This window comes from Thalia democratica, unplaced genomic scaffold (assembly GCF_965202585.1).
Source record: "Thalia democratica unplaced genomic scaffold, ktThaDemo2.hap1.1 HAP1_SCAFFOLD_301, whole genome shotgun sequence".
Lineage (NCBI taxonomy): Eukaryota > Metazoa > Chordata > Thaliacea > Salpida > Salpidae > Thalia > Thalia democratica.
This window is the reverse complement of record NW_028139397.1, coordinates 71-72,159: the sequence shown is the minus strand read 5'-3', so window position 1 is coordinate 72,159 and position 72,089 is coordinate 71. Positions and strand designations below refer to the sequence as shown.

The window sequence follows — 72,089 nt, the reverse complement described above, 5'->3', positions numbered from 1 at the left end:
GTTCATTTCATTTTCTCGTAAAATTTTTATACACTGCTTAATTTTTGTAAGGCATTAGTTTTTCTAATATTTCATAAAACACATTTTTAACCTTTCAGTCCCTCAATTGATTGTTCATTTACGCATTTCTCAATAATTTTCTATTAGTTTATTTTTATTAATTTTTTCTAAACTTAACCGGTCAAAAATAAAATAGTAAACTAGCATATATATTATATAATTGTGCTTTTTACTCATTTAATTAAGCATTATTTTTCAAGCAGAACAAATAGTTAGATAAATATTTTTAAAACAATTTAATATTCATTAATAACTAAAAAAGCTATTTTAAGCTTTAAAATAATCTCCAAACTAAAGCACCCAAATATTTGCAATCTTTGAAACTTTGCTTTCATTTTAATTTAATCGACCTTTTTCTAATCTTGTTCTTTTTCGAAACTTTTCCGCAAGGGGTGCAGGAATACTTAAAGTTTTGAAATTCAAATTTTATTAATTCTCAGTTATTAAGAAGCATCTCTTTTTATATTAAGTTTTTTCAATGTGTAATAATATTATAAAATAGACCTAAAAAACACTTGTTTTATTAAAAAGAAAATTGAAGTTTGTCAAAAAATATTTAAAAGTTACTAAAGTATGGCTAGTTTTTAAAGATGTTAAGTGTACATTTTTGAAATCACTTTTATACTTTTTTTTTTAGAAAAATTGTATTAATGACAAATAAATATACTTTCTTTTACTCATATTCTTTTTTTAAATAATTATTTCCTTAACTTTTTTATAACAAGTTGTTTTACTTTGCAATTAAAATTTTCATCTAACTTTAAGTATGATGAACAGTTTTTTTTTTTTTTAATTTTTCAAACAAACTTATTTAAACTAATTTCAACTTAAATGAACGTAAAGGTTTTAACCTAAATATATTAATTCATTCATATAACGTTTTTTCTAATCATTTTTAGTATTGTAAATTAATTCTCAAATATATTTTTTGTTAAGTAAACATTGTACTGATTTTTTACTGTAATCATATTATTGTATCTAAATACTAACTGCATTTTTTAAACCTTAAAAGATTTACAATTATAAAAATTATTGATTTTTTTTCTCCTAAAGTGTTCATAATAATTTAATATTTGAACTCTGATAAGTAAGTTCACTTTTATATTATCTAAAGTTTCCTTTTTTAGCGTGAATAAATTTTTTTTTTAAGTATTTAAAACTTGTTGTATCACCTTTTAAAACTAGTTTTGTATGATTATCACTCGCAAACAGATTATAAAAAGTTTAAGCTTAGTCAGATTAAGGAAAAAAAATTACAGTTTTTTTTTTGTAGTTTTCAATGTTCTTATTTAAATATAAGCGAAAAATTTTAAGCGTATAAGAGTTAACATAACATATTAAATAATTGAACGGATCAAAATTGCAGGAAGACATAATTGCTCGAGGTTACTAAATTGCACGAAGACAAATTTGCAAGAGGGGACAAAACTGTACGAGGGTACAAAATCGTACAAAGACAGTTTTGCTCCAAGGGAAAAATTTGCACATACTACAATTAAAAGGAGGGTCATTTTTTTCATGAGAGTAAAAAAAAACTTATTACAAAAAGATAAAATAAAATACTGACCGAGGATAAGGATTAAGGGGGTAACAGTGATAGTAGAAAAATAATTTTATTATAAAATATGTAAGGGTTAGGGGTTACAGTAAAACAAAAAAAAATATTAATAAAAAAAATCAACCCTTGCAAAAATGTTTACGTGCAAAAGTATCTTCGTGCAATTGCGAACGCTCGTGCAAATTTGACAACTACCCATTCAGTATATATAGGCGCAAAATTACAAAAAATCAAAAACTATCTTTTAAGTTAAGTAGTTTCTGTAAGGTAATAACTAAGATAAGTTATATCTGTGTAAAACTCTGTGTAAAATTTTTTTTCAATTGTTTTTTTTTTCTATCAATTGTCATTATACCAATCTTAGAATTATGTTAAAAGACATACTCTAGGCAGCTTCAATTTATAAGAACAAATTTTTTATATAAAGCTTATCATTTTACTTTTTTTTGTCTTTCAACTGTTCAATAACTAAGCATAGAAAGTATTTTGTTTGTGTAATTAAAAAAATAACAAGATAACATTTGTTTTTACTTCTATTTATTATCTTTCTTTATCTTGACATTTTGATTTTAAATATTAAAACCGTACTAAACAGTTTTTATGAAATATGTTTTATTTACTTAACTAAACCGTTCTGAACCTTATTTAATTCAAACTTTTTTTTAATATTTTTTAAGTTAAAAATATAAATAATGATTAATGTTTTTTTGATATAAAAATTAATTAGGGAACCTGATTTACAGTAATATTTGTATCATAAACAGTTATGAATTAAATAAAGCTAATGTTTTAATTCACAGTCATTCTTTTAATTATATATAATATTTTTAATCCAAACTAACATCATGAAAAGTTTCAAAATTAAAAATAAAATTTTTTAAATAAACTTAAACTAGTCAATCATACTAAAAATAAAGTGGTTTAAAAATAAATAAATAACGTTTTGCTCAAAAAGTAATTTCTACAAACTGCTAAAAATATTAAAAGTAATTTGACTAGAATTAATTTTTGTCAGTTAAAACAGTTGTTTTTTTCACAAGTAGCAAGTATAAGACAACAACATTAAATAGAATTTTTATCATTGTTATATTAATTTTTAAGTTAAAAAACTATAAAATATGTGTTCGAGTAAAGAAGTATTTTTAATTTATTTACAAAATTAATAAAACAAAATTTTCTGTACATTGAACAAATTTTGATTAGCTGCCTAAAAAAGTTTACTTTTTATTTAAAGTATCTTTTTTTTAGCTAACTAAGACATAAACTAATTAGTTGCAATAATTTGGAATGAAATTAAGACCTGCATACTATAACACCAAAATGATATGAAATACTTCATCTGTAAAGTGTTTTTACATCTTTAAATTAACTTTTCTTGCAGCTTAGGCGACACACTTGATTCTGCGGCAATTTTGATGATATAAAGCATCTGTTTTCAAAAAAATAAATTTAAAACATCTGTCAAGTTAAACTTTCTCATGTTTGAATACAAAACCACTTTAAAAATGTTTATGATTATCTTTTTTTTTGTATGAAATCGTAAATCTTGAAAAAATATTTAATGGTTTTTTAAATTAAAATAAATTTAAGTTCAGAACTAATGTAAAATACATATGATTTAAAATGTATTTATGTATAAATAATGCTTCGTAAGAATTTTTAAAAACACAATAATAACTAAATTAATCAATAATTAACTTTATCTCTCTGAGAAAAAACTTTCTTTAAATCAAAATTGTTTTCACTTTTTTACTAAAACCTTATTGAATGAAAATTTAGCGAAAAATATCTTTTTTTTACAGGTTTAGCTACAGTTTATTAATTTGAATATTTTAAGATAACATGGTGGGTTATTGTAAATAGGGTTAGAATAACTGAAACTAAAAAAACATGAAGATACAAAGTATTCCAAAGATTAATTAAAATATTTAAAGGAATTCATGTTAAACTTTTTATTAAGTTTGTTTACTTTAGTAAAACTTATGAAGATTTTTTTTTAAATAAAAATGTTCTAAAAACCTACTTGTGGTAAATAAGAATTGTATAAGCAATAGTTTTCTCTGAAAAAACATTACTTATACAAACTATTGTTTAAACTAATTGTAGAATTTTTTCTTGTCCATTTGAAGAAATATTTTTAAAAGCTTTAATAAGCTTTATTAAAACTGTGTTTAACGAAAAAACATTGTTTCAAAATATTTAAAAAATAAAGATAAAATTCTATAAATAAATGAAATTTTTTTAAACATTACTTTAAAAGATTGAATATAGATCTAATGATAGATATATTCACATTCTATGATATTCTATTTTGTTATTACATTTGTATAAAACTAATTTATAGTTGTTGAGAAAGATTTTAAACTGTTAAAAATTTCAAAAATAAAATTTAAAAAACTTAGTTATAACATGTACAAATACCTTCTATTACAAAATTAAACTTTATAAAAGTAAAATATAAAGATTTTATGTTCAAATTATAACGTTGCTTAGGTTAGAGAGAAATCAAATTTAAAGTATAAACTTTAGTGTTTCAAAAAAAACCATCACACTATAAGCGAGTATGAAAACTTAATTAAAAATTCATAACTTAGCTTAACTAGTTTTAAATAATTAATGATCTTTTTTGCAACTTTTCTTTTCTATATTACTTACCTGCTTGATTTAGTTTTAAGTTAGTATAGTAGAGCTTTATATAAGAATAGTAAACTTTATTGTTTGTAGTACATTCATAAAACAAAACTAAAAACTAAACTTCATTTTGAAAATGATATTTAAGTAAAAATTAGTACCTATTTTAGAAATTAATTGTAGTTCATTAAACTTTAAACTACAATTAAAGCTTATGATATTTTATAAAATTTATTTTAAAATCAATATATATTATATAAAAATCAAATATTGTTTTTTCTTTGTATGAAAATGTATGTCTTGAACTAAACATTATCAAGTAAATAGTATTTATTTGTCTTAAAAGTAAGTTGTAAAAAAATTTAGAACTTTTAGTTTTAACTTTACTCTTTAGGTTATCACTAAATGATGAAATAAGTGTGCTAGAACATATGTTTTTTTAGAAAAAAATATTTTATAAACTAAGACTAGTTAATTTGCTTGTAAAATTTATTATAAATAAAGCTTAAGGTTAAGCTCAAAAAAGATTAAAAAGAAAGCGTCGACGTTTTCATAAACAAATAAAAAGATTTTTTTTTAATTTTTTTTAATTAAGTTTTTTAACCTTTTATATAAAACATCCGCACGACGTGTTTTTGTGTTAATAACTATTTGAAGTGATATTTTAGCAGGTTATATCTTTTAATTATTTTTGTAAACTACTTCTTCATTGCTATCTACTTTTTTACTTCAAACTATTGTACAACTTTAGTCGTTTTGCTATTTGTATTTATTTATTCACAATAGAAAACTCACTTATGAAATGTTTAGGTTTTTTGTGTTAGTATAAATAATTTTTGTATCTATAGTAGTTTTCTACTTAAAGTTTTCGAAACATATCAACATTTTTTACATAAAAATATAAGAAATGTATCATTCTAAAACATCTTTATTAAAACTAAAAAAAAACAAGTAAAATCGATTTCGACTAACTCTTATCAACTACTTATGTTAGCAACTAAAGTAGTAGTTGATAAGAGTTAGCCGAAATCGATTTGACTTGTTTATTTTTTTGTTTAAATAAAGATTTTTTGAATGAATCATGTCATATATATTTGTGAAAACATGTAGTTCAAAAAAGTTATATATCAACACTTAAAAATCACTTTTGTAGAAATCATCTTTTAAGTTTTAAACAGTTGAGTTATATCAATTTAAACTTTTTTTTTTGAGATAACTAAATCTAAAAACAAACTTATTACTTAATATAACTAATAATCAGTTATTAAGAGCACATACAAAAGTTTAACACTTCTTTTAAAATATTTGAATAAATAAGTACTAAATATTGAAAATAATTTTAAAGCTTTTAGGTTTAACATTAAAGTAAAGAACTTAAATAACTTTTAAAAAAAAAAAGTCGAAAAAAAGGTTTGTAATAAGAAAAAAATACCAAAAGGGATTTGTTAAAAATGCTACAAAAAAAAATTGTGAAGCAAACTTATGAATAATTTATACAAGCTTTCAAACACTCGTATTTAAACTTGCATTACTTTAAAGGACACCAAGTTTCAATTTTATTCTGTTTTCAGAAATAAAAGATACTGAGAAAACAAATGCTTTTTTTAATTGAAGTATTTAAACATTAAAAGTTTATATACATGGTATTAAAAATATCATATTAAAATAGTGTCTTCAGTTTTATTAAAATGAATATTTATAAAATACTTTAACATAGTTTAATTTTATAAAAAATATTTCAAAACACATTCGCATAATTTTCTATATCATTGCGTATTTTCAATTAAGTCAAGACTACTTTTTCATTTAAGACTACTTAAACTAACTTATAATAAATTTTTTTATTTTAATTGTTTTCAAAACTCTTAAGATTCCGTATAAAAGCTTACATTAATAAAAATTTTAGTAGTCAAAGTATTTTCAAGATAGGTTAAACTTTTTTTTCCATCAAACTTTGTTTTATGCAAAGTAAATGAACATAAAAAGTTTTTCAAATAAATTCAAAACTTTAAAACTTAAAAATTATTTAACAAACCTTTTTTTATCATAGAAGTTCATTCAAATAGGTTTCACTCAAGTAGTATGATATATATTTGTTTAGGTAAACTTTTATTAAATTTAAATTATTGCTTTGAAAACCTACAAATGGTTTTAAAAATCGAGGAACTACAAATTTCATGCCGTTAAAGCAATTTAAACTTTTTTTACTTACACCTAATGTGTCTGTTAATTTGTGTGTAATTTGTTTTGAATTCACTTCTAACAGGTTTTAGTAGTACTAGCGTTACAACTTTTTGAAATTCTAATTTTATCATTGTAATCATACTTGTGTTAATTACATAAATATATAGGTTTGGCTATACTAGTTAAAAGTTATTTATTTTCGTTATAGTTAGAAGCATCTTATAAACTTGTAGTTAGTTTAAAATTTTTGTTAAATGAGTAAACTATGTATCTGTTTAGTCCACTATAACTACATTATTTAATAACGTGTAATCTATAAACTTTAATATATTTTTGTTAAAACTATTATCAATTAACTAGCTAAAGCTCCTTTAAATATAAAATTTTATCATGTAAGCTATCTTCTAATTTCAATAAGTACATTAAAAATATTTTGTTTTATAAAACTTCTCTTGTGGTGTATGTGAGATTGAAAAACAAAAATTATAATTTAAAAAGATTACAAGTAAATGAAGAAATTTAAGCTTTGGTATAGAAACCACTTTTTTTATATCCTATCCAATACTTTAAAGCTTAAAAAAGCTTTACAAAACTACGTTACAGTTTCTTAGAAAAAGTTTTTTTTTATTAAAAATACTTAAATTGATATGTTTTTCGATATATGTTTATAATAACCACAAAAATTAACTCTAATTTGTTACACTTTTTATAATTAAATGCACGCTTTCTACAACAACTTAATCGTTGTAAAAGTTATATCCTTAATTTAGATTATAAATTTTTGACTCAATAATAATTACCAAGTAGATAATTAAGAAAGAAAAGTTCAATATGCAAAAAATATTAATTTAGTTATATGAAGTTAAGTTCTATAAAGAATAATATTTGAATTTTTCGAACCAGCAAGAATTAAACGCTAGGAAGTATAAGGAGATATAAATTATTTAGGGGTTTTAAATAATTGATAGTGTCTTTTTTTTTCTGTTGTAATGTTTTGTATACCAAAACAGTGTCTTTCATTGGGGTTAGAAATGTTTTAAATGTTGTATTTATTAAATAATAAAATTTTTAGAAAAACAATTTAATTAAGTAAAATTAAACAAATGTTTTACTTAATCACAAAAGTAAGTTGGTAAACTTTATAAATAGTTTAAAAATATGTTTAGTTTTCAAAACAATATTAAAAATTATTTATTTACAGTATTATAAATTTTTTTTTGTAATTTTCTAGGGTTAAACTTAATTTATAGAAGTATTTTGATTGCTTATTATAATATAATAACATTAAAAATTATTTTTTATTAAAGAAACCAGCAGTTCAAATTATTTCTTATACTGTGAAGCGTAAAATAATGTTAGCTCAACTTCTCTTTACATTAAGCATCTGTTTCTATCAAATTGTTTACAAAATACATCTGTTAACTCAAAATAAACTTAAACTGTCAAGTTAAACTTTCTCATGTCGAATTCGCCTAAAATCATTGTATGTTTGTTTTTCTAGTTTTTATTTAAGAAGCAAAAACAAAAATTAAATTATAATGATGTAAAGAAAATAACTTAATGTCAAGTTTAAAACAGGTTTAAGAAAATAATTACTTTTTTATTAATACAAAAACAAAGCTTTGAAGTTTGGGTATAACAACATAATAACTACTAAAAAACTGTAATAATTTTATTTATACATGTGACAACTTTTATAATTTTCTTAAACTAATTTTTTATTTGATTTAAAAAAAATCATTTAATTAACATTTTTTAAGTTAGTCAAACTCAAATAAATTAAAAATTTGACGTAAGGTCTTTAAATTTAAACTTAATTAAGGTTATTTGCTGAAACTAATATATGCTTAATTAAACTACCATCTTGTGTTATTAAGTTGTTGACGTAGTTTTAAAGTTAAATTTAAATGACGAAAACCTTATTTTAATTTATTTTAAGATAAAAACACAATAACAGACTGTTAATTTTTTTTACGAAAGCTATATGTTACATAAGTTTAAAACGTTACAACTGTTTTTATTAGTAATATTTCACCTTTTTAACTTTAGTAGTAATAACTAATTACTGTTGAGAGACCTCTTTTTATAACTACAATTAGTTTGAGTCAATAAAAAGATTTTACTTTTTTTTTTTGTATTTAAAGTTTCGAATGAATAAGTATATGTTATATCTTTCTTATCGGATATATGTAATATCAATTCAAATTTCAATAAAAGACTTAACAAATTAGTTTAATAACAAAAATTTTTTTATAACTTATTGTCAACAAATGTTTTTCAAAATTATTGCTAAAAAGTATTTTCTTTAGTTACATGTTTATTAGTTATATTGTTTATTGAAATGTACTTTTAAATATAAATCATGTAAACTCTCCTTGTGGTGAAAATTAACGGATAAACTTTTAAGAATATTGTTTATATTATTATTAATATACAAATCACTTTTTCTAGTTGTCATAGAATCGTTCATGGGTCATATCGAGCCACGATTTTAAAGCTTAACAAGCTTTAGGCAAAAAGTAATTTTCAATTAGTTTACACTGTCAAGTGAAAATTCATAAATTTTTTTAAAAATGTACTTAATTAATTTTCTCTCTAAAAAAAACAGTTGTTTTCAAATATACTTACTTATGTTAGCAGTTGCTGACATAATTGAATAAAAATTTATACAAAGAAAAACCTTAAAGAACTTTTTTAAATAACTTAAATAAAATTATCATGATTCTTAAAGAAAGAATATGTTCCAAAGAAAAATTTTATCTTCACAAACTATTATTGTGTAGTTTACTAGGATAAAAGTTTATAAATATGTTTTTTTTTTTGTAAAACAATAACGAGACAGTGAAAAGTACACGAACAATACAAATGTCGCTAAACATATTTTTACAATTACTGAAGTTTTTTTTTATTATTTTATTGCATTATCTACAGTCTTATTTGTTTTTAAGGTATTATTTTGTTTCTGCAATAAATTATGTATAAATAAATAGAGTTTTGTATGATAACAGTGAACTAGAACTAGTTTCATGTAACGTACGTTGTAGCAACACATTATGAAATCTTTATAAAAAAAAGTAAGTGGTTAACTTTTTCTAAATTGCATCATATAAAGAAATATATATCAAACTTTAAAAAATTAAATCCTTCAAACTTATTTAAAATATTAACTTCCGACAGCAATTAATTAATCCACATGTGAGTGTGTTTTGTTTTTAGTTTATAATAGCAATAATTGTTTGTGTTATATAACAATAATAACACTATAAACCAAAAGTAATTTAAACTAAATAACAGTTTTACACGTAAAAAAATTGTAGCAAAATTTTTTTTTTGATAATTTTCATTATTTAAAACGTGACTACACCTTTATAACAGGTGTACTTAACAATTTTTATTAGATATATTTTAACTATATTACATATAAAATTTTAAAAAGCTTATAATTTAGCTTTAAAATTCCTACGATTACAACGAAAAAGTAGACGTGTTTGAATAATAAAAAACAGTTTTTGTTTTAACTTTGTAATTGAGCTTATTTCTCAACTTTTTTTATTAAAACGTTCGCTTGATGTATTTAAATTATTTTAAGCATTTTTTTTTGTTATCAGATAGCTTTGTAAATTGTCTTTTATTAATTACTTACTTTTTTGTTTAGATATATTTTATAACGTTGTAGTTTTTTTCTATAATAAATTAATTTTTTATAACATTTTTCTAAAAATATCAACAAAGCTTTTATTTTACACACAATATTATTGCTTGAACTACTTTAAAATGCTTCGTCAGCAAGTAGAATAATACTATTGCTTGCTGACGAAGCAAATTAAAATACTTCAAGAAATAATAGTGAGTGTATAGTAAACGCATTCCGACTTTTTTTATGTAAAAAAAAAATGTATATAGCAATTAAGACAAAGAAAAAATAATTGGAACACAATAAATTATTTTTAAATGATTCCATTATAACTTTAGTCGTATATCAAATAATTATTGAAGTTTTGAACATTGAAGTTTTGATGTTTGTATTTATAGATAAGAAGTAAAAAAATAAGACAAGAAATTGAAACATGTAACTATTACTATATCATTTAATTTTCAAAGTAAGTAAACTTTTACAAGTAGTATGTTTTAATTGTTGTCTAAAAATTTACGGAATAAATTTACTTTGAAAAGGTATAAAAACTTTTTTTTTAATTTAAATAGACAAACTATACAGAAAAACAAAAATTTTCAACAAAATATATAGAAAAAACTTTAAAGTATTTATTTTAACTAGTTTAAGATTTAAAATATTGTGGTATTAGTTATAATAAAAAGTAATAATTTACCTGAAAACAACAGTGATAAACAGGTGAACTAATATGACTTTTGTTGTACAAAATTCTATGTTTTTTTCATCCAACTCAATATTTTTAATCTTAAAACAGCTTTTGTCAGACCAAGTTTTATTTAAACATATGGATTAAATTTGTTTTGAATTGTAAAAACAATGATGATATACATTTCAAGGTATGATTGTTAAACCATAAAAACAAATTTAAATTTTATCTATTACTAACATTATCTTAATGCATACTTTTAATTACATAAATTATCAATAGAATTGTCTAACCATTGCTTAATTTAGTTATTAACATTATAAAATAAAAGTTCAACTGAAGAATTATTATCTACAGTAGATATTTAAATAGGACTATTTCAGGTTGCAAAACCGATTTAAACTGAGTTTAGTAGAGTTATTTTTGGTAAGTAAAATCAATTGTTATTCTTAAAGTAGTTATTATGTTTTAAAACTTAAATAGTATCTTTGTTAGATTTAAATTATTTAATTAGATAAGTTATAAAAGTTATACAACATAAGTTCTAGATAAAGTTAGTGTCGTGTTTTTATTAAAATTAAATTTAACTATTTAACTACAAAAGTAAACTATATAAGTTTTATATATAAATTGAAAAAATTTTTTAATTGTTAAAAATACTTGTTCAAAGTAAGTGTCTACAAGTATTTATTTAAAACTATCTAAGATAAAACTAGTTGCTTGATATATTTATAACTTGAAAAGATTTTCTTATAATAACTATAAAGCAATGTAAAATATTCTGTAAAACGTAAAGTTTTAAACTTAAATTTTTAATCCCGAAGGCAATACACATATTTCTCATTCAACCTTGTTTACGTAAAACATCTGTTTAGTTAGAACCAATTAAAACAATTGTCAATTAAAAGTTTCTGATGTTTTAATACAAAAGTTCTTTAAATGCTCATGTGTTCAACTTTTTAATTTATATAAAGTAGCAAAATCGAAGTTAACTAACTTAAAAAATTATATTAAATATTACGTTTAGAACATATTTAAAATATGATAATTATTCAAATTTATCTATGTAAAAATTATGGTTAAGATTAAAAATTTAAAAACATTATAAAAAGTAAAATAATCAATAGTACTAAAAAAGATAATCATAATAAAATAAATTTTATCTTGAAATTATTTTAGTAGTTTAATAAACATGAATTGAAAACAAACCGAGCCAATAAAATTAATTTTGTTATTTTTTTTTTATTAAAAAAAGTGTAGTTTATATTTTTAAGTATTTAAAAATTCACATAGTTATTGTAAATGGAGTTTAACAGTATTTCTTTTTAGCTAAAAATAAATGAAAACATTCATTATTTATTGTATTTTATTGACTTTGGATTATTTAAAACTACAATAACCATTATGATATAAAATTTGTTAAGTTTAGTTAAAAAGTTTCAAATAATTTGTTTTAAAATTCTTATTAATAACATTTTTATTTCAGTAAAATTATTTGTAATATTTTCTTGCAATAGTTACAAAAATATAAATAGTTTAAACCCTCTGTATGACAAAAAAATTATAAAAAATCAATCGCTTGCTCTAAGAAATCATAAAAAAAAACAAATTACTGTTTCTATTAGTTATAAAAATGTTCCTTATCCATTCCTATTCGTAATTTTAAAGCTTTAGTAAGCTTTTACAACACTTTTTTAATGAAAAAAAAACTATTAAAAATTACTTGCAAAAATTTAGTGAACCTTAATAAACATAAAAAAAAATTAATTAAATATTCAACTAATTAGATGCTAATTTATCATATTTTCACTAAAGTTTTCGTAGTTGGAGAGAAAGACTTAAACTTATAAAAGTTATTAGAAAAGCTAACGTTAATAAAAATGAGTTGTAATCTATAAAAAATCATTTATATACAACTTGACTTTTATAAAAAATTACACATTAAGTCCTAAAATAAATTTAAAATAAAATACAATGTTCAAGTAGTATTGGTGCATAGTTAAGTAATACCAAGCTTTATAAAAAAGATTTTGTATAACTGCAAGCATCGCATTACTAGCAAACATTTAATGAATAATTAATAACTTTGCTAAGCTTATTCTGAATAATTAATTATGTTTTTGCAATTTCTTTTTTCATTTTATACCCAGTTGTTTAAGTTAGTGTGAACACTTAAATTAGGTTTAACAAAACAACAGTAAACTTTAACTATGGTTTAATTTACAAATTACACTTTGTTTTATAATAAAATTTAATTAAGAATTATTATCCACTCAAAAATTATAGTAGTTAATTAGTCCTTTAAAATTTACTTTTTTTAATAAAATATTTACTTTATATATCTTACAATGTATTTTAAATTTAGTTACTAGTGTTTAACATTTTTGAGCGGTAAAAAATGTTATGAACTCCAAACAAAAATAAAACTTTTATTTATCTTAAAGATGTATATAACAAAATTAGTGTTTTTAGATCTATAACATATTAAAGCAAGTGTTATGAACAATATTGATTAGAAAAAATATTACATAAAATGATTAATTTTCTTGTACACTTTTATAAATAAAGCTTAACGTTAAGCTTAAAAAGTACTACACTGAAAAAGTCGACATATTTAAATTACAAAATAAAATTTTTATGTTTAATATTTTCATTAAAGGTTATAATATCAAACTTACTTCATAAAAAGTCCGCATGATGTGTTTTTGTATTCAGTTTTCGTTATTTTAAGATTTTTAATAATTTTATTTTGAAATATTGTCGGAAAGTCCTTTTTCTTAACAATTAACTATTTATATCGATCTTTAGTACAGTGTTAATCTTTTTGTTAGCTTATTTCTTATTTCAACATAAGAAAATTGCTTGCGAAAAAGTGAAGGAGTAAAAGTTATTTTAGTTTTACATAAAATCGTTTTTTATTTAAATTTTATGAAAAAAAATTAATTTTATAAAACATAATTAAAGTAATCCATTTTTAAGCTTTATATAATAAAATAATATTAGTTTAAACGTAATATACTAAATCTTATATTTTTTTATGTAATTTATTATTATCAAAATATTTTTTTTACTTATTATAACCAATATTTACTTGTTTTGAGCACATATAAAAAAAATCTTTCTGTTTCAAGCTCATACAAAATAATAAATGCTGTTACTTTCATTATAAAATTAAGTTCTACTTAAGCTTATGTTTTTAACTTATAAGTATAATGGTCGTAGGAATTAAAGTAAAATTGTAAAATTTAAAAAAAAAAAAAAAATTAGGAAATTTTCTTGAAAAACTTTAAAATAAATTATAAAAATTTTATACAAGCTACAAAAACTTATTTAAAATTTCTTTGTTTTAACTAAAATATAGCTTTATTGTTGTTCTACTTTAACAAATAAAATATGTTGAGAAGCTAAACTAAAAAGTAAAAATTAGTTTGAAAAACTTAAACTTTTTAATCATTAAAAAAATCATAGGCTTTATAAGTAGTCTAACAACTTATTAGTAAAAAAAGTGTTTTAAGTTTATTTATTATGAATACTACTTTAAATCTAGTTAAACCAACTCAAAAATATAAAATAGAGTTCAAAATAACTTTGTTTAGTTTTTTATAATTCATATTTTCCTTTATGTAGATGAGCTATTAAACAAAAATATATTATTCTTTATATATTTTTAATACTTTTTAATCGTTTTAATGTTGCAAAATAAAGGTTATCAAATATATTAACGACAAAGTCATGTGAGAGGGTAACTTTAAACTATTGTTAAATAAAATAAAAGTTTTAGCATTATATTCGTAAAAAATAATTAAATTCAGTTAAAATATTATTACACAAACTGCTTTTTTTTTTTTTTTTCATAGAATTCTTTTTCTTACCTTTTATAAAACCTACGAAATGTTGAAAAAATAGAGGCACAACAACACTTGGGCATTGAAAATGTATTTAATTTTAGTTATAATTTAAAGATTATTAATCTGTACTTTTGAGTATGAAGTAATTCAATTTAACTTTAAACATTTTTACTGTTACAGCTTCTGTTTAATTTATTTAATATTCAGAAGCCTACTTTCTATCACTGCAAAAATATTTACTTTAACTAGTATATTTAGTACCATAAACATAATATTGTTAACCACAGCATGTTAAACTTTTTGTTTAATATTACACAATCTATAAAAATTGTTTTATTTAGTAAAACAAAATTTTTCACTAAGTTTTATTTCGAAATGCTGAGTTAATAGTTTTTTAAAAAACTTAGTTATTTGTATGGATTTTTTTTACAGCCGTAGCCTATTTGCTATTTTATTTCTTGAAACACATAAGAGAAACTAATTAATGAAAAGTTTAGAATTTTGTTTTATTATATATACTGTTTTAAGGTTAAAAATATTTTTTAGTTTACTTATTATTAATCACTTTTTTTAATAACTTGTTATATAAAAAATTCACTTTAAAAGAGCACATATAAAATTAAAATAACGTTTTTATCAAATTAGCTCCAAAAAGTGTTTTACCTATTTTTCTATTTAGTTCTTTTAAATATTGTATGAATCTTATTTAAATTCAATAATTTCTAAAGATTTTGAAAACGTTAAGAATTAAAACATTTGCTTAGTTAAAGAAAAGATTTCTAAAAAAAAACGCTACACCAATGATTACAGAAAAAATAAATTTTATGAATAATTTATACAATCTTTCAAACACTAATGTTTAAATTTACATTCCTTTAATTAAAATATTTTCTTATAGTTTTGCATTATTATTTTTTACTTTTTACAAACGAAAATTTTGGTAGCTAAATTGATTTTGAAGAACAGCTGTTAGTAGTTTTAATTTTAAACGTTAAAACAATCTTTTAAAAAGTTATTAAAACTTCTAGTTTAAAAATATATTTAGACCATTTATAAACTATCTAATCTTGAATAAATTATATAAAATAATTCAAAGCAATTATGTCTAACTTTCTACATGACTTTCTCTTATTTTTTATGTCAAAGATTTGTAAACGAGATTTTTTACTTATAATAGTTCTAATAACTTATATTTTCTAGTATTTTTAGTCCTTATATTTCAATTGAATGTTAAGCTTAAAAGATATGCTAATATTAAAAACATGTAAGAGACAAGTTGTTTATAATACTATGATTGTGATTTTTGCGATAGTTTAGACTCAGAGATTGACTATAATTTTTTTTTTTCGTAAAATCTAAGTTTTAACAAGTAAATAAAATTAAGGAGCATGTTTTTAATAAATGTAACTGATTAAGTTTCATTTATATAGTATGATATAGTAAATAATCAGTTTAGTATAAATCTAAGTATATATTGTTTATTGAACGAAAAAAAACGCTCAAATATTTATTCCAAAAACCTTTTCTACGAAAAAACCTCTCGGTTAGCGAGTTATACACCAGGATACAGTTTAAAGTCATGTCCAGGACAAAATAAACCAAACAACAACAGTTGAACGCAATGTTGAACTACTTTTGGATATCGTTTAAAACGTTTCTAAAGTTTATGCATCTTGCGGGTTTTAGAAAAAACTTTGATAAGTGTTTATTTTTAAAACACTTTATAAAAATAGAAAAAATTTAGATTTTGACATTCGTAATTAAGACTAGAATAACATTTTAAGGCTTTAAAGTAAGCTAATACAATTATTTAAAAGCTGCTTTTGTCTTTGAAAATGAATTAATAGTTTTTAAGTAATCTACAACAGTATTAATTTCAGACTAACTAGTTTATAAAAACTTTAAACAGATTTTTTAACAAAAAATTCACCCGTATAATTAGTATGCGTTTTAAAAAATAAACTATAATAATTACTTTAATGATTTTTTACTTTTAATTTTATAAGAATTTCTTTATCAATTAGTTTGTTTTATAAATCTATTAACCGTAAGTTACAAAAAAAAATCAATTGTCTAAATGCTTTTTTTTGCATTTTTAACACTAGTATTGTGAAACATTGAAAATACACTGAATTGTCAAACATTATTGATTTTTTTTTCTCAAAAGTATTTTTTTTAGCTTAACATTTAAGCTTGTAACGAAATATTTTGTCGTATAAACACTTTTAATTTAAATATTTGTACCTTTTGAACACGTTGTTCAACTTTTTTTTTTAAGTTTTACTTAGTATATTAACAACTTGCACTAAAATTGTTTACTACTATTATCCTTGAGTCGTAATTTTTTTTGTATATTTTTATTTTTTTGATGTTTGGAAGTGTAAATTAATTAATTTTACTACAAGTATTATATTAAAGGTTTTTAATCTATGTAATTAATATGTTTTTAAAAGTATCGAAATTTAATATACAGCCAGACAGTTCAACTGTGTAAATAAATTAGAAAACTTATTACTTTTAAATTTAAAAGCTCCTTTTGACAACGTAAGAAAATTTTTGTATACTCTTATTTATAACAATTAAATTAACGATTGTCTACAAAACGTTACAAAATTTTGTTTAAATATAACTAAAACATTTTTTTTTTACTTTTATAGCATTCTCAAAACTTATTCCTATGTTTTATATCTGTAGTATTTGTAGTATCGTTTAGTTGTTCTGAAAACTTTTAAATAAAAAGTATAAAAAACTGAATTATTTAGAATAAACTTTAATTTAATTTAAGTTTTGGTAGTTGCAAGTATTATTTATTTAGGATTTATTTTCTAACTAATGATAGTAGAATAATTTTTGATCACTACTTTGACAAATTCAACACCAAATAAAAATTAAATATGTAGCTGAGTAATACATGTTTTTTTTTTGATTTTTTTCTGTACTGTGTGTAAACAAATTTTTTCAGTTAAACTAGAGTAAAGTTATTAAGTTTTTTTTTTAATAAAACAAAAATATCAAAACTAATACTTATACTACAATATAAATATAAATTTATTTTATGTGAGGTAAGAATTTGTATGGATATATCTAGTGGTATTACAAAACTAAACCTAATTTGTTGTTTTTGATTTGAAAAACATTTAAAATAAGTTAAGATTTAAAAGCTTGCTTTTTTGACAATTTAAATAAGATTTAAATAAATGTTAATGCTATATCATAAGCTACTTAAACTACTTTTAGTAAAATATTATCATTTGAGAACGTAAACCATTATATTATTGTATAAAAACTTAATTTAACTTAAAAATGAGATACTAAACTTTTTGCATATAAATAAAACAAAATATTTTTTTAAGCAGTGTTTAATTTTAATTTCAATTATGATTAAATGATTACTACAAGCTGTTAAATTTAAAATAGGGTTCGGTAATTATCGGGCTAATTTTTATACAATTATAGTTAAAAACGGAAATTACAAATCAAATTTACGAAATATTTTGTGGAAAGAATTATAATTACAGATTTAAAAATTAGCGCTTTACTATTCATTAGTTTCGATTTTTACACTTTTATTATTTTAAATATTTAGTAAGTTAATAAACAACAACAATTTTTTAGTTTTCTATCAATTAGCTTTAATTTAACAATTTGTACCTTTTAAGCATAGTTGCAGTGCTTTTCTTAAAACTTTTGTTAGTTAAATTTATATCTATACATTCGTACTTCTTTTATCCTGACTGTTTTTACTTTTAGAATGAATTAAATTTGCATTTCTATTTTGAAAGTTTAGTTAATAATATTTTAAGTTTAACTACTTTAAACTGAATACTTAATATGTTTACAAATCATTAAATCTAAAATTTTTACTTTCTTCTCTTAGTTTTTGAGTAAGTGTCAGAAATACACGAAGGTTCGTTTTTGCTTAAAGGTGTTTATTTTGCAGACACTTTAAAAGAGTTTAAAATATTTTATTTCTTAATCACTATTTTAACTTTTTAATACTTATTTTACTAACACCGTTACCCCAACCTTTGCTTTTTGTCGGTGAGCAAACTTCGGACGACTCAAACAAAAGTGACTCATCGTGTAAAATTGTCATATGACAAAAGTTACCCGTCTTAACACAAACACACTATAAAGTAAACAGAGAAACTCTAATGTGCACATCATATAGAAACTCTAATAAACTCTAGTAAACTAACTCACATAAAAGCTCTAATGCTTACATAGAAGTTTTATAACTAAAAATTTTTAAATTTTTGTGGCTGATATCTTAGTATTAGTGACATTTAGTTAGCTAATATTGTATTAGCTAACTTAAAAACATTTGAATTAATACAGTGATAAAAGTAAAACATTTTTGAGACTAAAACTAAAACACAAAGATTTTTAAAATGTCACTAAAACTGCAACCCAGATAGATTGTAAAACTTGAAATTTGTCGCAAAAGCCTCAACTGTCTGTTGAGTCTATTTACTAATAAACGTATACCAAAATTTTCTCACTTGCATAGAAGAACTTTAACGTACACAGAGTAGCATTTAACATAGAATTAATAAAATTTATTTTAACTGCATTTAGCAAAAGACCTTTACTAGCAGTTTTCAAAAGAGCAGGAACAACCTTGTTCGAGTTCATGAAAGTCGGTAAGCCTAGTTTGATGGCTAAATAAGTATTAACAGTTTAACTTAACGTTTGCTGTGTATTACAATGACGTCATAATACAATAGAACTATAGAACGTCGCAGTCAAAAATGCGATGAAAATCAGTTTAGCTGAACATTTAGTAAACAATGCTTGTTGTGGAAACAACTTTGATATTTCAAAATTACATATTGCAACATTTTTCAAATACTTTTGAATTAATAAAACTAAAAGCCATTCTAATACATTTAAATAAACCTAATTTATGTAATAAGAAATAATTTTTTTACACTTTAGCCTTATTTAGTCAAAACATTTTGTGATAGATTAATTTTTTATTTTACTTATTTTTATTACAGCTGAATTCAGTTAATTGATTAATTAGTACATTAAGGTAATATAAATTGTTTGTACTTAATCTAAGTTTGTTTTTTCAATTCTATTTTTTCTAATGAAAGTTGATGAAATATATTAGAAAAAAAAGTTATCTTATACATATATTCAGCAAAGTTTGAAAATAAGCATGATATTTACGCTATTTAACTAACTACTTGCTTGGAACATTTTAGAGTTAAAGTAAGACTTGCTTATTTTAACACTAAAACAATCCAAAGTCTTTTTTTTTGCTGAATATCAACAATTGTATAAATTTACTTTTCTGAAAGCCTTAGGCACTCAACATGATTTTGCCTCAACTTTTTTAATATAAAAACATCTGACTAATTGAAGTTATTTAAAATAAGTAAAACTTTGTCATGGTTATTTACAAAAAACCTTCAAATGCTTGTATGTATTTTTTGGTATATAAAGTTGCGAAATACATGACAAAATAAAGTTTGTTCATAGAAAACTAAAAAATATGTTTTATCAAAAAGTTACTAATTTTAATTCCCCTCGTGGTACTAGTTATAATAAAAAGTATTTTACTTAAAAATAGCAGAGATAAAAAATAAATAAATACAAGTTTTGTTGTACAGAAAGGTACGTTTTGTTTTCTTACAAGTTCTTAAAGTTTAAATGTCATATCTGTCAAAGTAATTTTGTTAAGAGTCGTATTAGTACTTTTTTCATCAGAAATAAACGCTTTAAACTAAAAGACAAACTATATATAAAACATTTGTTTGTTTAAAACTATAAATATAACAAACATCTGCTTTTTCCCCTTTAAAGTTATGATTGCTAATAAAACAAACGTTCTAAACAAGTTTGATTATAAGAAATGTTAAAAAATAAAAACTGATTGACCTGTAAAATTTGATAATAAAAAACTTATTAAGCTTTAAAATTATTATACCGAAAAAATCGAAAAGTTTAAATAACAAAATAAAATTTTATATTTCAATTCAGATTAGTTTTTAAACTTTTTTCATAAAACGTTCAAAGGATGTGTTTTTGTATTCAATTTTATTACATTGATATTAAAATTAATTTAAATTAATAACTTTGTTTCTAAATGAAATGTTGAAGTTTAAAAACGTAAGTTACAAAACAAATACAACTGGCTAAAAAGTTTAACTTTCTGCTTTGTAGTTAGTACAAAAACACTGAATTATTAAACAGTATTGATTTTTTTGTTTATAATTTTTTGTAGCTTAAGATAAAAACTTGCTAAATATGCTTTCAAACAAATAGTTTAAATATGAAAACGTTTACCTTAATATTGTACTTGTTGTTCAATTCTCAAGAACTTTTATTTTTAAGTTTTTCTTTATACTTTAGTTATTGTAACAAAAATGTATACTACCTTTATCAATGAATTGTACTGTATAACTTTTTTTTTTGTTTTAAATGTACTTAAGTTTAGACTAAGTCAGGGGTCGGCAGGCAGTTAGTGGTCGCGGGCCAAAATTCAAAATTCCAAAGTCTTCGCGGGCCGCAGTTTTAGTTTTATTGACATTTGAATAATATTTTTGTTTTAGTTTTAATCACACTAGAATTTTTTTTACTTTTATTCACCTTATTATTTTAAATGACTTTTATGTTTATATAGAATGCCTATTTAAATTGATATTTGTTAGATTAGAATTTACATTGACTAACATACTTAAGTGTTAGTCACCTTATTATTTTAAATGACTTTTATGTATATATAGAATGCCTATTTAAACTAATATTTGTTAGAATAGAATTTACATAGACTAATATACTTAAGTGTTAATAAACTATGTACTTTCATAAGCACTTAATAAGTTAAACTTAATACTTATGTAATTTTACTTACAACCTACTCTCTACAAAAACCAAACTTGAAAGACAATTTTTGGGTTACTTTTATACTTTGTTATATAATCAACCCTTTTTTCATATTTCTCAGAACATTTACTTCAAAAAACGTTTTTGCGTGTTAAACAGTTTACATACATTAAAAAAAATAGTAATTACATAACTTAATAAAATTAATACCTGTATTCCAGAAAGCTAGAACAAATTCTTTAACATAATTAAATCTGGAATACTTTAATAAAATATCTTATTAGTGATTAGTCTTTTACATGGTTGCCACTTTTAAAGCAAAAATGTCTGAGTTGTATCAAACCAGCCTAAGTTTATTAAAAGTTGAAAAAGCTAATAAATAGTTGTTAATAAAGCTTAAATACCTAGTTCAAATATCATCATTACCAAAAAGTGTGAGAAAACAAGAAAAAATTACAATAAGTGAACTACACTACAGTCATAAAAATTATTCTGAGAACTAAAAAAATTCTTTAAAAAGCTTGATATAAAAGTTTCCCACACGCCTGAGTTTTCAAGCTTTTAAAATAGCCTTTTTGTGTAGCAACCAAGTTAAAATAAAGTTCTTAACATAAAGAAATAACGAAGGTTGTTAAGAGTAAATAAATTACATGCAAAAAGTATAAGTTAGCTGGAATAGACAATTAAGTTTCTTAAATAAATTTAAGAAAAGTATAAAACTTTATTGAGCCATTAGCGAAATAGAAAAACTTATTTTTTATTAAGCATTATAGCAGTTCTTTATCTGCCATAAGAATATTGCATTTAAAAATAGTAATTGTAAAATATAAGACGAGCTACAAAAAAAAAAACGTTAGTTAGGAGTTATTGCGAGAAACGATAAAAAAACAAATCACCAAAGTCAGTTCCAACAAAGCACATGATTTGTGAAATTGTTAAGAAAAAATTGTTAAGGAAAGTTATAAAGTAGCAAAGTTTATTACTTAAAATGAGCTACCATTTATAATTGAAAACTTTTTAAAGAATTTATGTTGGCGGTAATGAAAATCTTTTAGTTATTTCTTCAACGACAACAAGAAGTCGTGTTCAGGAAATGCATTAAGGTTATAAAGTTGCATAAAGGACTTTAATCGATCTGTTAACATGAGAGCACTGATAGAAAAACAATTGCTCATCTGAGAATTTTTATTAGAGATGTTTTTACTATTTTTGACATTTTAGTAGAATTTTGGTTTAGTTCCAACGCGAAGCACACAATTCGTGAAATTTCACAAGTAATGGTGCCATGAACCAATACAAAGTTTTTGGAAGTACAATTCTTTCTTTTATTTTTAGTATAAAATTTAATTAAAGTTTAAAAACATTCTTAAAAAATATATCAATATTAAAAAAATACTGTTAAACTACTTAAATATATTTTATAATAAAAAAAGTTTATTTGCTAAATTTTTTGTGTCAAATCGAAACTTCATTACTTTGCATGAAAAAATTGTTTTAAATTCTAGGTTTTTTCAAAAATTCTCAAATTCAAGTTTTTTTCCAGAATTTTTTAAGCTTAAATTTTCAAATTCAAAGCTTTTCCGGGATTCAAGTTTTTTGGCAACACTGGTTGTTCACACTTAAATGTTAACAACAATATTAATAATTTTTAGAATTTTATCAGCTGCAAGACTTAGAATTTTACATATATTATAACTAAAACTAACACTGTTGATTGAGCAAAACATACATCATAAGTTTAATTTGCCACTATTTCAAGCAAAAACCAGCCTGAGTCAACAAAAACATTCCTGATATTTTTGTATACAAAAAGTAATTGTATACAAAAACTTATAAAATGACTTAGTTGGCCTGAGATTTGAAGTCTTCAAATAGTGATAATTTAAGTATGTAAATGTTTTGTTTAGTTGTTTATTTGCTTAAATTTAAACTATTTTGAATAACAATGTACAAACTTAATAAATTTACTATCCTTAAATCTAGTTTAAATTAAATAGGTAGCTCCAAAAAACAGCAATTGTGTGTAATGATATGCAAGGCATAAAAATTAATTTAGTTTGACAAAAAAATGTTTGAAAAATGAAAATGTATACCTAACAAAAACTATATTAATTTATGTCATATGTATTGATTTCAATGTGTCTGTACAAATTTGGATACTACATGTAGAAACAACAATGTTAGAAAATTATGCATAAACTATACTTAAACTAACTAAAGTATTAAATAAAAAGTGATTTAAAATATGAGCATCTTTTTTAGTTGGTGTGCATAGAAATTAATTTAAAGTGTAGAGAAAAAAATTCTTAAAAATCAAGTTGTGTCAAAACAAAAATCGAATAAACCTTATTTCTTTTTACTATGTTATTTAAATATTTTTACACTAAAATATAGCATTTACAAATAAAACATCTATAAAATAAACTTAGGTATAAAAAAATTGAAAAAGAATATCTAAGCTATAAAAAAACGACACTTTAGATAAATACTGTGCACTACTTTTGTACAAAATAGAAAACATTTGCACTTAGTTTATTTAACAAATAGGTATTATATAGCTTACTTATTATATTCAAGCACTCTTTACACTCTTTTTCAAGATAATTACTTGCTATTGTAAAAAAGAAGTTATTATGAAACTGAGAAAAATATCCTGTTAGAATGCTTATCTGTCTTTTTCACATTTTCAAACTAAAGCAGTAATTTCTTCTAAATATTTAAAATGTTATACATAGAATTAAAACCAAACTAATCAAATTATATTACCAAAAAAAAATTAACTTGATTATATATTTTTGCTCAGCGGGCCACATTTACATGCTCTCGGGCCACAAAATTTTCCTTCGCGGGCCGCATTCCATTCAAAAAACTAACGTGCTCGCGGGCCGCAGATTTACCCTTCGCGGGCCGCAATTGGCCCGCGGGCCGCAGTTTGCCGACCCCTGGACTAAGTTAATCTTACTTTGAATTTTAAAGTGTTATATTAATAACTTTTAAGTTATGTCACTAAAATATTTAAAAAGTACCAAAACTTAATATAGAATAAGAAACTAAATGTGAGATGGAAATAAATACTAAATTGCTTTTAATTATAAAAGCTTTACTTGACAACTTAAGAGAATTATGTTTTAACTAATAGTTTTTTTTACAAAATATTATAAAAAATTATTAGAATATAACTTTTGCAAAAAAGTTTACTTAAATAAAGTTGTTTTCAAAGGACGTTCCAACGTTTTTTATTTAATTTATTTGTAGTAGTGTTTGGTTGTTCTAATTATTTTCAGTAAAAAGTATAAAAAATTTCTATTTTACAAGTATGAGTTAAATTTAATTTGTTGTAGTAACAATTTTATGATGTTTAGTAATTAATATACTTTTAAAAATATTGAAATAAAATGCTTAACGCTTCTTTCAGAAATTTAAAGACAATAAAAAGCTTTAAAAGCTATCGCTTTGTTTTATTATTTTTAAAAATTTTACTTAAGCAAGTGTATAACAACTTTGTGCAATACATGTGAAATACAAGTGTTTATTTTTTCATAACCTATACTATTAAAAGTTTTTCAAACGAAATTATTTTTAAAAGACAAAAACGATTCTTAAATTAACCTTAAAAGAAAAATATATTTCATGTAAGCTATTAGTCTGTATTTATCTAGTGGTTTTACAGAAATAAATTTATCTTGATAGTTTTAGTTGGAAAACTATTTTAAATTCTTAAAATTTTTAAGTTTTTGCACTCGTAAAGTAAACTATATATTTTTTATGGCTTTATAATAAGCTAAATAAACAATGTTTTGAATGCGATAAATAGTTTTATTAATGTATTATAAATCAATTTACTTGAAAAAAACCAATTCAATTTTTTTTTCAAATAAACCAAAAAATGTTAGTTTGGAAAACCAGTTACACTGCTGTTCCTTTTAGATATAAAATCAAACTATTTATATTACCAAATTATATTATACACCAAATATTATAAAATCAATTAACCAGAAAGCAACTTGGTCTACATCAAGTTTACATTTTTTAGAACCAGGTACAGTGTTATTAGACAAGTTAGACATATGAAAATAAATATAAGTTCAGAACTTATTGAAATACAAATGATTTAAAATGTTTTTATGATAATGCTTAGTGCGAAACTTATAACACAATAACAACTATATTAATCAATAATTAATTTCAACTCAGTTATGAAAAGGTTTCAATAAATAAAATTTGCTTTACATTTTAGTAAAAACGTTTTTGATACTAATTTAGTCAAAATAAAATATATTTTTTACAGGTTTAGCTCAGTTTATTTGTTTAAATATGTTAAGAAAGCATGATTGGTTATTGTAAATGGGGTTAGAATAACTGAAACTAAAACAAAACATGAAGATACAAAGTATTCCTAACATTAATTGAAAATTTAAAAGAAGTCATGTTAAAATTATTATTAAGTTTGTTTACTTTGATAATGCTATTGAAGTTTTTTTTTCGCGAAGTTCACAAAAAATATAGAAATAGTCTAAAACCCTTCTTGTGGTAAATCAGAATTGTATAAGCAACATTTTCTCTAATAAAACATTACTTATACAAACTACTGTTTAAAATAAGTGTAGAATTTTTTCTTGTCCATTTGAAGAAATTTTTTTTGAAGCTTTAATAGGCTTTATTAAAACTGTATATAACGAAAAAACATTGTTTAAATATAGTTAAAACATATATATAAAATTCTTTAAATAAAAAATACAACTTTTAAACATTACTTTCAAATATTAAATATGCAACTAATGATAAATGTATTATCATACTATGACATTCTATTATGTTGTTACATATGTATAAAACTAATTCAAAATTGTTGAGAAAGATTTGAAATTGTTAAAATTTTAAAAAAAAATAAGATTTAAATAATGTAATTATAACATAAACAAATACTTTTTTTTTAAATTACACTTTAAACAAGTAAAAAATAAAAACTAAGTGTTCAAATAATAATTCTTCTTAGCTTAGAGATATCAAGTTTAAAGTATAAACTTTAGTGTTTCTAAAAACAATACCATCACATTATAAGCGAGTATAAAAAGTTAATTAAAATTTTATAACTTAGCTAAACTAGTTTTAAATAATTGATGATCTGTTTTGCAACTTTTCTTTTCTACAATAATAACCGTCATACTTTAATTTTTAGTAAATGTGCTAACTATAATTTTGCTTTACATAACAATAGCTTTATTTTTTTAGTACATTTATATAACGAAGTTATAAATTAAGTTTCATTTTAAATATAATTTAAGTAAAAAGTACAACTTATTTTAGCAATAAAACTTATGATATTAATTTTATAAATCTATCTATTTTAGTTAAAAATCATATACAGTAACCTCTCGCTTATTTACGCACATTGTGTCCACAAAAAAAGTGCGTAAAGATATGAAAGATGGTAAAGATACGAGAGGTACCAAATATACTTACTATATGGCTGTTTTTTGATATTGCTTTTACTTAAAAGCAGACTGGGGACTTTCCTACTTATAACAATTTCTTTATTTTATTTATAAATATGAAAACAAAAGATAAAACTATACATATATATAAAAAAAGGATTTAGATTTATTTTAAGAAATAATACTTGTAGAAAAGTTTTACTACTTTTTATTTTAATTAGAATTTATCTTAATTTATTTAAATGTGACTTAATTGAAACTTAACATTTATATTTTAGTCTACTAAGCAACTTCAATTTATAGTTAAACATTTGTTTACAACTAAGAAATGGTGTGGTGTATGTATCAAAATTCCTGTTGCTCTATTTATATATAGGGCAAGAATGCTGTACTATTTATTTATGTTTTAAACTCTCAGTGTTTAATTATATTTTCATTATTTAACACAGTCATACTTTTTTTAGAACTTTAATTTAATTTCTTATTGTTAATATAATTTTTGATACACTGAGGTATAACTAAATGTTTATCAATTAGTAAAGGAACATAAGTTTACAAAGTCTAAGGTAATAGAAAGGCGAAATAGTGTTTAAAAACATGTTTTAAATAAAAATATGCAATTAACCTAGTTTTTGTAATATTAAAAAAATTAAATTTTTATCTTTTGAATTTTTTAGAATTCTAAAATGCGTAACTAAACGATAGTGCGTAACGTCACGAGTGCGTAAAGATGTGAGAGGTTACTGTAGTGGTACTTTTTGTAATGGAAAAGATATGTTTTAAACTAAGTAGCATAAAAAAATACATCTGTTTGCCTTAAAAATACATATAAAAGTTTTAGAATTATTTTACTTAATTTACACTTTAGGTTATGACTGAATGTTAAAATAAAGTATGAAAAAGATCATGTACTAAAAAATTTGTTTTATAAACTAAGACTAGTTTTAACTTGCTTGTAGAATTTAGTATAAAAAAAGCTTGAGATTAAGCTAAAAAATAAGAAAAATATTGAAAGAGTCGACGTTTTCATAAACAAACATAAAGATTTTTTTTTATTTTTTCTTTTTAATTAAATTTTTAAACAAATTATATAAACGTTCGCACGATGTGTTTTTGTATTAATAAATAATTGAAATGATATTTTATAAGTTTTTATTTTTCAATTACTTTTGTAAAATTTCATTGCTAGATAATTATTTATTTTGAACTTTTGTACAACTTAAGTCATTTAGCTGTTTTTTTTATTCACAATATAAAACGTTACTTAAAGAGAAGTTTTTTTTGTTTTAGTGTAGATATATTTTGTATAAAAAGATGTTTTTAACTTAATGTTTTCGAAAAGTATTAACAACTATAAACATCACTATAAATATCATCTTTCGAATTTCACACAGTCGAATTTTTATCAATTCATAAAAATCCTAGTTAAAGTTTTCGAAACATATCAACATTTGAAAAATTTCTGTATTTATCATCTTTTAAATTTAAAACCGTCGAATAATATCAATTTAAGCATTTGTTTTGTTTAGATATAACTAAAAACTAACAACAAAACTTATTACTTGATGTAACTAATAATGACTTCTTAAGAGCACATAAAAAAATTTGACACTTTTTTTTATTCTATTTAAATGTATAAATAGTAAGTATTTAATATAATATAATAGCTTTTGTGTCTAATGTCAAATTAAAGAATTTAGATAGTTTTAAAAGTCTTAAAATTCGAAAAAAAAGGTTAATATTAAGTAAAGTTGTTTAAAGGGATTTGATAAAAATGCTACCAAAGAAAAAAGTGTATAGCAGACTTATGAATAATTTATACAAGCTTTCTAACACTTATATTTAAATTTGCATTCCTTTAAAAGATATTAAGATTTAATTTTAGTTTATTTAGTTGAGAAAAAATACTGAGAAACTAACATAATTGTAATGATTTGTTTCGAAAACTTAAAGTATTTAAAATGAATATAAAAAGTATGAGAAACATTAAGGTAAAGGCATTTCCTCAGTTTTATTAAAATTAATACCTATGAAATACTTTAACTTGGTTTAATTAAAAATATTTCAAACCATTAAACATTCTTATTTGTATGTTACTTCGACTTTTAATTCACGTCTACGAATAACTAACTTATATTCTTCTTTTTACTACTTTAATTATTTTTAAACTCTTTAAGACTTTGAATAAAATCTTACTTTAACAAATGTACTAATAATTAAAATACTTACAAGAAAGCTCAAATTTTTTATTATGTTAACTTTGTTTGTTGCAAATAAAGTGACATTAAAAAACTATTGTACTTAAAATTTTTTAACTAACCTTTTATTCTCATTAAATATAATTAATAGGTTACTCTCAGGTAATATGATATATATATATATATATATATGTTTCGATGAAATTTTATTTAATCTCTTTAAATGATTGCTTTGAAAACCAACAAATGGTTTTAAAAATCGAGGAACCCTTAATTTCATGCCGTCTAAGCAATTTTAAACTTTATCTATTTACACCTATTGAGTCTGTTAACTTGTGTGTAACTTGTTATGTATTCACTTCTAACAGTTTTCAGTATTGCTAGCAATACAACATTTTGAATGTCTAATTTTATCAATGTAACCATAGTTGTTTTAATTACAAAAACTTATAGCTTTGGCTATACTAGTAAAAGTTTATTTAGTTAACTTTGTTTTTGATTTTGTTCTAACTTATTTGTTTTCGTTATAGTTAAAAACAGCTTATTAACTTTTTATTAGTTCAAAGTTTTTGTTCTAATTTAAATTTTCCTTTAAATGATCAAATTATAGATCTTTTTAGCCAGTCCACATCAGAGTCTAATAAACAAGATTATTTAATAACGTGTAAACTATAAACTTTAATATATTTTTGTTAAAACTATTATCTGTTAACTATCTAAAGCTCCTTTAAATATAAGATTTCATTATGTAAGCTTTATACTATTTTCAATAAGTCTAATAAAAACTTTCAGTTTTGTAAAACTTCTCTTGTGGTGTAGGTGAGATTGAAAAACTAAAATTATAATTTAATAAAATCACAAGTAAATGAAGAAGTTTAAACTTTGATGTAGAAACCATTTTTGTCATATCCTATCCTATATCTTAAAGCTAAAATTAGCTTTTATCAAACTACGTTATAGTTTATTAGAAAAAAATGTTTTAAGTTAAAAACTAAAACTGATATACTTTTTGGTATATGTCTATAATAAGCACAACAATTAACTCTATACCGTTACACTTTTTATAATTAAATACACCCACTCTATAACAACTTAATCGTTGTAAAATTTAAAACGTTAATTTAGATTACAAATCTTTGACACAATAATAATTACCAAGTAAATATTTAAGAAAGAAAATTTCAATATGCAAAAAAAATACTAATTTAGTTCTATAAAGAATATTTTGAAATTTTTAAACCAGTAATAATTAAACGCTAGGAAGTATAAGAGATATAAATTATTTATAGATTTTAAATAATTGATTGTGTCTTTTTTTTCTGTTGTAATGTTATGTATACCAAAACAGTGTCTTTCATTGGGGTTAGAAATGTTTTAAATGTTGTATTTATTAAGTAATAAAAATATTACAAAAACAATTTAAATAAGTAAAATTAAACAAATGTTTTACTTAATCACAAAAGTCAGTTGGTAAACTTTAAATACAGTTTAAAAATATGTTTAGTTTTTAAAACAATATTAAAAATTATTTACTTGCAGTATTACAGTTTTTTTTTGTAATTTTTTTGGGTTAAACCTAATTTATAGCAGTATTTTAATTGCTAGTTATAATATTAATAACATTTATTTTTCTAAAATAAGGACCAGCAGTTCAATTTTTTACTAAGAGGCGTAAAACAATCTTAGCTCAACTTCTCTTTAAATAAAGCATCTGTTTCCATCAAATTGTTTACATAAAACATCTGTTCACTCAAAATAAGTTTGAAACAAGTTAAACTTTCTCATGTCGAATTTGCCTAAAACTATTGTGTGTTTATTTCTTTTATCAAAGAAGCAAAAACAAAAATTAATTTTTAATGATGTAAATAAAATAACTAAAGGTCAAATTTAAACAGGTAAATATATGAATAATTATTATTTTTTTAATACAAAACAAAGCTTTGAAGTTCGAGTATAACAACATAATGACTACTAAAAAATCTGTAATAATTACATTTATGCTTGCGACAATATTTAATGTTTTTCTCAAACTAATGTTTTACTTGAATTTACAAAATCATTTAGTTGAATTTTTTTTTAGTTACAAAAACTAAACTAAATTGAAAATTGGTCTTTGGGTTTTTTGAGTAAAATGTAACTAGGATTGTTTCTTAAAACTAATATATGTTTAATTAAACTATCATTTTGTGTTATTAACGTTGTTTACATAGTTTAAAGTTAATTATAAACAGCAAATACCTTATTTACATTTTATTTAAGATAAAAAAAAACAATAACAGACCGCTAGTGTACTTTTTACTAAAACTATATGTTATATAAGTTTATAACGATAACTTATTTTTCTTAGTAGTAGTTCACTTTTTTTAACTTTAGTAGTAATTGTTGTTGAGACTTGAGACCTTTTTCTATCTACAATTAACTTTATTTATATTTAAAGTTTCGAATAAATAAGTATATGTTATGTCTTCCTTATCAGATATATGAAAAATTAAGTCATTATATAATAAAAAACTAAACAAATTAGTTTACTAAGAAATAGTTTTTTTATAACTTATAATAAGAAAGATTTTTTATTTTTTATTTTTATTATAGAACGTTTTGCTTATTTACATATTTAGCAGTTGTATTGAAATATACTTTTACACAAAAACCTTGTAAACTCTTCTTGTGGTGAAAAATAATAGATAAACTAAAAAGCTTTTTTTGAGTTATTATTATACGAATCACTTTTTCTAGTTGTCATAGAATCGTTCTAAGATCATGTCAAACTACAATTTTAAAGCTTTATAAGCTTTTTGCAAACTGTAATTGATAAGCAAAACTTATATTTAAATTAGTTTACACTGTTAAGTAAAACTTAATAAATACTTTAAAAATATAATTAACTATTTTTCTCTCTAAAAAAACAGATGTTTTTAAATATGCTTGTGTTGAAAAGTGAGACAAAAACTAAATTTTAATATTGTTTTACACAAAAAATTAGTTCATAAATTTTTATTTCACTTCTTAAAACAATATTATCATGATTTTCAAACAAAAACTCACTGTTCACAAAATATAATTGTAAAGTTTACTAATAAAAGTTTTATATGATTTGATTTTTAGAAAACAAATAAAGACACCTCTCTTTGGAGAGAATAAATATAAAATAAATAAATAGAAAGAAATAAAGATCTCCTCAACTACTAGAGGAGAAATAGTGAATTTATTCTCTCAAGGCTTTATTTTACAAACTAAGTTTCAGTCGAAAACCCTAATATAAATTTTAATAAATAAAATTTTTTGTTAGTAAAACAGAAATCATTGCAATCGAGAAAGTGAAAAGTACACAAACAATACATAATATCGCTTAATTTATTTTTACAATTATTGAAAATTATTTTTTTACTTTTTTTTGCATTACTTACAGTCTTATTTGCTGTTTCTTTTAGGTATTATTTCGTTTCTACAATAAATTTGTATAAATAGATAGAGTTTTATATGATAATAGTTGACTAAAACTAGTAGCATGTAATGTAAGTTGTGTAGTATCACATTGCAATTCTTATTCTATTTGAATAAGATTTTAAATAACTGAAGATCTCGTTTTCAAACGAGTGAAACATTACAGTTCTTAATAAAAAAGTTACTGGTTATTTTTTTTTAAATTACATTAATAATAAAATAATACGTCAAACTTAAAAAATTGAATCCTTCAAACTTAGTTAAAATATAATCTTCCAACAACAATTTATTAATTACCTTTTGTATTTAGCTTTTAGTATAAATGAATTTTTGTGTAACACAACAATAATAAAAACTTTAAAACAAACGTAATTTGAATTAATTGATAGTTGTACACCTAAAAAATTTGTAGCAAAATATGTTGTTAAATAACTTTTACTCTTTAATATGTGACTACATCTTTATAAAAAGTGTACTAAACAATTTTTATTAGTTATATTTTAACTATATTACTTATAAAGTATTAAAAAAAGCTTATAATTTAGCTTTAAAATTACTACGATTACAACGAAAAAGTAGACGTGCTTGTATAATAAAAAACTGTTTTTGTTTTAACTTTGTATTTGAGCTTCTTTCTCAACTTTATTTATTAAAACATCCGCTTGATGTGTTTTAATCATTTAATAAACTTTATTGAGTTTTATTACCAGTTAGCTTTGTAAACTCTCTTTTATTGATTACTTACTTTTTTATTTTGAACTATTTTACAACGTTGTATATCTTTATGTATTTTTCTTTATAAAAATATCTGTTTAATACATTGTGATATTTCTAAAATATCAAGAACGCTTTTACTTTAAACTCACTTTTTCTAAAACTTTTTATTTAAATTAACTATTTATGACATTGTTGTATTTTTAAATATCAACAAAGCTTTTATTTTACACACTATTATTGCACGAAGTAGTTTAAAATGCTTCGTCAGCTGAACGAAGCAAATTAAAGTACTTCAAGAAATACTAGTGAGTGTATAGTAAACGCATTCTGACTTTTTTTATGCAAGAAAAAATTGTATATAGCAATTAAGACAAAACGAAAAAATAATTTGCACACAATACATTATTTTTATATGATTCCATTATAACTTTAGTCGTATATCAAATCATTGAAAGCATTGAAGTTTTGATATTTTATTTTATAGAGAACAAGTAAACAAATAAGGCAAGAAATTATAACATTTAACTATAACTATTTCATTTAATTTTAAAAGTTAGTAAACTATTATAAGTAGTATGTTTTAATTGTTGTCTAAAACTTTACGGAATAATAGTTAGAAAAAAATGTTTTGATTTTAATAGACAAACTAAACAGAAAAACAAAAATTTCCAACAAAATATATAGAAAAAACTTTAAAGTATTTATTTTAACTAGATTAATATTTAAACTATTGTGGTATTAGTTATAATATAAAGTAAAAATTTATCTGAAAGTAATAGTGATAAATATGTAAATTAATATGACTTTTGTTGTATAGAAGTGTATGCTTAGTTTTCATCCAATTCAATATTTTAAATCTTAAAACAGCTTTTGTCAGACCAAGTTTTATTTAACTATATGGATTAAATTTGTTTTAAATTGTAAAGACAATGGTAATATAAATTTCAAAGTATGATTGTTAAACCATAATACAAATTAAATTTTCTTTATTACTAACGTTATCTTAATGTATATTTTCACTTACATAAATAATCAATAGAATTGTCTAACCATTGCTTAATAGTTATTAACACTATAAAATAAAAGTTCAAATGAAGAAATATTATCTACAGTAAATATTTAAATAAGACTATTTCAGATTGCAAAACTGATTTAAACTGAGTTTAGTAGAGTTATTTTTTATAAATAAAAACAATTGTTTTTCTTGAATTAGTTATTATATTTTAAAACTTAAATAGTATATTTGTTAAAATTAGATTTTTTAATTGGATAAGTTATAAAAGTTTTACAACATAAGTTCTAGATAAAATTAGCGTCGTGTTTTTATTAAATTTAAAATTTAACTATTTAACTACAAAAGTTAAACTATATAAGCTTTATATATATATTGAAAATATTTTGTTAATTGTTAAAAATACTTGTTCAAAGTAAGTGTCTATAAGTATTTGTTTAAAACTATCTAAGATAAAACTAGTTGCTTGATATAATTTTTAAATTGAAAAAGACTTTCTTATAATAACTATAAAACAATGTAAAATATTCTGTAAAACGTAAAGTTTTAAACTAAAATTTTTAAACCCGAAGCAATATACGTAATTCTCATTCAACCTTGTTTACGTAAAACATCTGTTTAGTTAGAACCAATTAAAAAAACTGTCAATTAAAACTTTCTGATGTTTTAATACAAAAGTTCTTTAAATGCTCATGTGTTCAATTTTTTTACTTATATAAAGTAGTAAAATTGAAGTTAACTAACTTAAAAAATTAAATAATACGTTTAGAACATATTTAGAATATGATAATTTTTCAAATTTATTTATGTAAAAATTATGGTTAAGATTAAAAGTTTAAAAACATGATAACAAGTAAAATAACCAATAGTATTAAAAAAGATAATTATAATAAAATTAATTTTATCATGAAATTATTTTAGTAGGTTAATAAACACAAATTGAAAACAAACCGAGCCAATAAAATTACTTTAATTAATTTATTTTCATAAAAAAAAGTGTAGTTCACTTATTTAAGTGTTTAAAAGTTCACATAGTTATTGTAAATGGAGTTTAACAGTATTTCTTTTTAGTTAAAAAGAAATAAAATATTTTATTGTTTATTGTATATTATTGACTTTGGATTATTTAAAACTACAACAACAATTATGATATAAAATTTGTTAAGTTTAGTTAAAAAAGTGTTAAATAATTTGTTTTAAAATTCTTACTAATAACATTTTTCTTTCAGTAAAACTATTTGTAATATTTTCTTGCAATGGTTACAAAAATATAAATAGTTTAAATACTTCTTATGACAAAAAAAAATAAAAAATCGATCGCTTTCTCTAAGAAATCATAAAAAAACAAATTACTGTTTCTATTAGTTATAAAAGTGTCCAACAATAGTATAAATGTATTAGTCCTACATAATTATCCTACATAGTCCTATTCATAATTTTAAAGCTTTAGTAAGCTTTTACAACACTTTTTTAATGAAAAAAATTTATTAAAAATTACTTGCAAAAATTTAGTGAACCTTAATAAACGTAAAAAAAAAATTTTAAATAAATATTTTACTAATTAGAAGTTTAATTATTACATGTTCACTAAAGTTTTTGTAGTTGGAGAGAAAGACTTAAACTTTTAAAAGTTGTTAGAAAAGCTAACCTTAAGAAAAATGAGTTGTAATTTAAAAAACAATCACTTATATACAACTTGACTTTTATAAAAAATTACACAATAAGTCCAGAAATAAATTAAAAATAAGATTCAATGTTCAAGTAGTATTAGTGCATAGTTAAGTACAACTAAGCTTTATAAAAAAGATTTTATATAACTGCATGCATCGCATTACTAGCAAGTGTAAACATTTAATGAATAATTAATAACTTTGCTAAGCTTATTCTAAATAATTAATGGTGTTTTTGCAATTTTTTTTTTTCATTTTATACCCAGTTGTTTTACTTTTTACTTTTTAGTTAGTGTGAACACTTAAATTAGGTTAAAGAAACATTGAGTAAACTTTAACTATGGTTTAATTTACAAATTACACTTTGTTTATAATAAAATTTAATTAAAAATTATTATCCACTCCAAAATTATAACAGTTTATTAATCCTTTAAAATTTATTTTTTAATTAATATTTACTTTATATATCTTTTAATGTATTTTACATTTAGTTACTAGTGTAACTAGTTTAACATTTTTAGCGATAACAAATGTTATGAACTTAAATCCAAACAAAAATAAAACTGTATTTTGTCTAAACGGTGAATATAACAAAAATTAGTGTTTTAGATCTATAGCATATTAAAGCAAGTGTAATGAACAATATTGATTAGAAAAAATATTTCACAAAAAGAGCTGACTAATTTTCATGTTCACTTTAATTAAAAAATGAGCTTAACGTTCATCTTTAAAAATACTATAATGAAAAAGTCGACATGTTTAGATTATAAAATAAATTTTTTATGTTAAATTTTCATTAAAGATTATATTTTCAAACTTAATTCATAAAGCGTCCTCATGATGTAGTTTTTATTCGGATTATATTATTTTAAAGTTTTACTAACTTTTATATCGATCTATAGTACAGTGTTAATTTTTTTGTTAGTTTATTTCTTGTTTAAAAATAAGAAAATTGCTTGCGAAAAAGTTTAGGAGTAAAAGTAATTTTAGTTTTACAATAATATTCATTTTTACTTTAAATTTATGAAAAATAGTAATCTAATTTTTTTTTTAAATAATTCTTTTTTGAGCTTCATATAATAAATAATATCAGTTTAGATGTATTACGTTAAATCTTATGTTTATTTTTAGATAAGTTATAATTATCAAAGTATTTTATTTACTTGTTATAACCAATGTTCACTTATTAAGAGCACGTATAAAAAAGATAAGCTTTTTTGTTTCTAGCTCATACAAAATGATAAATGATGTTACTTTCATTATAAAATTAAGTTCTACTTAAGCTTATGATTTTAACGTATAAGTATAATGGTCGTAGAAATCTAAAATAAAATGCAAAACATAAGTAAAAGACTTTTAGGAAAGTTTCTAGAAAAAGATTTTTTTAAACACTGCCAAAGAAAACCGTATTAAACAGACTTATGAATAATTTATATAAGCTATATAAAAAAATTAAAACTTCTTTGTATTAACTAAAATCTAGCTATATTTTTAATTAATTTTAGTAGTTAAAAGATGTTGAGAAGCTAAAATTAAGTGTAAATACTAGTTTGAAAAACTTGAATTTTTTAAACATCTAAAAATTTATAAGCTTTATAAATAGTCTAATAACTGTTAAGTAAAAAAGTGCCTTAAGTTTAACTATTATGAATACTACCATTAAATCTACATTAACCTAACTAAATTATATAAACAGATTACAAAAAACTTTCGTGTTATTTTCTATTATTGATATTTTTATTTTATGCAGATGACCTATTAAACAAAAATCTATTCTACTATATTTAATTTCAATAATTTTCAATCTCTTTAATGTTGCAAAACAATGATTGATGTTAACAAATATGTTAACAACAAAGTCATGTAGTAAAGTAACTTTAAACTATTGTTTTATAAAATTTAGTTTAGCACCATAATTGTAAAAATATGTTGATTGAGTTTCATTAAAATAGTAATTAAAATAGTATGACATAAACTGCTGACTAAATTTTCTTTTCTGAAATTTTTTTTAATAAGCGTTTTAAAACCTACAAAAGTTTTTTTAAAATAGAAGCACTTTTGCATTGAAACTCTATTTATAAATCATTTATCATTTAATAAATTATTATTATTATTATATAAATCTGTACACCTGTGTGTGAAGTAATCCAATTTTACTTTAAACATTTTTAAAATCCTGGTTAAATTCTTCTGTTTAATTTTTTTATTATTTATTAGCCTAATTTTAATCACTTCAATTTTACTTGTTAGTAGTATCTTAAAAAGCAAAAAAGCATAAAGTGAAACTTTCATTTAATCAAAGACTTTTAAACATACAGTTTTGTCTGGTATAGTTCACAAATGTGAATAACTTGTAATACACTATTAAGTTACTTAGTTTTAAAAGATAGAGTTTAAATGTTGTAACATCTTCTGGATTTACATAACTAAGAATAAACAATATGTTCAATTGATCACAACTAATAAGTATTGAGTAATAAAAAGATGACAAAAACTTAAACAAAATATAGTAAAGTTATACAAAATTATACTCACTTAATTACACAAAACATATTAATTATTTTGTCTTTTAATTTTTTTTAACTTACAGTAAATATTTTTAAAAGTTACTTATTAAATAACTGTCACAATGTATAGACTAAAAGTTAGCTTTTCTTTTAAGTGTGTAACTTATCAATTTGTTTAATTTAAAAACATTTTAAGTATGTAAAAAGAAAAGGAAACAAAAAATATAAGTTTATGTTATATCATAAAACAAAACTTTATTTAGTGTGTTAAAACAAATAAAAATAATTTTAAAAGTTCACGATTTTATAAACTATTTAATAATCTTATTTTGTATATACGTATCATATACTCTTTTATGCCTATTTTTTAATAAAAATCTACTTTTAAACGAGATCATACTGCAACCTAATTAATTCTCTTATTAATTTTTAGCATACTTAAAAATCTTTAAAATAGCGTTAAGTTTTTTTTTGCAAATAATTTAATCGGAAACAGTTAAACTAAAAAACTTGTATTGTATGTAGGGTATTTTTAAATGTTTTAAAGTTTCTAATTAATTGCGGAAACCATGACATAGTTATTTAAAAGTTAAGCATTTAAAATGTATTACACTTTAAGGTTTCAACTTTTCCTATTTGAGGTTTTGATGTGTATACATACATCTTGAGGTCTTTAAAAAAAGTTTGTTAAGTTTTTATTTTAACAACACTTTAAAACAAAAGACATAATTTAGACTTCGACATTCGTAATTAAAGCTAGCATAGCATAGATTTTAAGGCTTTAAAATAAGCTAATACAGTTAATTGATGCTATTGTTTAAATTATTTTTCAAAGCGATCTATAATATTACTATTTTGAGACTAACTAGTATAAAAAGAAACTTTGAATGCATCTCCCAAAAAAAAAATTTAATTTGCCACGTTTAATAGATAAACACTTTTTAATTCTAAATTATAATAACTATTTATTTAATTTTTTTTTACCTTTGATTAAAGTTTTTTTTATATAAGATATTCGTGCTTAAAACCATAAGATACAAAAGAAAGTCAATTGTTTAAGATGTTATTTTCTACTTTGTAATCATTAGTTTTGCAGTTAGTACAAAAACACTGAATTATTAAATAGTATTGATTTTTTTTTCCTAAAATATAGTTTAGCTTAAAATAAAAGCTTGTTACGAAATATCTTTTAATATTTGTAACTTTTGAACTTTTCGTTTTACTTTTTAGAATTTTTTTTAAGACTTACTTTATATTTTAGTAATTTATACTAAAATTATTACTACTTTTATTCACGATTTGTACGTTTTGTTTTTTTGTATACTATTTTTGTTTTTAATATGTATTGAAGCTTAAATTAACTTACTTTTACTTCAAATGTTATATTAAAGGTTTTTAAGCTATGTAATTAATATATAAGTTATGGAAAATTAATAACTTTTCTTGTAAAAATTAAATTAATGATTGTTTACAAAAAGTTACAAAGTATTTTTCAAATTTTACTTAAGCATGATTTGTACTTTTTAGTATTATTAAAAGGTGTTCCTATATTTTATTTTTGTAGTATTTTTTTGTATTGCTTAGTCGTTCTAAAATTTTAAAACAAAGTATATAAAATTGAATTACTGTGAGTAAGTAGTAGTTCAATTTAACTTTTTGTAGTTGCAATTTTTTTTTGTATTCAACTTATAACTAATAAAAGTAGAATAACTTTTTATCTTTAATTGAAAAAAATTAAACAACAAAATATATCTATTGCTGAGTTTTTTCAAATATATACTTAATTATGTGTAAAAAAACTTTTTGTTGTAAAACTTGCGTGTAAAAAAAAATTTGTTTAAAATTAAAAACATGTATATTTAAAAAATAAAAAAATAGTACTTAAACTACAATATAAAGCAAAAATATTTCTTATGTAAGCTATTTTTAGTGTATATGTATCTAGTGGCTTTACAGTACTAAACTTATATCATTGTTTTTTATCAGAAAAGTATTTAAAACAAGTTAAGATTTTAAAAGATAGCTTTTTTAAAAAATGTTTTTTATTTTTTAATGCTTTATAGTAAGCTAAATCAACTACTTTTAGTTAATTTTTTTTTATTTGAAAACATAAAAATTTTTATAATTGTATATTATTTAAAAATTATATATATTAAACTTTTGAAATGTTTTTTGCATATAAACAAAACAAAAGGTATGGATTAGCAGTATTGTATAAAGTAAAAGTTTTAATTTAAATTAAATGCTTACTAAAAGCTTTTAGATTTAAGGGGTTTGGGTAGTTACCTAGCTTATTTTTATATAATTATAATTGAAAACCTAAATTACAAAACAAAATAACGAAATCCGTTGTCAAATAAATTAAAGTTTCAGCTAAAAAAAAACTAGCACTTAATTATTCATTAGTAAAGCTTTGTACAGTTTTATCGTTATTAACATTTACTAGGTTAATAAAAATAACATCACATTTTTCGTATTAAGTAGCCTTAATTAACAAGTCGTAAGTATAATTGCAGTGCGACTAATAAAAATAATACTATTTTAATTGTTATACAACAATTTTTTTTTAATCGGTGATTCGTATTTCTTTTATCCTGACTGTTTTAAGTTTTAGAAAAATTTAGGTTTGCATCTTTATGTTGAAAACTTAAATATGAATATTTTATATTTACCTACTTTTAACTGAAAAATCAATTTATTTACAAATCTTTAACATTGAAATTGTTTTCTATCATTTCTTGGGTATATTTCAGTAATACACAAAGGTACACTTTTGCAAAAAGAAGTTACTTATGCACAAAGACACCTTGCACGAGTTTAAAAAATATTTTTTGATTATTATTTCAACTTCTTCAATACTTTTTTTCATTAAAGTTTATTGCAAACAAAATACAAATAGAAGTACTTTTCGGACACGCTCTTCAGTATTTTTTCGTGTCAAAACAAGCTGAAATAATGATGTACTGATATAAACTAATAAAACTAAGTATTTAAGAAAACAAATTAAATTTAACACAATAGTAATAATTAACAAATTAAGGCAATCGTTTAATCAGAAATAATATAAATGTAACACAACTTTACTAATCAACTAATTTAAGTTCAACGAATTAAACAAAATGGTCGAATAAACAAATTTCTTTTGTTTACAGAGAACCGGCTTTAAGCTTAAAATGTATATAGCTTCTAAAGTTTTTAGGTGAAATTCATTACGAGCCACTTATATTATTTTGAAGTTTTCCACTTTATAGTTTTCGACACACTTAGGATTAGTAATCAGGTGTTGGCCAATCGCTGAACTACTATTTAGTTTTTTTAAATCATCAAATTTCTTTTCCTCGTTACATGACTTTATCTTGTTTAAAAGGTTTTTTGGTATATGTTGGTTGATTCTTGAAATCAAATTGTTACTCGTTCTACCCACGTATGTTTTTTTACATAAACATACAAATTTGTAAATTACATTGCTGGTGTTTAGGGTGGGTAATTTATCTTTGTTTTTAATCTGAAACAGTTTATTGGTTGAGTATACTATTCGTAAATTAACAGATCTATAGCCATTTTCTACTATTTTCTTCAAATTATTATGCAAAACTGTATTCTGATTGAATGGCAACTTAAGGTATACCGGACACTTTTTGGGACCAAATTTTATTGACTCAAACCTTGTCTTTGTTTTTTGTATTGTGTTCTTTATTATGTCTAGGGGGTAACCTAAAGTCGCAAAGATTCTTTCCACATTTGATAATTCTGTTTCTAAATATTTTTCAGAACAAATTTTCATTGCTCTATATGTAAGGCAACTGATTAGATTTAGTTTTTGTCTCATTGGACTGTATGAATTATAAGGGACATAGTCCCCACTGAAGGTACGTTTTCTAAAAATGTTCGTATAGAACATTTGATTCTCCCTATTGACCATAACATCTAAGAATGCTAATTTGTTTTCAGTTGCCTTTTACATAGTAAATTCAAGGTTTGCATGCATACTGTTCAATTTTAATAGAAATTCATCTCTGTCTTTATCGTCTGTAAAGATGGCAAACGTGTCATCTACATAACGTTTGTAATAAATGGGAGAGATATCTTTTATGAGTTGTTGTTCATGGAAACCAACAAAAATGTTTGAGAGTATAGGACCAAGTGGCGACCCCATTGATATACCATCAATTTGCTTATACATATGATTATTAAAGCTAAATTCTACTCCACAACATGCTAATGTTAATAATTCTTTGAAGACTGCTGGTTTTAGGTATTTTGGAGCTAATCTGTATTTAAATAGTTCATTCACAACTAAATTAATGCACTCCTTAATCGGTAAGCTGGTAAAAAGAGACTTTACATTTAAATACAGATTAGCTCCAAAATACCTAAAACCAGCAGTCTTCAAAGAATTATTAACATTAGCATGTTGTGGAGTAGAATTTAGCTTTAATAATCATATGTATAAGCAAATTGATGGTATATCAATGGGGTCGCCACTTGGTCTTATACTCTCAAACATTTTTGTTGGTTTCCATGAACAACAACTCATAAAAGATATCTCTCCCATTTATTACAAACGTTATGTAGATGACACGTTTGCCATCTTTACAGACGATAAAGACAGAGATGAATTTCTATTAAAATTGAACAGTATGCATGCAAACCTTGAATTTACTATGGAAAAGGCAACTGAAAACAAATTAGCATTCTTAGATGTTATGGTCAATAGGGAGAATCAAATGTTCTATACGAACATTTTTAGAAAAAGTACCTTCAGTGGGGACTATGTCCCTTATAATTCATAAAGTCCAATGAGACAAAAACTAAATCTAATCAGTTGCCTTACATATAGAGCAATGAAAATTTGTTCTGAAAAATATTTAGAAACAGAATTATCAAATGTGGAAAGAATCTTTGCGACTTTAGGTTACCCCCTAGACATAATAAAGAACACAATACAAAAAACAAAGACAAGGTTTGAGTCAATAAAATTTGGTCCAAAAAAGTGTCCGGTATACCTTAAGTTGCCATTCAATCAGAATACAGTTTTGCATAATAATTTGAAGAAAATAGTAGAAAATGGCTATAGATCTGTTAATTTACGAATAGTGTACTCAACCAATAAACTGTTTCAGATTAAAAACAAAGATAAATTACCCACCCTAAACACCAGCAATGTAATTTACAAATTTGTATGTTTATGTAAAAAAACATACGTGGGTAGAACGAGTAACAATTTCATTTCAAGAATCAACCAACATATACCAAAAAAACCTTTTAAACAAGATAAAGTCATGTAACGAGGAAAAGAAATTTGATGATTTAAAAAAACTAAATAGTAGTTCAGCGATTGGCCAACACCTGATTACTAATCCTAAGTGTGTCGAAAACTATAAAGTGGAAAACTTCAAAATAATATCAGTGGCTCGTAATGAATTTCACCTAAAAACTTTAGAAGCTATATACATTTTAAGCTTAAAGCCGGTTCTCTGTAAACAAAAGAAATTTGTTTATTCGACCATTTTGTTTAATTCGTTGAATTTAAATTAGTTGATTACAGTGGCGTCGCGTGGTATTTTTTTTGGGTGGTGCAGAATTTTAAAAAAAAATCCCTACTTTAAAACTCTTTTTTATCCTAAATAAAGACTTTTTTCTATAAAAATTTCATTAAATTACTAATGTAATTTGGGAAATTTTGTTAAAAAAAAAAAAAATAATAAAAATAAAAAAAAATTATTTAACAAAATAACTTTAAAAAAAAGGTAAATACTTTGAAAATTAAAGTAAATATAGGAATAGAAAAAAAAATTAAGTAACTTAAAAGACTCAAAAAATGTTAACTTACTTATGAGTATTAATTTTTAAGAAGGCTTTAAAGTTTAAACTAACAGTAGAAAAAATTTAGACAAAACAAATTTTTATTATATTGAAAAATACAGCAACTTTATTAGATCTTTGACTAGTATTTTTCTGCATTTTCCTAGTTATAAAATCTATAAAAATAGCATTTACCTTGTTCAACAAAAAATCGTTTTAGGTATACATACAGAGTAAACTAATAAACAGTTTCAATATTAAAAAAAAAAGCAAGGTTGCCACTCTTAAAACAAGGTTGCCACTCTTTGAGTCAAAAAACTGTCCTGAGTGACCTTGAGTTGGGATAAAATACTTTTTTCACAATTTGATCTTATTTTATGTAGTTTTTACTAAGCTACAAGATGCTTTTTACAGATTTTAAAAATTTAAAATATTTTTTTAGATATAGCCGGTCAAAGTCGAAGGCAACAAAAGGTTCCTTATGGGAGGCACAAACTAACACGGGTTAAAAATGTTTCTTTAGATGTTTCTTTTATAAAACAAAACAATTTGCTAAAATAGAAATCCAAAGCACTAAGAAAAAAAAGTTATAACAAAAGTAATTGTTTTTTGTATATATAAAAATATATATTGATACTTTAAAATTTAAAACTTCTCTTCAACAAAAGTATAAAATTTTATAAAAAGTAGGATGGAAAAGTTTGATAAAAATTGCTTTAAAAATCATGCAGAATATAGGTCTTCAGTAAAATTGTATTTTTTTTGCTGTTATGGTTTGCTCCTTGTATAATAAATCATTGTACTCGCTGGCTTTGACCGGTTGTATCTAAAAGTTTAATTGTAAATTTCAAGTTTATTAAAGAGTAACTATTAGCTTTCTGAAAAAGTTAAAATAAGAACTGCATAAAAAAAAGAGCCTATACACCCCCACCCCCCTCTCTTACCCCTCACTATTTTGCACAATTTTTTTTTTTAAACATTAAGATTTTTATTAATCTTTTTCTAAATTTAATGTTTTTTTGTTGGAGGTTAAAAATTCAATAGTTATTTAAGGGTATGTTTTCTTTATTTAAATTTAATTAGTTTTTTATTTTGATGACAGTATTTTTATCAGGAGCTCAACTTTTTTAAGATTGGTTGGTGAGGCTGTTGACTTTTCAATAAATTTAAGAATAAATTATAAATATGTAACCATGATAGCAGTAAAAAAAATGGTTAGTTAGTTTTTATGTGGCCATAGGGGTAAAACATTTATTTTTTTAGTTTCAAATAAGCTTGTTATTTTCAGAGTAAAAAACTAAAACTGCTTTAGTCAGCCTGAATATTTTTCTAATTTGGCCTGTTTTAATTTATCTTAGGTCATCTTGAGTTTTTTTAATTTCTAAGTTATTCTGATTATGAGGCAAGGCAACCATGTTTCAACAACTTTATGTAAAATTTTTGCTTTGTTTATGAAAAAATTAAACCAAAAGTCATATAAAGTAGACTAAATTTTCCTAAAATGTTAAACTACTCTAAGTAATCAAAGTTTATAAGTTAGGTCTATTTACTTTATTTAAATATGTGACTGTTTCAATAATACTAATTTTTATTTAATATAAATTTAAATTATTTTTCTGTATGAGTAAACTAGAAGTTTATAATATACTTCTTAACATTTTTTTTTTCAGAACTCAAATTTTACATTTAAATATAATTTAAATAAACATTTTATTAACTTTATGATAACAATAATCAGTTATAGTTAAGTTTATGTATGCAGATTTAAATAAAAAATAAAATTTTTAAGACTTTGGTGATTTAGGTTTTTTATCTATTTTTTTCAAAATATGTAATTTATGACAAGTTTTGTTATTTTATTGTTTCGTTTTAAAAGAAGTGATCTCTTAAATTTAAAATATCATGTGGGTACATAAACTTAAGTTTAATCCTTTGCACTTTGCAGTAGCTTAGCTTTGTTTTTAATTTATGTTTACAATAGCTTGTAGATGATACTTAAGCAAGTTCTGTTTTAGGGAATTTTCAACTTAACTTACTTACCGCAAGATATTGATTTTGCGGTAATTCTTGAAGAAATTTTGCTTTTTTGAGTTCATTTGCGGCAGTCAGCTAAGAGTTTGCGGCAGTGAAGTGGGCAAAATGGTCGTTTTCAAAATTGGAGTTTTAAAAGAGATTTCGTTCTAAAAAATAACGAAAACGTTATAGATACTTATTTATTTTCTTACAAAATTTCAAGGTGGTGCAGTTGCGGCAGTGCAACACCCCACGCGACGCCCCTGGTTGATTAGTAAAGTTGTGTTACATTTATATTATTTCTGATTAAACGATTGCCTTAATTTGTTAATTATTACTATTGTGTTAAATTTAATTTGTTTTCTTAAATACTTAGTTTTATTAGTTTTTATCAGTAAATCATTATTTCAGCTTGTTTTGACACGAAAAAATACTGAAGAGCGTGTCCGAAAAGTGCTTCTATTTGTATTTTGTTTGCAATAAACTTTAATGAAAAAAATTGTGATCTTTATAATGGAAAAACCATTATTTGAATACTTTTTTTGATAACACTATTACCACTAACTCTTGCTTTTAGTCGGTAAGAAATTATAATAATAATTCGGAAAACTCAAGCAAAAGTGACTCTTTGTGTAAAACTGTCATCAGACAAAAGTTACTCATCTCGACACATATATACTCTAAGGTAACAGAGAATCTCTAATAAAATCTAATAAACTAACTCACATATAAACTCTAATACTTACATAGAAGTTTTAGAACTAGAATTTTTTAATTTTTGTGCCTGATTTCTTAGTATTAGTGACATTTAGTTAGCTAATATTGTATTTAGTTTAAAAACATTTAAATTAATACAGTGATAAAAGTAAAACATTTTTGTGACTAAAACTGGAACTTGTAGATTTTTAAAATGTCAATAAAGCTGCAACTCGGAACGATTTTAAAACTTGAAATTTGTCGCAAAAGCTCAAAGTGTCTGTTGACTCTATTTACTAATAAAATTAAACAGAGAAACTCCTAAGTACACAGAAAAACTTTTATGTACAGAGAGTGGCATTTGAAGTAGAATTAATAAGATGTATTTTAACTGCATTTAGCAAAAAGACCTTGCCAGCAGTTTTCAAAATAGTGGGAACAACGTTGTTTGAGTTTCTGAAAGTCAAAAAGCTTAGTTTGATGGCTGAATAAGTATGATCTGTTTAACTTAACGTTTGTTGTGTGTTATAGTGACGTCATGATACAGTAGAACCGTAGAACGTCGCAGTCAGAAATGCGATGAAAAAATCAGCTTTAGCTCTAGATGAAATGCGATAAAAACTGAAATTAAACATTATTTAGTAAACAATACTTGTTGTGGGAACAATTTTGATATTTAAAAATTTAGTATTGTGAGACAATGTTCAAACACTTTGGAATTAATAAAACTAAAAGCCATTCTAATACTTTTAAATAAACCTAACTTATGTAAAAAGATATAATTTTTTGGTGGTAATTAAATTTTCAATTTTACTTTTATTTATTTTTTAGCATGTTTTTCAACTAACAGTTAATATATAAAGCAAGTTCAACTAATAAAAAAACAAGTAAGTAGTAAGTAAATTTAAAGGTAATTACTGTTAAACGAACTAAAATTTTGAAATAAAATAAAGTATTAAAGTTTACTGAATGAACAAAACTAGTTAAGTTTGAAATTACAAAATTAATGATTTTTTTATCGCATTTTTGATTGTCAAAATGCGATGAAAACATCAGCTTTAGCTGAAAATTAGTAAACAATACTTGCTCTGGAAACAGTTTTAATTCTTATAAAATTAAGTATTATGAGACTATTTTCAAATATTTTAAAGAATTAGACTAAAAACTATTCTAATACATTAAAATAAACCTATTTTATGCAAAAAGAAATATTCAATTATACTTGAGCTTTATTTAGGTAAAAGCAATTTTGTTTAAACTTCAATTTTACTTATGTTGATTACGCTTGAATGTAGTTAATTGATTAATTAGAATTTTTTTAAGATATATATTGGATGAAAAAACTCTCAAGTGCACAGAGGAACTTAAGCGTACATGGAGAGGATTTTAAAGTAGAATTAATAAGATGTATTTTAACTGCATTTAGCAAAAATCCTTGCCAGCAGTTTTCAAAATAGTTGAAACAACATTGTTTGAATTTTTAAAAGTTGTTAAGCTTAGTTTGATGGCTGAATAAGTATGAACAGTTTAATTTTACGTTTGCTGTATGTTATTCATGACGTCATAATACAATAGAACTGTAGAACGTCGCAGTCAAAATTGCGACAAAAAAATCTGCTATATGAACATTTAGTAAACAATGCTTGCCTTGGAAACAATTTTGATATTTAAAGCTTAGTATTAAGAAATAATATTCGAATACTTTGGAATTAATAAAAATAAAAGGTATTCTAATACAATTTTTATGTAAAAATAAATAATTTTATAACACCTTAGCCTTATCTAATTAAAACTATATTGTGATAGCTAAATTTTCAACTTTACTTATATTTATTTTATTTTTTAGCACGTTTTTTAACTAAAAATTAATATATAAACTAAGTTCAAACAATAAAAAAAAAATATGCTAGTAAGTAATTGTGATGTATAAATTATTTTAATAATACCACATGTTTGCATTCAAATTTACATTTTTAATTAAATTTCTTTTTTTTTGAACTAAGGTTAATATTCAGTAAGCTTGGATTGTTGATTAAAAAAAAGTCTGCTGACCTTAAGTTGGAATTTAAAGGTAGTTACTGTAAAACGAACTACAATTTAGAAATAAAACAAAGTATTAAAGTTTACCAAATGAATAAAGTTAATTAAATTATAAAATTACCAAATAAATGATACTTTGTCGCCTTTTTAATTGTCAAAATGCGATGAAAAGACTCAGCTTTAGTTGAAAATTTACGAGTGTGAGAAAATTTTCAAATAATTTGAAGTTAAAAGACCAGAAGCTATCCTAAAACATTAAAATAAACCTATTTAATGCAAAAAGTAAGAATTTGATGATACTTGAGCCTTATTTAGTTAAAATCCATTTTGTTTAAATTACAATTTTACTTATGTTGTTTACGCTTGAATGTAGTTAATTTATTAATCATTTTGTTTTTGTAAGGAACGGGTCTAAATTGCACGAGGGTACTAAGATGCACGAGAACGAAATTGCACAAATGCACAAAATTGCACGAAGCCAAAATTGCACGAGGGAACAAAATTGCATGAGGTAACTAAACTGCACGAGGTGACTAAATTGCACGAGAACAAAATTGCACAAATGCACAAAATTGCACGAAGCCAAAATTGCACGAGGTAACTAAACTGCACGAGGTGACTAAATTGCACGAGAACAAAATTGCACGAGTGCACAAAATTGCACGAAGCCAAATTTGCACTAGGCCACAAAAATACATGATGGAACAAAATTGCACGAAGACGATTTTGCAACAAGGGTCAATTTTGCACGAATTAGATTTTTGCTTGAGAGTAAAAAATTGCAGAAAAAAAAATAGTAAAAATAATTAATAAAAAAAAAAAACAGTTACTAACCCAGGGTAAGGGTTAGGGGTAACAGTGATAGTAAAAATAAAATAAAAAACATCTAATAAAAATTATTAAAAACAAATAATAACAATTAAACAATTAAAAAGCTACCGACCGAGGGTAAGCGTTACGGATTACAGTGATAAATAGAAAAATAAATTAATCAAAAAAAATTTTAAGAAAAAGTTATTTAAAAATATATATCTCTTTTTAAAAGAAAAAAAAATACCGTCCGAGGGTAAGGGTTAGGGGTAATGGTGATAATAAAAAAAAATTATAAATAAATAAATAAAATTAACAAATAATAAAAAAACTTACCGTCCGAGGGTAAGGTAAGGGTAACAGTGATAGTAAAAAAAATAAATAAAATTTATTAAAAAAATTAAAAAAAAAAACATTGCAAAACTGTCTGCTAGTGCAAAAGTGTCTTCGTGCAAAATTATCTTCGTGTAATTTTGTGCATTCGTGCTATTTTGTACGCTCGTGCAATTTAGAGAACTACCCGTTTTTTTTTATATATATTGGTTGTGTTTTATCTTAGTTTTTTGTTTTAATTGTACTTTCCCTGACGAACAATGATAAAGTTTATTGGAAAAGAATTTGATTTAAATCATTTTATTTATTAAGTAAAATTAAACACAAGTCTGATGTTTAAATTGTTAATATAGTAAAATTTAGTTATTTATGAGTATTGTGATAAACTAAAATAACAGTTTTTTTTGATTCCAGATTTTTTATTTCTGTTAAAAAACATATTATAAACAAATAAAAAAATCAATATCTTTATAAGTACAAAGATTTTAAACCCGTAGGAAAAAGTAAAACAAAAAATCAAGTTAATTAAAATTGCTACACGATATAACAATCTCCTACATACATAATCACAATTTAAAGAAATAAAAAGTTGTAGAAAAAACAATACATAATGTTAACTATTTCCTTGTTTAAATGAAAGTATTATAAAGTCTTTAAATTGACTTTAAGTCAAATTTTAGTAGTTCTGTACAATTTTTCAAGCACATAAAAATATCGCTTTTTTTGCAATCTTTAACGAAGATTTTTTTTTCCATTAACCAGCAAATACAATAAAGAGCACTTTGTTGGTTTTCGGTTTTCGTGTTTTGTAAAAAGTAATAAATTTTTATGTCAGCAACTTATTTTAAAGTACGTTCAAATAATTAAAAACTGTTTTTGATAAGAACAAAACCAAATAAGCAAAACATCTATTAAGAAAATTAAAATCAACAAAAAAATTTTTCAAATATAAAAAGACTACACTTTTAATAAACAAAATCAGATATTGGAACATGAGTGACCAGTAAATTACAATAAGTTATACAAGACACACACTTTCAAAAACACTAAATATATTTCGATCAATTCTCTTCAGTAGAGTACAATGATAACAAATGATAAGATTTTACACACTTATAAAATAACCAAGTAATCATAAAGTAATCTAGAGATAAATAAAAGACAAAAGCAATTAGTAAAAGTTAAAACCGAATAAGCCCATTTTTGTTATAATGAATCTACAGTAAAACTAAACATGAATAAAATGAAAACAATTCTTATAAAATGTTACGAAAATAAAGAAACAGTATAGTCTAAATCTTTTTGCTTACATAAACCAGGTTTCCTTTACAAAATACAAATGGCTTCTAATTTAATCAAATCAAAAACATAACAACTAATTTTAATAGTTTTAAGTCTATCTATATTATAATTGTTTGCACAAGTTGGATTATTAACTAAATGTTCTGAAATAGAAGAACGTTTGGATGCGTTTAAAACCTTAACCGGTATATCATCTTTCTTATCTGACAGGCAAAATTCTCTACACATTTTGGTATGTGTTCTTTTATTCTCTTCCTAAGATGTCTAGTTGTTAATCCAATATAACTTGCTGTACAACAGCAACTATACTGGTAGATTACCATATTTTTATTTAACTTTGATACTGGATCCTTACCACCTGGTGTTATTAGTGGTTTAGAGGTAAAAACAATTCTAGGGTTCGCTGCGTGTCAACAAAAATCAATACGTGTGAAGGTTGTTTGCAAAAAACGTTTTAGTAGTATTTAATAAATGTAAAAAAACGTATTTATACGTTCATAAATTATTTTACTGCAACTACCTTACTAGATTAACTCAACATTTGGTTTTTTTTCTCACTTTGTTTTATTAAGCTCGTAGTCACTTTAATTTTACTTCCCAATTTTTTTTTACCAATTATAAAACAATTACTGTAAAAGCAAAATAGTTATCATTTTATTTCCGAGAAAGTTACATAAAAATATTTTATATTTTTATCAATTTTAGGACAAATGTTCGGTACTTTCAAATACATTTCAAGTAAGTTAATCATTTAAATAGAAATCTCTTGTAGAAAGGGCTACAAGAAAAATGTGAATGTTCATGATCATAAAACCAAAATCTTTTGGAGGAGACTATGTGGTGCCAATGGTTATTAATGTTAGAAATAACTTTAACTGTAGATTTAACGGTAGACTGTGCAGTATGAACAAATATATTAAACTGAATTTTATCAGTAGTTTTAAAATTATTGTCACTTTTTTGTCATTGATAGATAGATTAAAGTTTATTAAGTATTTGAGTGAACTTATCAAAAGAAATGATAAAAAGATTCTGGATAAAAACAACAAAAGTTTACTACACCTCAGGACAAAACGTTTTGGTAATTTTTCTTCAACATTTACTAAAGTATTAAACCTCTCTGACTATGTACCGAATGTTAATGAAAAGTTCGTATTAGAAAATGGTCTGAAATTCTCTATCCCCTTTAACAACCTGCAACGTGAAAAAATTTTCTCTGAGTTTGAAATTTTATCAGGACAACTTAGACATCACAGACCAATATCCCAAGAGAAGTTAGACGGTTGTAATGCAAAGCTATACAGTTTGTCTCATTCTTTTACTAATGTAAAATGTAACTCTTCTGATTTTAGAATGTTTAAAGACTGCAATGAAGCCTATAAGTCTCTGAAATCTAATCCTGATATAGCAATTCTAAAGGCTGATAAGGGCTCATCTTTTGTTTTGTTAAATAGAGAGGATTATTTAAAGAAAATGTATGATATTTTAGAAGATAAAGATAAATTTATTAAACTAGGTCCTTTTGAAAGATTTGATTCAACTGTTAAAATAGAACGAGCTTTTCAACTTAAGCTCAGAGGTTAGTATGTCAAAGGTTATATTTCTAAGGATTTGTATGAGTCTATTAGACCTTCAGGTTCTCAGTGTCCGAAACTGTACGGACTACCTAAAACTCACAAAGACGGTGTTCCAACAAGACCTATTTTAGATATGAGTAACTCTGCACAATATAAAATTTCAAAGCTTCTAATCAAAATCCTCGAACCAGTTTCCAGTAAGTATTCCACTTTCTGTATAAAAGACTCTTTCTCATTCGTTGAAGTCATAAGAAAAAATGCTTTTTTACCAAGTAACATGTGTTCTTTTGACATAAAAAGCCTCTTTACTAATGTCCCAGTGGATGAAACTATAAATATATGTCTTAATGAACTTTACAATTCTGGTCTTACAGCTCCTTCTATTCCAAAAGATGTTTGTCTTAGTATGTTAAACATGGCAGTAAAAAATGTTGAATTCAGATTTAATTCTTATATTTATAAACAGATAGATGGAGTAGCGATGGGTAGTCCACTTGGCCCTATTTTAGCCAACATTTTTGTGGGATACTTTGAAACATTGCTCTTTTCCAAGTATCAAAAACCAATAAACTATATTAGGTATGTTGACGACATTTTTGTGTCTTACAATGATGAATATAACATTGATGAATTATTTAGCAAAATTTCGAATTTACACCCAAATTTAAAATTTACTATTGAAAAAGAAAAAGACAATTGCTTACCTTTCTTGGATGTACATCTGTTGCGTACATCTTCCGAGTTGCTTACCACTGTGTACAGAAAACCTACATTTGCTGGTCAATATATTCCATTTCAGTCTTTCTGCCCTTTATCTCAAAAACTCGGTTTAATCTCTTGTTTGGTATTCAGAGCACACAAGATTTGCTCGAAAAAGTTGTTTGAAGAGGAATTAGATAAAATAAAAAATATTTTTGAAGCTCTTGGTTATCCATCGCATATAGTCAGAAAGACAATTAACAATACAATCTCAAAATTTGAAAAACCGGTTAAATTTGGTCCTAGAAAATGCCCTGTATATTTGAGATTGCCATATCTCGGTAAAGTAGCAACTGCTCTAGAAAAGACTGTAAAATACACTGTAAACTCCACTTTTAACTCTGTACAACTAAGAATCAGTCATGCTACAAGAAAGCTCTTAAATGGAATTTGCAAAGACCGTACTGCCGATCAGGAAAAAAGCAAAATTATTTATATGTACAAGTGCCACTGTGACAGTGAGTACATTGGCAGAACGTCTCAAAGATTCCATATTAGAAGGGACCAACACGTTTTTAATTCCCTCAGAAGATGGATGGACACTGGTTTAAAAAAACCATCTAATAGATCATCAGCGATAGCTGAACACTTATTAAACAATTCAGATTGCGCAAAGAACTATAGTGATAGTAACTTTTCAATTTTAAGTAAAGCTCGTAACGATTATCACCTCAGTGTTTTAGAATCTCTATTTATAAAAACATGTAAACCTAAATTGTGTAAGCAACAATACGTTTATAAATCTAATCTTTATAAGTTGTTATAGATTTTATTTGAATTTTGTCGCTTATTTTTATTTTATTTTTATTTTTAATGTTGTTTATCTTAGTTAAATTACTGATAAACTGTTTTTATATATGCATTTATGAATAGTGAATGTCTAATTAATTTTGCTCAATTATGCTAATTAGTGTTAATTGATTTTTCTGATGTAACCTCTAACTATTTATATACTCAAAATTTAATCTTAAAATTAGTTGCTAACTAAAGTAATTGAAAAGCGTTAGCCGAAATCGATTTTACTTGTTTGTTGCTTTAATAAAGATGTTTTTGAATGAATTTTGTCTTAGATTTCTGTACTAGAAATAACTTTAAAAAAGAGTTCATACCTTTTTTTTAGAATTTATTTTGTCATTCAATTCAAGTAAAAATAAAATTAAATTGTTTTATTACTGTTTCAGTTAAAACTTATACAAAATATATGGTGTGTGGTTCAATGAACGAAAGGTCTTTCTCCACACCAATCTATTGACCATAGTTGTGAGCGTTCACATTTTTTTATACAAAAGTTTTTAACTGATAACTTTTTATTTTTTTAATATAGCTTACTTAATATTTTACGTTTTTTACTATTGTAAATATTCGCTATTTTGTACGAGTGTATTATGTTAATCATATTTTCTTTAAATAGTTCTATTTATATTTCATATCTTAATGTTGTGATGTGTACTTTTTTCATTAACTTTAAATCTAACTAAACATGTTTTGAATATCTAATGTTTTTAAAAAATTGTTGTGATGCTGATATTATAATAAGATTTAAACTAAAAATATAACAAAGTTGTCCAAACCTTTTGTACACATAAGACTACCTTATTAAAATTACTCTATCATAAAACACTTAAAAATTTATATGTAGGTCTGGTACAAACTTAGTAAACTAATCTTATAAGTTGTTTTTGTTTTTTGGTAAATAACAAGCATAAATTAAATTAGATGCATTTTTAACAGTTTAGGTATTTATTTTATAACAATTTAGTAGGTTATTTTAATGCTACATGAAAGTCGAGTTAAATTTTAAAAACTTTTTAAAACTTTCAATACAAACTAATTTTATTGTTATATTTACCTATTTATCTAATTTAAGCTTATTTTAATTTTTTAAACTGATATGTTTAATTCTATTTGTACTAAACCAATGAACAAATCTATAACCTTTGTTAATATTTAACTAAGTTTATAAATTTTAAAAGTTTATAACTTAAGTAGCTACTTTAAAATTGTCACTGTAAATAATTAATAAATGTTGTTCGTGTTTTTAAAATAATAAAATAAATGAAAATTTTTGTTAAAGTTAAACAAATTAGCATTTAGATACAAAGATTTATTGTTTTAATTTTGTTTACTGTTTAAGAAATTTTTGTTTTGTGATAATTGTTATCGTGTAATAAAAAAGAAACAAGTTCCATTTAAGGTACAAGTAAATTTATAAAATTTTAAGTATAGCAAGTGCCCAAAAAAAATTAGATATCTTAAAACCTTCAGCATTATCACCTTTTCAAACTAAAAGTGCTTTAAAAACAGCTTTGTTTTTAAACATTAAGATTTATTACAATATTATAAGATCTGATAAACAAGTCTAAGACATTTCAGACATCAATTTTTGATTATCAAAGAAAGGTTCAATAAATTATCATAATATAAAACGTCTGCTTTATTAAACTTTGATTTTTAGTTAAATATGCTTGATAGAAAAGCTGAAGTTTTAATATTTATATTGTTTTTCAATCTGATTTTTCTTTAGGGTTAAAAATACTATTACAAAATAATAAATATCAAAAAATAATTTTTTTAATTCAATTTTCAAGTACAGAATAAAATATTAATTTGAACTATTTATTGGTTTATAAGTGTAGGTCTGCTTTAGTTTACAGTAAAAGAGTTGATAATTACTCTTTCATTTGTTTAACTGATAATATTAATATGATTAAGTAAAAAAATTATTTCTTACAAATTTTTGATATTTAAATAATACTGGGACTCGTTAAACTGAGAACAAACTAGAGTTACTACTAGTAGTTTTTTGCAGACCCATTTGAAAGAACAGCTTCTTTAAAGGTTATTGTAATTTAATCGTAAATATTATTTTATACATGTTTATGAGTACAAGTGTATGAAAAAATATTTGTAAACTGTTATTATAATAAAAAAAAGTTTTGTTGTTTTACAGAAAATTTTATTTTGCGGGCCGAAATTTTTAGACCAACGACATTAAAAATATATAAATCAGGGTTTCCGAAACTTTTTTTTTCAAAAGGCTCCCTTGAAAGAAATTAAAAAAAAGCAAAAGCTACAGCCCCCTCCAACTAGGTTTCTCAAAAAACTATCATTAAAAACGCCTAAGATTTTTTTTTTTCTCTAGTGTAATATCTAGTTCGAATTGTGGCCCCTTTACTGCTCATGGCCCCCAAGGGATCCATTTGGTCCACTTTGAGAAACCCTACCGTAGATAATAGTAACTAACAGTTGCAGTATAATTTGACTTACTTGTGTTTATTAATATTTTAATCTGAAAAATATTTTTATGTAACCTTTTTATGAAACTTTTTATTAAAACACAGATAGTTTTTTTTTGATATCAATAAATTTTGAACTTTTGTTGTTAATTTTATTGATAATGCTAAAAATATTAAACAAACTAAGGTAGTTAAATTTTTTAAACTTAAAAATTCAACGTTATTTTTTTATTTTAATATTCCTAACATAACATGTTAAAACTATTACTTTCAAAAACAAAGACACGTTCTAATCAAAACAAAATTGAAAGAAATAAAACCAATATTAAAGAAAGAAATTAATTGTGATAACAAAGAAGGAAAGTAATAATGGATTTTTTTTGTTAAAAATATAATTAAATTGAAACACCAACATATATAAATTCAAACTATTAAAAAAACAATTTATTGTATGTTAAACAACAATAAATTGTTTTTTAATAAAAATAAATAATTAAAATAATAAAACAATTTATTTCCAAAACAGGTAACTAAAAGTAAGTAAAAACAAATATTGTGCACCAATTAAGTTAAGTAATTTTAATAAATCGAATAATCTTTTATAACTCACAGTACAATTTACATAAAATATATTTTTGCATTTTAAATATTAAATAAAAAGTGTGCAAAAATAATTTATATGAAATATGCAATATGTTTAATTGATTTACTTATAACTTATTAAATATTAATAAAAGTTTATTATTTTCAAAATTTAATTTTTAATCAACTACTATTCACAATTTTAATTTGTTAGACATCTAATAAAACTAATGCAGATTTTTGACACATTAACTTTAATTAAACAAAAAATAAAAACAAAATAAATTTTGGCAACTCACAGTAATAGTAGTAAGATTTGTGTAAAATAATTCAAAAATATTAAATTGTATTTTGAAATGCTTTAATAATCTTAAAAAACATTTTAACAGTTACAATAACTATTTTCAAATAAAAGTTAAATTAAAAGCACTTTGAAAATACATTTTTCCATACTCAAGAACTTTTAATAAAATACTTCTACCTCTAAACAATATAATGTAATTTAGTTTGGAAATATTGCAACTTTATTGAAATTACTACCTCTTTATTGTCAAAATATTTTAAATATTGGAGAAATAAAAGTTGTTTTAAACTATTTATAGTTTTAAAGTTGTTAAAAATATTATTTACAAAATTATTCTTAACAATAATCAAGCAAGGTGGATTCAACTTTTAATGTTCATAAAAGTACAGTTGATAATTATTAAGGTGGATTCAACAATGTTAAAAATTTAGAGGCAGAACGTTCTATGAAGTCACAATAAATACATTATGATGTCATAACAGTCTCGCATTTAACTTTATGACGTCACCATCAAACACTGACGGCTTTTTCGATCCAAGCGACAATTTTTCCGTTGTAACCAGGAAGTATTTCGTTGTCTGAGAATATCTGAAAAATTTATTTATAAAATTTATTTATAATAAACTTAACATTATGACAATTACGGGGTTGCCACTTTTTGAGGCAATAATCCTGATTTAAGTTAAACTAGCCTGAGTTTATAAAGAACAGAACATTTAAAGAAATTACTGTTAATCAGGCTTAAATGTCTAAAAATACCAATATAAATAAGAAAAGAAACTAACAAAAAACACAACTTGAAAGAAAAAAGTCTAAAAGCCAATAAAAGCTTGAAATTTAAAAAAAACTTTCTATCAAAGCTTGAGTCAACTAGATGAGTCTGAGTGTGTGGCAACCCTGCAGTTAGCAGCTTTAAAAACATCTAAACGATATTTGTTAAAAATTTTATAAGATTAAAAATCAAACTGTGTAGTAATATTTAAACTAAAAATTCTACATAAAAATTTATAGTAAATAATTTACAAATTATTGTTAATTTACAAATTATTTCATAAAAACATTTATATACTTTTGTGCACGGTTTAATACCTGTTTATACGTAGCCTATGAGTAGATCATTTGTACTTTTGTAAAAGCTTAAAGTGTATTTAATAAATTTAAAAACTGAAAGCAAAACTTTAAAAAAAAACTATTGATACTGTGATTAAATTTAACTAAAACAAATAAGATTTTTTAATATTTGAAATTTCACAATGTTTGTAATTTCATTTATATAACAGCAATAACTTTTTATTAAACTTTTTTGATTGACTTAATTTTACACTATCTACTGAGCCTTTTTACTTTAACTTTCTATTTTCAAACTTTATTTAGGTTGAAGATACTAAAATTAAAACATTGTTTGCAATTTTAGCAGCAAAATAAAAAATAATCTCAAAAATTAATATTACTCAATTTTTAAAAAGTTACAAATAAAATATACGTTATGTTTAAAACAAAACTGATTTAATCTAAAAACAATCCACATTTCTAACCTCAGGTAAAGCTTTAGGTTTCAAAAAAAAGAGTTTTTAATAGTTTACAAACTATCCTAATTTAAATGTAAAAAACAATTGAAAATTGGAAACATAAATTTTTGGTATACAATAGTGCAGTTAAAATTGTACTGTGTACACTTTTTATAGGATAAAAAGTTTCACAAAACAATATTAACTAGAATATTCTTTAAATTAAACAACCATTTTTAAACAAACATATTTTCCAAAGTTTAACGGTGTTTTTTTTTAATAATTAGTTTGCTATCATTCTTAGAAGCTTTTAAAAATTTTCAATTTAAATTTTAAATATACTTGTTTGAAAACAATTAAGTTTTAATTAAATTGTTCGCCACTGTATTGATTTTTTAAATTTGTTTCTAGTCTAATCAAAATCAACACCTAATAATTAACTTAACTTTGGTAATAAACTAAATAAAGTTCATTGTGTTTTAACTAAAATATTTAAAAAATACATTTAAGTTTTTTTTTACAGAGTAAACTTGAAAATTTCGCAGACAAATGACTACCTCTTTTAAAATAATAAAATATTCATGAAATTTTGACAGAGTTTTTGTTTACAAATAAATAATTAATTGCACTATTTGAAGAAAAATAAGTAAATTGTCCTTTAAATGTGATCTGGTAATTCTTTACCTTTTATTAAATATTTTATTCAGTTTAAAGTGCTTTGAAAAAAAGATTAAACTTTCTTTGAAAAGTAAGTTAATTTTTTGTTTATTTTTAAACTTTTTTGATTTTTTTACAAAAAATTCTTATTTGAAAGTTTAAAAACAAATTCAAAAAGGATGATAATAGAAAATAACTGTTCAAAATATAGTTTTAATTGTTTGCTAACAAAAGATCCTAGTAAAGTAACTTCACTGGAATATAAATAAAAACAAATTATACAGTAATCTTCCTTTATTCTACCAACATATGTTTCTGTGTGTCGACAAATTAACAAACTTCAACTGGGTTCTGTAAAAAAATAATTACTGTAATGAGAGAATAGAAGCATAGAATAAAGTAGGTGTATATATGTTTTCATTAAAATAAGATATATTCTACAGATCTGTAGAAAATTTTAATCTGTAGAATATATCTTATTTTAATGAAAACATATATACACCTACTTTATTCTATGCTTCTATTCTCTCATTATAGTAATTATTTTTTTACAGAACCAAGTTGAAGTGTGTTGATTCGTTGACACACAGAAACATATGTTGGTAGAATAAAGGAAGATTACTGTATAATTTGATAATAGAAAATTTTAATGAAAATAGAAGAAGCTTTTTGTAATATATTTTAGTAATAAATTAATTTAAACAAAGCAACTAACTTCTTGTTTCACAGTTCCCAGTTCAGGATCCAAACTTTTGAAGACGAAATTGAAATTTTTCCAACTATTTTTGTCGGATTTCGTTATTTGAATTAATTCTTTGAAATCTTTCAGAGTTACTTCTCCGACACTGTTAATTAAAATAAAAATGTTTTGAATTTATGAAAATTAACAATGGCAATAAAAATGATAAATCGGTTGTAGTTAAATCGGTCCATTGGTTTTGTATAGAAGATAACAATAAATAAAAACTATGCTATTAAAATAATTTCATTTTATGCTTACAAAAGTAAAATAAATAATGTTTCATTTAAAATGAAATTACCTTTTTTTAAACTATTTACTTAGTTATGTACAATTTTTTAAAGTGAAGTAAATTAAACGTAAAATATTATTATATTAAAACATTTTTTAAGATATAAAAAAATTACCTTTTATTAATACTTGTCATCGCTGGTGTCATATCCGAATCGATAAAATAAAATATTCTTGTTTGAAATTCTGTAAAAAAATTATTAAAATAAATACTATTGTTTAATATTTGAATCGATAAAATAAATAATTCTTGTTTGAAATTCTGTAAAATAAATAAAATAAATATTATTGTGTAATATTTAAATCAATAAAATAAATAATTCTTGTTTGAAGTTCTGTAAAAAAATTATTAAAATAAATACTATTATGTAATATTTGGATCAATAAAATAAATAATTCTTGTTTGAAATTCTGTAAAAAATTAATAAATATTATTATAATATGTCTGAATCAATAAACTAATTATTCTTGTTTGAAATTCTGTAAAAAATTAATAAATATTATTACATTATATCTGAATCAATTAAATAAATTCTTCTTGTTTGAAATTCTGTAAAAAATTAATAATTATTATTATAATATGTCTGAATCGATAAAATAAATAATTCTCGTTTGGAATTCTGTAAAAAATTAATAAATATTATTATAATATATCTGAATCGATAAAATAAATTATTCTTGTTTGAAATTCTGTTAAAATAATTGCTATTAAACTAAATATAATCAATTTATATGATTTTGTTATTTGTTTTCCGTTCTGAAAAACGAGATAAACACAATAAAAAAAAATTCTAATAAATTTAAATTAGCTAATTTATTTACAAAACACTTAAAAAATAAATCTTTACAGAAAACAAACAGATTGTTAATTATCAAAGTTAATTGAACCAACTATTTTTGGGCTGACTGCTATTTACAGGATGTCTTCTGAAAACATTAGGAGATTTATTCTTAGGTGGATTTAATTGACCGAATCTGTAATAATAGTTTGTTTTATTAATACACTTTTTATTAAACTATTCAAAAGTATAAATTTAAGCGTTTGTTAACAAAAAATTCTAGCGAAACAAGCTCACTGGAATATATGATATTAAGGCCATAGAGGGGGGGTCCAACATTTTTTTTTACTAAAATTAACTTTGGCTTTTATATAAAAGCTTAAAGTACAAACTATAAGCCAGTTTTTAAAGAATTCAAAAATATCATTTAACTTTTGAGATATTTAATTTTTTGTAAAAATTTTCCAATATAAACGTATGGACCGCAAATTTTTTGAAGTCAATTTTCTCGGAAATTTTAAAATTCACTAAAAATCTATCTCCTCCTTCATTTTTCAAGCAATCTTCTTCAAATTTTCAGGAAACGTTCCTTATAATAAAAGGAAAAAACGTTATTATAGAATTTTAATAATTTTGAAAAGTAAAAATTTTATTACAAAAATTAAAAAAAAAAGTGTTTTTTTTTTTCAAAAAAAACATACTTTTACAAAATATTTATTAAATTCCAAAATAACGTTTTTTTATTATTATATAAAGATTAGATTGTGCAAGTTTGAATAAGATTGCTTGAAAAATGTAGGAGGAGATAGATTTTAAATGAAATAGTCTTTTTTCGCTGTTTTAGTTTTCCCTTCCCATAGGGAACCTATTATGCGGCCCGACTTTGACTGGTCATATCTCAAAAAATAATTTGAATTTTTTAAAACAATAAAAAGCATCTAGAAGCTTAGAAAAAACTTTATAAAATAAGATCAACTTGTAAAAAACATGGTTTACCCCCCCCCCTATGGCCTTAACAGATTAAGCAGTATCCTTTCTTTATTACACTAACACATATTTATGTGTGTTAACGATTTAACACACTTCAACGGAGCTCTGTAAAAAAATAAATACTGTAAGGAAAGAATAGAAGCTAAAGTAGGTGTGTACATGTGTCCATTAAAAAAAAAGTAATTGCTAATTTTTGTAGTTTAATGGTTAGTAATAGATAAAATACTTTAATTTAGACTTAATAATTACAAATATTGTATACTTTTATAACAGTCGGATTTAACATTAAGTTTTTTATCTATTATTAACCATTAACCTACAAAAATTTTTAGCAATTACTTTTATTTTTAATGAACAGATGTACACACCTACTTTAGCTTCTATTTAGCTTCATCTATTTTAGTATTTATATTTTTACAGAGCTCCGTTGAAGTGTGTTAACCCCTTAACACACAGAAACATGTGTTAGTGTAATAAAAGAAGGATACTGTATAATTTGTTATTATTATACTTTTTATTAACTTTTGTTGATTTTTTTCTGCTGGAATTAGTTGGATGAATCTGTAATAGTCATTTTATAAGTTTAGCAAAAAAAATGTTCAATCTCTTTTCTTTCTTTTTTATTTTGTCTGATAATAAAACTAAGTAACTACTTTGATAAACTATTTTTAAATTATTAATCAAAATATTCATACTAACAATGAATGCTGTTGAAGTAGTTACTTTATTTAACAAATAACACAACAAATATTTTATATTGATAATAATATATTTTAATTCTTTTGAAGTTTTAGTGAAATAAAAATCATTACTGTATTATTTTTATTGGAAAAAAAATTAAAGTTAGTCAGCTAATATAATAATAAAAATGAAACATACTTGTTATTATTATTAGAAGAACCGTTTATAAAATCCCCACCGGAATAATTCATTTGATCCGGGTTTTTCTGTTTAGTAAACAAATATTTAATTGCACTTACTGACAAAATTGGTCTTACAAAAATTATATACAACTAAAGTGAAACAAAACTTAAAACTTGATAAAATTTATTCCAGTTTCAAGTTTAATTTTTTTAATTAAACTTTTTTGTAAAAATTAGATAAATACATTACTTTTAAATTGCTAGAACTAATACTTTTTTTTGGAATATCTTGTAAATTAAAATATAAAAAATATAAATTTTAAAGCTTTTACACAGGCAATTTTCATTGTTGGTCACAAAATAATATATAACATACAATATTTAGTAACATTTTAAAAATATTATGTAAATCCTATCAAAGCAAAATTTGTAAAATTGAATTAAACTTAAATCTTACTAGATGCACTCTTAAATAGTTTATTTCTTTTTCTTCATTTGTACTTTATTTATTCAAATTTTAACTTTTTTTTTGAATAATTTTTGGTAAGTTATAAAACCAAATTATTAAATATTTCACATAGGCTAATGTTATTGTTGATCAGAAATAAATAAATAAATAAATATATAAATAGTAAATAGTATTTATTAAACATTATAGATTTATTAAGTAAATCCTACAGAAGCAAAGTTTGAAAAAAACTTAATTGTTACCAGTTGAACCCTTAGACTGTTTATTTCTTTTTCTTTTAAAGCTAGGGTTCTGTCATGTTCGTTCTGAAAAAAAGTAAATAAAAGCTTTGCACGAAACAAAACGAAGTTTCTCTGATAATTTGTTTTTAAAGAACGGAAAGAAACTATCATTTGAGTACAATTTTAAGTAATTTAAAGACTTTAAATAGTTGTTAATGAAACTTTTGATTTAAACTTAACTTATAAAAATCAATCAAATATTTATAGTTTTACTTTTTAAAAAATGAGAATAGTATTAACTTGTTTTTTTTTAATGTAGTTTAAAACAAAAAATAAAAAAACCTGCAAAGAAATTTCATTTCTTCTTAAATTTTCAATTTTTTCATCCTTATTCCTGAGTTCTAACTGTAAATTATTATTTTCTTTTTTCAGCTGCTCAACTTGAACTGACAGTTCTGCCTGTTAATATTATGTAATTTAAAGATAAAATGTTGAATGTTGTTTAAGCAGTAATATTACAACTTTTGAAATATTTAATGAAGCTTATTACTTAAAACAACTAAGTACATAAAAGTTTACAAATGCATGTTAAACTTTTTAAGAACGGTAGTTATAACAAACACTATATTTTAATTTATATATACTAGTTTAAAATTAAAAATTGTTATGCACTACTGCAAATTGAAAAAATAATACTTTTCAACTTTATTTTGAAGAAATAATCTAAAAACTTATTCACAATTTTTTTTGGTAACTTACTTCAGAACAGCTAATTATTTTGTAAGAACAATAGTGATAAAACAAACAATTAGCTTTATAATGTTCATTTATAAAGTCACTTAAGGTGAGTACTTAATGTGAGTAACAATTAAAATTATTTGAAACTTTGTACAAAAACTTGAGTGAAAGTTTTTGTTATAATTTAGTTTGGTAAAAAGTAATATTAAGTAAATACTATTTTTAATGAAATCGTTTACTTTTTTTCTGTATTGAGTAAACAAAACATTTTTAATTTAAATCAAATACATAATATATACTATATTTTTTGTAAACAACAAAATCAAAAAAATAATGAAATATTTTTTAGTTTGATTAGTAATAGATGTAATAGGTTAAAATTGTGATTAATTTTTAGTTTTTTAAGCATTTATAAAGTTACACAGATTTTTTTAAGGAATTTTAACTTTATATCATTCATTAATATTTATTAGATTTAAATTGTGATTAATTTTAAGTTTTATAAGTGTTAGTGTTGAATGTAAAACTACACACTTTTTTTTAAGTTTTTAAAAAAAATTAAAATAAACTTTGTTAAACTGTAAAGATAAATACTATTGGCACACTTTAAATAAAGTACAAGAAATTTTAGTGAAAATTATTAATAACATGTATATTGTATAGATGTATATTTCTTCAAATTACATAAAATACATGATCTAACTACTTAGTAAGTAAAACTTGAAAATCTATTTTTTTTATTTTTCGATTAAGTATTTAAACACTACTTATAATTAAAATTATTAACCTGTTTAAAAACAACTACCATAAGAAAAAAGCCACTAAAACTTTTCAATACTTGTATAATACAACAAAGAAAAAAATAAATGTTTGTTTTACTTTAAAAAATTGTTTGATCTTTTATTTGAAGTTATTTACAAAAAGCAAATACCAATCTTTTGTTTGATTTTGAATTTTTAATAATAAGGCGAATATAAATACAAGTTTATAGTAATACATAAGTTATAAGTTTTGAAAAATATTAACAACACTTGTAAGATAAAGTAACCAAATGTTTTTAATATCTAAAATATACAAGTACATGTAATTATGAGCTAAAACATATGTATACTAAATTGTTTAAAAATAACTGAGCGTAAATAATTCTTTTAATTAAAAAACTTTGATATAGTTTTTTTATAATTTACATCTACACTGTTTTCTGTATACTACTACATAAAATACGACAATACATGATAATCTATTATCAAATACACTTAAACAGCATTTTTTCAAGTACTCTTAGAAACCAATAAAGCGAAAGTTAATTGAAAATACAACAAGTATTCTCTTTCTATACCACAAATATATTATTTATCTAATCAACATTATAATACAAGTAACATATTTATATTAGAAGCTTTTTATTTCTAAAATATTTCTTATTAAACATAAAAACATGATTGCTAACAAACTTAGCTCATATTAGCGTCACTTGATTAGTAAAAAGCTATATTTAAATAAGTTTAATAAATATATACTTATAATAAAATATTACATTTTGTTAAAATAGAAGTATATAAAATACTTATTACAAATTATTCTTTCATCGAAAATTGAAAACAAGAACAAAATCTCAATATCTTTTTCATTATTTATTGGAGATAAAGTCAAAAAAAATAATAAATAAATAATTATAATATTTCATTGAATTATTAATATTATAAGTTAACCTGGTAAACTTCTTATGAAGTTGTTTTAGTCCTAAAAGGAGTTATTTACTTTTAAATCAAATAATTTATTTTAATGTTTTAGATAATAAAAATAAAAGCAGTTTATGAGTTTTAAATTCTTCAAAAAACAAAATTATCAAAAAACATACCTCATACCTAAACAACAGTTATTTAAAAATCTTTTTTAAAAAACAAAAACAACATTTTACAATATCTAACCCCTTTTTTAAAAAAGTCAGATAAATTATAGCTAACTTTTAATTTTGCAAGAAGTTTAAACTACAAAAAATATTGTCTATAAATAAGTACAAGATGAATTTTATAAAACTGGATATCGTAAAGTTTACTAAAAATATTAATGCCAATAAATATATAACAACATATATTTTTTTTACTTAAACTACTTACAACTTTTATAATAAAGCTTAAATGAATCTTTGATAATTTTTATTATAACTAAATAGTTATGATGACATTATTAAAGCTAGGTTTTAAACTTGATTGAAATTGTCATGCATTTCTGTCAATCAAACATTATGTAAATGTATTCGTTCAAATACTTTATATAAACAGCTTAAAAAATCTGTAAATAAATAAAATACACTTAGTTTACATAGCTAGAACAACAAACTATTTTATATTTAGTATGTATTTATATGAAATTAATTTTATATTCTTTTGGTATACAATTTTGAAATAATGTTTTCTAATAATTTATTAATTCAGTTCTTATACTTCAAAGTTTATTACTATATAATAACAACTAGGTTTTAAAATTTGATTAAAATTGTCAATCAAATACTATGTAAATATATTTGTACAAATATTCATTACAAACATACAGCTTAAAAAATTGTAAGTGGTAAGATATATTTAGTTATACAAACAACTTAAAATCTGTAAATAAAAAGACACATAATTTATTAAAGATAGCTAAAACAACATAGTACTCAAATAAATTTCTATCTATTTAAGAAAAATTTTGAAAGTAACTAAAAAAATATAGTAATCTCAGAAGTAAAAAAAATATTAACTTAAAATACTTTTTGAATTAAGACCAAGTCACTACCATAGTAAAAATATAAAGATATGTTTATTAGTAAACAGAACTATAAGAGTTCATTATTTTTTTAAATACAACTTCAAAGAGGTATTTCAAACAAATTTAAGTGGAAATAAATTTTCAATAGAAAAGTTTATCTACATAATAACTTGGATAAAAATTTCTTTACAAATACATAATACTTTTATTCGAACAGTCCTCAATTGACTTTATTTTAATATTTTCTTAATAATAAGTTTGAAATAAACATAATAGTACAATAATAATAGTTTACTTCATTTTAAAATATTTTAAGTTATAATTCTATTAAATTTATAAATCATGACTTTTTGTCATTTTTCATAAATATTAAATTTATAATATTTGTTAATATAATTCATATTCTGCACTTGATTAAAAAGCTTGAAATTTTTTTAATTCTGTTTACATATTACCAAGATATAGTTTAATTTCATGTCAAAATAAATTTAATTTTTTAAATTTTGAAAGCTTTTTTTTAAGGTAGTTGTATTACAAAACTTTATTATTTGATAAACATGTTGTAAAATAAATAGTGAACTTTTTATTTAATAGTAATATAAACAGTTACTAAGTTTTAAAATCAGAAATATATAATTATCTTCACAACACATATTATATATTGAGCACAGAATTTCATATTAGCGTAATTTTTGTAGTATAATAAAATTTCAATAAATGTTTGATGGAGACTTACTTTTTCAGTTTCAAGTTTATCTGTGAAGAGGTCTTGTTTCAAACATTTTTGTTTCAATGTTATTAATTCAGCTTCTTTAGTGGTGAATTTTGTATTTGTTGAAGAAATATGTTTTCTATGTTCACTTCTAATATCACATAACTCTTTCTGTTTATTTTAAATAAATGTTATTATATTTAATTGCTAGTTTTGTATTTGTTGAAGAAATGTGTTTTCTGTGTTCACTTCTAATATCACATAATTCTTTCTGTTTATTTTAAATTAAAATATTTATATTTAATTGTTAATTTTGTATTTGTTGAAGAAATATATTTTTTGTGTTCACTTCTAATATCACATAGTTCTTTCTGTTTATTTTAAATGAAAATATTTTTATTTAATTCTTAATTTTGTTTTTGTTGAAGAAACATGTTATCTGTGTCATAATATCAGACAATTTTTTCTGTTTATTTTAAATAAATTGTTTTGCATTTAGATGCATTTCATATTTCATAGCATTTTTTTCTGTTTATTGAAAATAATATTAATTATATTAACGTAAAGTTTTTTTTTTTTTTCGGTCACTTTAAACAAACTAATTACATTCAACAGCAAACTTTTTATTTTGAAATAATTTTCTGGGTTACTTTAAACAAAATTATAACATTTATTTGTTTTCTTTTTTACTTTCAGAAAACCTATTTAACTCACATTTGATATAACTTATTATACTTTTATAAAACAAAGTCCTAAACAATTACAGTTACATTTTATAATAGATTCGATATTAATTAAAGAACGGAATAAAAAATTTTTATTGATTCAGTTAAATAAATAAATAAAAAACAAATAAAAATAAAATTCAATTTAAAATTAATTCGATAGCTCTAGCATTATTATCAATTATTAAGTTTAAAACATAAACTTTGCTACATTTACTGTATCTGTGTAACATAATCAAAAAACATAATTTATGTAAGTTGTTACAAACTACATAAAATAACAAATGTAACATGAAACGTAGCATGTAAATATAGTATGACTAAAAAGGTACGTAATGACATAATTACAGTTGTTTAGTAGAAGTTATACTACTTTGATTACGTAATCTTACATTTATACTTGTTATTAACATGTTTATTTATCATAAAACATGTTTTAAAAAGTTTTTTTAAACTACTTTTTATTAATAAACAAAAGTAAATTATTGATGCTGTTAAAAGAAGTTGTTTCTTAAAAATTATTAAGGCATATGGGGGTCAAACTTTTTTTTCGTAAAAAATTGGTGTTATTTGAAAGACTAGAGTGTTTACTATAAATACTTTTTAAAAAACAAAAACTTTCATTTAAATTTTAAAGTATAACCGGTTTTGTAAAAGTAAACCCGGACAACTGCATAGAATCAAAAATGTTCAAGGCCAGAAAAACTCATTAAAAAATAAAAATATACATTTTTCTTTTAAAGCATTGTAAATCATTTTTTTAAGAAATGTTCTTTTTGGTATTAGAAACAACTTTTAGGATGCAGATTTTTGAAAAACAATCAAAAAAAAACTATAATGATTTTTTTTTTAATCGGTTATACTTTGTATATAAACAAAATCAAAAAATATATACAAAAATTAAATTAAAAACATGTTTCCATCAAGTTGTCAATTTAAGTTGTAATTTAAGGTTGTTCTGAGAAAGTTTTAAAATAACTTCAAAAATAAATTAGGAGATACATTTTTAGTGAATTAGTCTACCTTTTAGCCTTTTAGCTTGCACCTCCCATAAAGAACCTATAGAACTCAACTTTGATCGCTTATATCTCAAAAGTTACTTTAAATCTTTTTTAAACAGTATACACAGTACCTGGTAGCTTTATTAATTATGTGTAAAATTAAACTAATCTTTAAAATAAATTATTTTACCCCTATGCCTTCCATTGCTTTAGTGATAAGACCTTTTTGAATGAGTTTATTCAACCTTATATTATTTTAAAACAAATTCAGCTAAATTTCTAGAACAAATCAATGAGAAACTTTATAATAAAAGTTTAAAGCAATTAATTAATAAATCATTAAAAAAGTTAAAAAATAAAAGATGATTATAAAATTAAATTACCCTACTTTATCACATGAAAAAGATACTTTTCCATTTTGTAGTATCGTTATAATTATGTATTTTAGTATAATATTTATTGTATAATTAATTTTATGTAGTAATTTTTTTTTTAAATATCAAATAGTTGAAATAACAACAATAACCTGAAGTTTTTCAATCATTTGATTGGCTTGTTCCAGTCTTGTTTTTAAAACAATATTTTCTTCAGACTTGTTAAACTCTTTAATTTCTGATGGATTTTGTTCTATGTCGTTCAAAAGCTGTAAATTAAATATATTCAAACAAATATTCCTAACTGTAATTACATACTTTAAAATTAAATATGCTCCATTGTATATGAAAATGACAACTATTAAAAAATTCTCAAATAGTAACATAACAATATTACTAATTTGTTTAAAACTAATCAACTATAAAAACAATTTATATATTATGGAAGAGTCTAAAATGTTCAAAATAAACATCAAATATGTAAATAGACATTTCTTTATAATAACTTTGAAAATCGAACAAAATATCTAACAACTAACGCGGTAAATAACTATTAATCTAACAACAAACTTACAAAAAGCGACTCATAAACATTTATAACATTAATTTCAATACAGTAAAATAAAGATTAAACATAGAATTAGTTTAATTTCTTTAAATAGTTGAATTTTTTAAACTCTCCTTAAATGTTAACAATTTTAAAAAAAAAGAATTAAATAACTAAAGATAAAACAAAAGTCTTGTTTCTAAACTAAACATTTTTACCAACAAATTTACACGATATAAAAAAAACTAACAACTTAAGTTCATAATTGTAAGTACTCTTTATAATGAAAATAGTTGTCAAGTTGCTATTACAGAATGTCTATCACTCTATACAAAGTCTGCATTTTTATACAACAACAACATTGTTTTTGTATAAACTTTATTGTATAAGTTGTAAAGTTATATTGATTTTATCTTACGTTTTATATAGACAAATTGCAACAAACCTAAACTACTTTTAAACTATTTTTTACGAATTTTTACTTTAATTTTAAATAATATTGACTTGTGAAAAAAACAGGTTAAAACTGCATAGTAGTAGTTTTTTTATTGATTTTTTAACAAAGTTGTTATATACCAACAAGTTGTAAAACAGTATTGATTGAATTCTTTTTATTGATTTTTATTTTGAATAATGAACTCATGCTAAGCAACTTATTCAAGTTTATGTATTTAAACTAGATAGTTCTTAAATTTTCACAAAACATAGTTTAACAATTGCATTTAATACATCATATCATAATTAAAACACATTCAAACAACAATTAAATATGAATAAAATAAACTTAAGCAAGTGTAATACATAGTTTGATACAAAAATATAATTATTATACATTTTACATATCAAG

At 22.3% G+C, this 72,089-nt stretch overlaps 3 protein-coding genes across 3 annotated transcripts; 2 read left to right on the top strand and 1 right to left on the bottom strand.

The window, feature by feature from the left end:
* The first annotated feature begins 42,862 nt into the window (after positions 1–42,862).
* Positions 42,863–43,210, top strand: LOC145846172 (uncharacterized). Its single transcript, XM_082953088.1, has one exon. It carries the CDS (start codon positions 42,863–42,865, stop codon positions 43,208–43,210), a length of 348 nt encoding a protein of 115 aa, XP_082809214.1.
* An 8,916-nt stretch (positions 43,211–52,126) lies between these two features.
* On the top strand, positions 52,127–54,518 carry LOC145846171 (uncharacterized). Its single transcript, XM_082953087.1, has 4 exons — positions 52,127–52,154; positions 52,525–52,719; positions 53,011–54,263; positions 54,411–54,518. The coding sequence occupies exons 1-4, from the start codon at positions 52,127–52,129 to the stop codon at positions 54,516–54,518; spliced, it is 1,584 nt and encodes a 527-aa protein (XP_082809213.1).
* Positions 54,519–58,053: 3,535 nt separating this feature from the next.
* Positions 58,054–70,964, bottom strand: LOC145846173 (uncharacterized; the record flags this gene model as incomplete). Its single annotated transcript, XM_082953090.1, has 9 exons — positions 58,054–58,462; positions 60,755–60,884; positions 61,186–61,255; positions 61,962–62,044; positions 63,718–63,785; positions 64,413–64,475; positions 64,734–64,850; positions 68,620–68,766; positions 70,848–70,964. Coding segments are annotated over 9 exons (873 nt in total), but the record flags the coding sequence as incomplete, so codon positions are not given.
* Positions 70,965–72,089: the final 1,125 nt, after the last annotated feature.

Coding starts and splice junctions, on each gene's coding strand:
- LOC145846172 (XM_082953088.1), top strand. CDS start 42,863: ATGTATAAGCAAATTGATGGTATATCAATGGGGTCGCCACTTGGTCTT.
- LOC145846171 (XM_082953087.1), top strand. CDS start 52,127: ATGTTCGGTACTTTCAAATACATTTCAA. Junction 52,155..52,524: donor TACTTTCAAATACATTTCAA/GTAAGTTAATCA, acceptor CATTTACTAAAG/TATTAAACCTCTCTGACTAT. Junction 54,264..54,410: donor ATATTAGAAGGGACCAACAC/GTTTTTAATTCC, acceptor AGTAAAGCTCGT/AACGATTATCACCTCAGTGT.